Source organism: Lepidothrix coronata, unplaced genomic scaffold (assembly GCF_001604755.1).
Source record: "Lepidothrix coronata isolate B3197 unplaced genomic scaffold, Lepidothrix_coronata-1.0 Scaffold126, whole genome shotgun sequence".
Classification (NCBI taxonomy): Eukaryota; Metazoa; Chordata; class Aves; order Passeriformes; family Pipridae; genus Lepidothrix; species Lepidothrix coronata.
In genome coordinates this window covers 812,332-884,420 of record NW_016690306.1, presented here as the reverse complement: position 1 = coordinate 884,420, position 72,089 = coordinate 812,332, and the positions used below count along the sequence as shown (strand labels likewise).

Genomic DNA, 72,089 nt, shown 5'->3' with positions numbered 1-72,089 from the left:
GTTGCATAGAACCAGGAGCCATCCCACTCGTAGCACACAGACTGGGTCTAGCCTACAGGACAATTTGTACCTTGCACTGGGATAGGTGAGGTGGAACAGTGTAGGAAGTCTTAACAGCTACTGAATATCTTTTAATTCCTTTGACTTCTGGTTGTTTTGGACCATTAGACACTTCCATGTTGTCATGGAAGGAGGAAGTTGCCACAACAGGAATCTGGCCAATATAACAGAAAAAGCTGGCCAATATACTGAGTGACCTCAGCACCTCTGTCTTGTGGGAGCACCACCATGTTTTACCATAGCCGGGATGCTGAGCAGAGGGAGGTGAGGGGGTGAAACTTGTGCTAGGTGGGTCAAAACCCATTCTGTGAGAACAGTGGACAAAGGGACACAACAGATGTAGCACAGGAAATAAAACCTACAGCAGCAAAACTCAGAGGCTTGTCCACTACTGAGGTTAGAGTTTAAGCAGCAAACTGCTGCCTGTGACTGTGGTCATAAGCTTGGATCATGTGCTCTGAGTTCATATACATAAGATGAATAGAGGAAAACTGGCAGCAGGACAGACTTTCTTCTGCCATATTAGGTCAGCATGTTTCATACTTGACTACAAGAGGTGCCTGAGCAGTAATAGGATAGTTCATACACTCAGCCTGCTTGGTCTTCAGTTGCCCAGATGACTGGTAGTTAAAAGTAGTGCCACTGAGAGCTGCTTGTAACTGTCCTGGATGAGCTCAGCTCTGGTATTAATCTATAGAATTACATCACATGGTCCGCAAAATAGCATTTAATGACTGCAGTGGATGAGAGCCAGTAATTTGGAGGTGATTTGTTTGATACTCCTTCTATCAGTCATGGATCTTGGGCATAGTAATCTAAAGTGGTAGTGCGGGCTATGCCAATACGTTAGTTGTCTCATCTTGTGTCTTGGTGTCAGCCAGAAGGCAGTAGGACTGCTAATGACTAAATTCTGACTTTCTCAGTACCACACTTACAAAGAACCATAATACCTAACCTTCAAATGCTCCCTATACAAGCTAGACCACAGAAACCAGCCGGAGTTCCAGCTACTCTGTGTTTTCATGAGACCACCTCATTAGCCTTGTGACTTGTTAAACGCAGTCCTGTCAAACTTTGTTCTCCAGCCTGCCATTATTTAGATACTAAATAAACCAACTCCCACTAGCTCCCTTGGGGATCATTAAATCTCTCTGCATTTATGCTGTGGCAGCAAAAGTTTAAGCTTGGATTGTAATCATAAAGAAATTAACTTGCTGATTAAAAATGGTCCTTTAAGCAACATGCATTTGAATAATCCATCATAAAAACAAACGAGTCTATAGCAGTGCTCTTGATTTGATAATCTTTTTTCTACTTTAAATTTACATCAGTTGTACTTTTTTTTTTTCTCTCAGTCTGTAGCCCATAGAAAAATACAATGAATTACTAAAAAGAAAGCAATAGTTTGAACTGCAATAGCCATGGTGTGGAATATATATTTTAGATCTGTTAGTACAAGATAGTCATGAACCTGAATTTTTTGCTAAGATACCCTACAGGCAATTCCAGCAACATTAATTGTGTTACAGAAAAGCTTAGTTAATGCAGAAAATTTGATTTCTCGTATTTCCAAAGTGTTTTGAAAATAAAAGACCTGTATATGCCAGGGCTGATCCAGTTCTCCTTGAAATCTGTAGCTAAGGTCCTGTTTAATTCAACAAGAGCTACTGGATCAGGTCTGATGAGTGCAGCAGAGATGTGTTTACAAGTAAACATTTGAGAATAAAGACGGTTCGGTCATTTTAAATATTGCATACCTCTCTCTATCTGTAAGTGCAAAGCAGACAATTAGCAGTTCACAATAGGTGCCTACTTTTAGACAAGTTCCTCAGTTTGTAGCTGTACTAGTTGCATGATGAACACAAAAAGTTAAGAGAAAATTTATATGGCTGGAGAAAGATGCAAAAGGACACCTCTAACTTATATGAAAATATGTGACACTGTTCCTGAAACTGAAGAAAAGCAAATTTAACTATCTTTGCTTCATCATTTTCCCCCATTACAGTTCCACTTTCCTAGATGTTTGTACAGTCCACAATAATTCACATCTTTGCTGCCCAGCCCATGCCACAAACCCTCCATGTCTCTAATTTTTAAAAAATCAGCCTTTGTCAGTACTGGTCTCCACATTAGCAACCTGATAATTCCTCACCTTTTGGTCCAGGTAAAATTGTGTGTGTTGAGCAGACATCTGTTGTAGGTCGATTGTCAACATCAAAACCAAAAATCTGAACCTGGAAGATAAAAAGCACTACAAGGGTCCCATATTTTCTTAGCTGTTGTTCTTTCTTGCTGCTCATCCTTGCAGCTTCTCAGGAAATGCCTTTCGTTGTTACTGTCTTAAGAAATGCAGCTGACTCAAAAATAAATGCTTCACTAACTGGAGCAGTGGAAAGATTGGGAGCTACATGCAAGAACAGCTAAATAAAGTGAAGAAAGAAGTTTGACGATGCTGTAGTTATTTCTGTCCTGCACATTATCCAGGATATTTATTTAACACTGACAGCTGTTTATTCCAATTTATCTCTTATCTGTGAGATGTTTAGCTACATTTGCTGTGGAAAATTTCTTCAACATTTGGGAATATCTCTTTTGTAATATTTTTTCCTTTCAGCACTGATTTTTTTTATGCTCAGCTTTTCACTTACTCAAGAGACAAAAGATTTTGGTATGGTATCCAAGTGTGTACTAATTAGTTATAGGATACTTTTGTCAGGTTGTGGGCTGAAAGTAATGCAAACTCCATATAACATATAGAGATACTTTTCCACAAAAGCTTTCCTCCAAGGGGACTGTCAGTGACCACGGACGAGCTGCCAGTTCTCTGTGGGTGGAAGTCACTGGTGCTATTTTACACCCTTTGGGTGCCGTGTACCCACAGTCCTCAGAGCGGCAAATGAAAAGTTTATGTGATCTATGGGTATTTTAGCCCCAAACCCACAAGTGATGGTTTTATGCTTACAGATAACTTCACAATGCTTGCTCCAAGCCCAGATTACGTTGGTAGACACAGTACAGAAAGGGCACACTTCAGAACTGAAGACACAGAACAAGATGAGCTTGAATGACTGCAGCACCTCCTCCCATAATGCTTTTTCCATGCACTGGGAAAGGCCATCTATTGGGACAGTGGTGTAGCATATGTCCCAGGAGAATAGTATGTTTGGGTTGTCCAGGAAGCTGCAGCTGGTTCAAATCTGCATGAGGCAGCTACCAGGTTTTCAGTTGGCTGCTGAGACTTTGAAAATAGGTGTAGGAGACCTCTTGGATGGAGGAACAAGTAGTGTGCGTCCTTCCTTTTGAAAGGAGTTGTGACAGATATCTCTCTATGTGCACTCCCTTCCTAGAAAAAACTCTAGCTTTCTCTTAAGGAGAGCACAGTAACCAGGGACAGAAGACTGACATAGCCTGGCAGAAAAGAAAGGGGAGATGAGTATTTGTAATATTTCCAGTAATTTTGTTAACTTCTGGTTTCTCCCACAGTGAAGGACATAGCTACTCTAAAAGCCAAACTATGGTTTTGAACTATGTAGTGTATGAGAGCATGTTTGCTCTCCATTCTAGGCAAAAAACGTATTCCCTATGATAATAGCTTATCAGAGGTTTTCCTCATTATTTAAGAGAGTATTAATTCCCTAGTCCTACAATGTTTCAGCCTTTGGGCAGACAGAATAAGTAGCACTACTGATGTAAAAGCAAATACCTTTCTGTAAAGGTTGAAGGAAGGCTTCAATTTCAGGCTTTCATCTGGGATAAAATATTGGCCTAAGTCCCAAGAGGCATCAAGACACTCCTCTCCCTCTTTCTTTCTAGACTGGTCACAGACTGTCCGCCTTTTCAAAACACTTTTCTTTTTTGTTAAAATGTATACAGTACTTCAGAAATAAATAGTGGTCTCTGTCCTAAGGAATGTCATCTAACTAACCCCCTCAAATGTGGCCTTGATAATGGGTACACACAGCTAGAGGGGGAGGAAAGAGAAAGACAGGATTATAGTTGAGTAGAGTCATACCAGGAAAAACTTGTTCCTCTGTGATTTGCGTTGGGCACTGTGCCTCTGACTTGTACACTGTAAATCTGTTTTATTTATCTTTTTCTTCACTTTCCATTTTGTGAGCAGAAGGTCAATGTAAGAGCAAGAATAGAGAGCGTAGGAGTGGGAAGCTAGTGTACTTAGCTTTGGAGGAGGCATTTTGGGAACTGTTGCCAAACTGACATGAATGATGCTATCTGTTACACAGTACTGAGAGACTTACAGTGACTTCTTTGTTATTTATCAGGGATAAAGAGGGGTAAGTGTAAGTGAGAGAGGAAACCATTTGTTTAGCCACTTCAGTCACTGTCTGGGACTAAGCAGGGAACATTTTTCTAATAGCGCTGTGATCATTTACAAATGTTCTCATTCCACATTAGAAAATAAATCAAGACCCTACTTCCCCCCTCCATGACAACCAGAAACCTCCTGAACACGCAGTGAGAAATTAAGTTTAATGTATCTAAAAACTTGGTAACGGAGACACTTAAAATGTAGGAGCTCCAGATTCAGATTATTTCTCTGCCTAATTCAAACCAATGTTTGCACTAGAGCCTTAAGGTTATATTCCCTTATTACAAGGCTGTATGCTAATCAGTTAGGTCTTACTGTATGTTGGACCAGAAACACTGTCCTGGAGCTAGAAAACCTCCCTTAGCAGGCAATCCATCAAAATTGATATACTAGCATGAAAAGCTTGATTTTTGGCAAATCAGTATTTATCAAACCAGTTTCACTGAAAAATCTTCAAGCAGCTTCATTGCTGATGGAGATTTAATGAGGCAAAGTGCCTACTGTGCATGTTAATTCTCATTGAATCAGGCTTAAAGAAATGTCTGTAGGCAAGAGAGAAAAACAAACAGCGTTGTCCAGACATAAAAGACAAAGCAAACGCTTCGAGGGACATGAATGTTTTACAAGAAAACTCTAAGACGCAAAAGAATATCTTGAAAGATTCTGTTCTTTGAGATGAGCACTGGTCAGGTAATCTTTGGAGTCCAAGTAACTTCCTTCAAAATTTGTAATTTCTTCATTTGCTTATTCTTCAGCTGTTAGTAGTTAAGTGTCAACAGACTATAAGGAATACAGATAACATCCTGAAATAGTGTTCATAAAAAAACAATTTTAATAATTTATAAGAGTCCCAGATCCTGTGGTTGGACTCTAGGTTAATACATCCTGCTGATTCAGCCATCAGTTTTGAGAGTCTGATGGCATCCTTTCTAACCCAAACTGAGTATTAAGGAGAACTTTCCTCTTCTGTACCTTACTGTACTGAATAAATCTGGGAACATCTGAAAGAAAAAAAAAAATTAGAGTATTTCTCCACTTTGGGATGGTTTCAGTTCTCCTGGTATCAGAGGTCATGATCATTTGAGATATTTCAGTCTGCCATACTGTATACATCAATTGCAGTGGCAAAGCTTAGAGAAAATGGAAAAGGAAGAGCAGTAACACATGATTTGCAAAGTGTAGGGAGGAAAGTAATCCTAGGGCTATTTTGTAAAACCTCATTTTTGGTTTTGACACCCTTCAATGACTACTTGAGCCTGTAAAACACAGTCTTCACCAGTTGTTGTTCCTCTGAGTAAGATATAAACAATTACTAGATCTTAATATGCCTGAAAATAACTGGAAAAAAAAAAATTAAGGACAAAATTCTCCAAAATCTCCTTGCTTATATGTTTAGTAAACAGAGCTTCTAGGACTCTAATGGTTGTAGATAATTCTTGTTGGATGTTTGAAAGTCTTTATCAACCTCAGCAGTATAGAAATATATGTCCCCCTGTCAACTATAATCTCCCTGGTTTCCTGCTGATGAGTTTTACTCTCTGTTGAGTTGACCGTCTTGAGGGATAGGTGTGAGCTTTTCCTGGTCTGACACAGGCATGGTGCTCTGGGGGATCCTTAGATCTGCGTTAGAGCTTACAGCCCCTTCTTGGGATGTTCCTCCCTCTCCTTTCACATTCCTATCCCCCTCAGCTTTTAGCCCCTAAACAAAAACGCTGACCCAGATTCCAGCTGTAAGTGTCTGCTGTGAGGTAGGAGGGATTTGGAGACAGCTGTTGTCCAGGGAGAAGAATAGCTGGTCAGCACTGAAATTTCAGAGGGAGCTTGGGTTGCAAACCACAGATTCAGAGAGCTACTGGATGCTGTATGAGGTGCAGTACTGAACCCTGTACTCCCTTTTTTAAATAGACCTCAGTTGTGTGTGACTTCTGCTCACGCAGGTAGCACGGCATTATAACTTTGCACTTCTAACTTTTGCACTTAGCAAAAATGTCCTGGCTTACAGGGAATGTGTTATATGCACTTTTATTGTGAACACTAGGATTCAGAATACTTCTCTATCAGTTAGGATGCAGGTTTTCAGTTCTGTCGAAGACACCTTTGACTTACGGTGCCAGCCTTCCAGAGAGGCCTAAGAGATACCTATTGCTATTGTTTTCCAGGCAGTCACTCAGAGAAGCTGTCCAAAAATATAAGTCATTCACATATGCATTCAGAGATGTGATAGAAAGTGAAATACTCAGTGTGGTTTGTAATTGTGTTTATATAAGTGCAGCCTCTTCCTGTGTCAGAACAGATTTTTGCAAACAAGAGGGCAATGATTCAGTTCCAGGGGAAGACTGACAAAATAAACCCCAGCTTCTACTGACCTGATGCAGTGCCGAACAGTGTCCTACCCTGGGAAAATATTTCCTGCTTCATTTTCATAAATATTTATGTAATTCCTTCTGGGAAACATGTCTTCTTCAGAAAACTGAACATGCTGCTCCCTGACATAAATTTAACTATTTGTTTACACATGAGAGATTATGGGCATCTACCCAGCCTTAGATTTTTACATTCTTATCTCAGGCATTTCTGTCTTTTAAAGTTGTTCTTCAGTCTCCTCCTAGAAATTGAATGTCTTGAGTCATGGAGCTTAGTTCTGGCTCTGGAATTTGAACATCCCTGATGCTCTTTGGAGAGTTGTTATTTTGGGCTGCAGAAATAAGAACCAAATTTAATGTTCTGTCTGGAATCACAGTTCTGTCCTGCATAGTTATGCGCTTCCCATTCTGGTTTGAGGCTCCTTTCTAAAAAAAATAATCATGTAAGCAATGAAACAGAGGATTGCATGGCTAATGAAAGTATTTCTTTTTAGAAACAGACCTGTACACATGGATGTGAACTGAAATAGCACTTGTGTGCAGTCTTTTGTGTTTGCTTTCTAAATTTATAATACAGACTAGTGGCAAAGTTGTGCACAAGTTTCCCCAAGAGAACAGGTATAATCCCCCCTATGACAAACTGAAAAAGGTTGATTCTGCTCTCTTTAACATTTTTTAAGAGAACAGAAAAACACTGACATTGAAGCACAGACTAACAGAACCTTGTACAAAGCCTTGTATTAGAGCAAAGTTGAGCTTTGCTTTCCGACATGATCACAACTCTTCCATGAAGTGGTGAACTGTGTGGGGTGCTCTGGAAAAAGCCATGTGATGGGTAGCATGGTAGAAATAGTCACAGGAGATGGCAGATGTTAAGATTGTGTCCAGGATAAAACACATAAATGAATAAGTGGTACCTAGGGGACGTGCGACCTGTGGATTTTATATGAAACCTGTTTCTCATGCAGAGCAATGACAAAACTTCAAAACACAAGCTCTGCCAGTCGTACAGGATCTTAGTTCCCTGGTCCTAGAATTCAGCTGCTGTGCCTTGTATTACCCATTTGACCTTACAGGTTATAATTATACAGAACATCTAAATTTATAGTTATTTAGTTTCTCTTTTTATTTCCTTTTCAGTTCAAACGCTGTTGCATATTTTCCAAGTAGAGCCATAGCCAAACAGCTTTTATCACTTTCTTCAGCATTTTGCAAAAGAAACACCAACAACCCAGGAGGCAGCTACCTGCCCCAGAAGATTTATGAGCTCATCCAGCAAAAAGGAAAGGCAAGGATGTGAGGAAGATGAGAGTGGGAGACACACTGAACTAGTAAGGGTCCACAGGAAACCAGAGAATGCTTAAAGACCTCCCTACTAGCTCATATTCTCCTGTCACTGCCTGAACCCTGTTACTAAATGTGTCTCAAGATGTCTGCACTGCTCAGTGAACTCTATCTTGCATCCTGAGTTGCTTCTCTGGTGCTTGGGGACTCACAGTGTTGTGTAATATGTATCGTAACATTGGTTTCACGTATATGTGGGTGTCTTTTTGGGAAGAAAAAGAAAATTTGAACCTTATTCTCCCACCTTCCTAGTTATTGTCTGCCAGACTGTTTGGTAGTGATGGGGAGGCAGGCTGCTGGTGCTGGCTTATTTTCCACTTGACAGCATCGCAGAACTAGAGGGAAAAAATCCTTTAATCAAATCATACTCAGAAAGTTGTTTGTTTTCTTGTGTTTGTTTTGTTTTTTAACCTGCTAATATATTAGTCTTCTCACAAATTCAAATTTTGTGTAATGAAGAAAGACTTTAAAGTGATGAGGTTTTCCTCCTCAATTCTGATTATTGCTGGTACCTCTGGAACTTTTGGCCTGTGATTTGGAGACCAGAAGGCTGGATTCACCTCCCATGTCATATGCACGCCTCTGAATTACACAGAATTACAAAATCACAGAATATGCCAAGTTGGAAGGGACCCACAAGGATCATTGAGTCCAACTCCTGGCCCTTCACAGGACCATCCCCAAGAGTCACACCAAGTGCCTGAGAGTATCATCCAAACGCTTCTTGAACTCTGTCAGTCTTGGTGCTTTGACGATGTCCCTGGGGAGCCTGTTCCAGTGCCCAGCCACCCTCTGGCTGAAGAACTTTTTCCTAATATCCAACCTAAACCTTTCCTGACACAACTTCAGACCATTTCCTCAGGTTCTGTCACTGGTCACCACAGAGAAGAGATCAGTGCCTGCCCTTCCTCTTCCCCTCATGAGGAAGTTGTAACTGCAATGAGGTCTCCCCTCAGTCTCCGTCAGGCTGAACAGACCAAGTGCCCTCAGCCACTCCTCATACGGCTTCCCCTCAAGGCCCTTCGCCATCTTTGTTGCACTCCTTTGGACACTCTCTAAGAGCTTAATATCTTTCTTATGTTGCTGTGCCCAAAACTGCCACAATATTCAAGGTGAGGCCTCCCCAGTGAAGAGCAGAGCGGGACAATCCCCTCCCTCAACCGGCTGGCGATGCTTTGCCTGATGCCCCCCAGGACACGGTTGGCCCTCCTTGCTGCCAGGGCACTGCTGACTCATATTCAACTTGCCATTGATCAGGACCCCCAGGTCCCTTTCCACGGCACTGCTTTCCACCATCTCATTCTCCAGTCTGTATGAACATCCAGGGTTGCCCCACCCCAGGTGCAGAATCCAGCACTTTGCCTTGTTAAACTTCTTATGGTTGGTGATTGCCCAGTCCTCTGAATTGTGGGTACTTGCTTAGGTGTACAGTGTGGTGTCATTATGGCTGGTTTTTAGTTTAATAGTTTAACATATAAATTACAACACTAGCACAAACTTGATTAAAGGACTGCTGTGACTTCTACCATTTGGAGTAATTCACATCACTTGGAACTACTGCTGAGCTACCTCTGGCAAGGCAAAAAATGAGCTACAGGGCTTATAAAAAGATTTCTGAATAGTAATGACTTTGCCATTAGTGGGAACTGTTGAGAACCACAGAGCTTTCAGCACTTTTCCCCAACACAGAATTCTCCGAAACTTCAAGTTTTTGTTCGTCTCAGAGGAAGTGACACCTATTTAGATGCTTTGCTTTTTAATCTACCTGCTCTCTTGACTGCAGTAATGTAAGTATAGATACAGAAGAAAGGCTCGTAAGTCAGCACAGTATTTCTCACCACCAAAAACTGGTGTGTGGTTTTGTTTAATATGTGGAATTTTATGACAGCATTCAAAAGAATTTATGAGTTTATAAGTAAGATTAAATCAGTTCCAAAGACAGTGTCAGACTATGTCCAACACCGTCAGTAAAATTTTATATAGCATTGTTACTTCTCCAAGGGTTTTGGAGATTTCAACTTTATTCTCATGGGATTAACAGTCACTTTCAGTCTAAGGAACAGGAAATTGCCACAATCTGCTAGGTGCTTGCAATTTGGTCATAGCAGCATGTGCTGGGAGGAAACAGTAGATCCTGGCAGGTTCTTGTCCTGTGCTGTGGCAAAGAGGTCTTACCCCTTGGGAAGTTCAAAGCACTTCCTTAAGTTCTTAGGAGCCAGGAGCAGTTAAGAATAAACCTGAACTTATGAGCTGTCAGATTAATGGTAAGAGATTTCCTCTAATCTTAACTGGTCCTTGGCTTTATAGTACAAAAGAGATTTGCCATGCAAAGCATCCACAGTGCTGCGTCACAGATCAGTGGTTCCCTTTCCAAAGATCAGCAACCTAATCAAAAGAATAAAGGCTATGGAAAGGGCAGGAAGAGTGTGAATGCACAACCCATCATTAAGAAATCTGATTGTTCTTCTCCTTCTCCTTTTTCTTTTCTGGTGCAACATATGTCTTGATTCCTCGGTGATGAAAAGTACTTCACACAGTGAAGGGGGCTGTTTGGCTGATATCAGAGGCAATTCCAGCTTCATGCTGTTGACACGGTCCATTAACTGTTGAATCTGTGCAGACTCCAGCCATGCTGTTGCCTCCACATTCCTGGGCTTGGATTTGTGCCCTTCCTGCCCACAGTCAGTGTGTGCACACGACTGCTTGGCTGCCCACCCCAGTACCCATGCAGTGCGATGGCATGGTGCCTGCTCACGGAAGTGGGAAGCCAATTTCACAAGGGTACAGATGAGCACTGGAAGTGGATTTAGGCTGGCATCCTGCTTGATGCTGCCTATGCCAATTCCCCAGCTGGAACTGGCTTGTTTTCAATGATAACTTTGAAAATAAAATAAAAAAAATTTAAGCTTAATCAATCTGAAAGTGAATTACTGCCATTTAGCACTAGGAAGAGATTAATGTGTTTTCTTTTAAGGAGAATTTGTGGTGGGGAATGAGTCAGTAAGTGTGAGTCTTTCCCTGAGTGCAGAGGCCAGTGTGTCCCCTGGGATGTTATGACTGTACCTGCCCTCAGGCTGTGCCATACAGGCTGGAACAGGTTCAGTGAGTGCCACTCCATGGTGGGGAGGGTGATGGAGTCAGAAACTGAATGCCGAGCTGCCCTTTCTCAAGGAGACAAAGGGCAAGAGCCGAGATTTATTGACTAGAGCCCCTAAACATCATGGCAAACATTATGGCTTTATACCTCCAAAGATTTGCATCAACCAGCACTTAATAAATAGTAAGTAGCAGGCACCCACAGTAATAGAGCAAGGAAACAAAGGAATCAAGCAACCTTAAAAAGTAAGCAGGAATGAGAAAATGAGAAGTTATGATTTATCTGTTTTTCTAATTACATGAGATTATAACCAAACTAGAAACATCTGCTGCTTTGATTTTGCTGCTCCTGGGATTCCTCAGACCTTTCCTCCTAAGTGGAATATTTCAAGTGAGCAGGAACTGGCCTGAAGAAATCCATAAATCTATATTCATTACTTAGGTTTTCTGTTTGTGCTGATTTAAAGATTTGGCTGTTTAGATTTTCTTTGGATTAGCTGAGCTCAAGGGAACTCTCCAAAGGAATGTGCCATCGGTTTTCTGTTTGTGCTTTTTTATGTGATGCAATTCATTAAAATTTCCATGCAGGCAGTCATTAATTGTCAAAACCCAAAAAACCCCTAAATTGTCTGCAATTATCCATACTGTGATATATTTGGGACACATTATGGTTTCTATCATTAAGAAGGCCTCCTTGTAATGCACCATCATGGATAAAACATAGCCACAAAAATGATGCATATGGACAAAATATAAAGTGAAATTATGGGTTTCTATACTGAAATGGAACTACCGATGGTGCTCATGCCGGACACCAATGACACACAGAACAGAACGGTTAGTAAACAGAGGGAAAGCTATAAATATGCTTAAGACGAGACATCACACATTGTTTTAAGTGACAAACTTTGTTCTAAAAGAAAGAAGAAAGATCACAAATCTAGACAGACAGCACTGCTAAAAGTTATATAGCTGCATGATTCATTCCCCAAAGAAATCAATGTCAGAATGACATTTTTCTTCAGGCAGTACTGGCAACTGCTCGTAATTTGGGTAAACTTTCTCTGCCCTATAAAAACAAACCATCAAACCAAAAGGTAACCACTGAAACAACTACCACTCAACCAAAAAAAAAAGTATTTTAAACAGAGCACAACATAAAACTGCATGAGTCAATCTACCGTAAACTTTCAGCAAATAGGATGTGTCATCGAGATCAACTTCGGTGTTTCCAATGAATATAGGCTTATACAGTAGGCTTTTTAGAAACAGACTTTGCTCCAAATAGTAATTCCCTGCCTTCAATAAACTCTGACTGTCTGCAACTAGTTATTTCTCCTATCCTGATACAGACAGCCAAAATAACTGACTTGTAAACAGAGGCCTATGGAGCTAGATTAATTACAAGGATTACATATAGTATTCGGAGCTTTTAAAACCAGAAGGGATCATTATGATGATCCCAGCTGGGTTCCTACTGTTGTGGGTGATGTAAGAGGCAGAGAAGGCCTTGACAGTAACTAAAACATCTCTGAGCTATCAACATGGTTTCCAGCACAAATCCAAAATGCAGCCTCATACTAGCTACTGTGAAGAAAATTACCTCTATCCCAGTCAAAACCAGCACACCTATTGCTGTGGTTTAACCCCAGACAGCAGCCGTTTGCTCACTCTCCCACCTGAAGGATTGAGGAGAGAATCGAAAGCGTAAAAGCCAGAAAACTTGTGGGTTGAGATAAAAACAGTTTAATAAGGAAAGAAAAAGCATCCCATACAAGCAAAACAAAGCAAGGAATTAATTCACTGCTTCCCATGGGCAGGCAGGTGTTCAGCCATGTCCAAGAGAGCAGGGCCCCACCACACATAACAGTGATTTGGGAAAACAAATGTCATCACTCTGAATGTCCCCCCACTTCTTTCTTCTTCCAAGCTTTATATCCTGAGCGTGATGTCATATGGTCTGGAATATCCCTTTGGTCAGTTTGGGTCACCTGTCATGGCTGTGTCTCCTCCCAGCCTCCCATGCACCCCCAACTTCCTTGGCCAGCGTGGCAGTATGAAAAGCAGAAGAGGCCTTGGCTCTGTGTAAGCCCTGCTCAGCAATAACAAAAGCATCTCTATATTATTAACACAACCCAGTGTTCAGCACAAATCCAAAACACAGCCCCATACTAGCCACTGTGAAGAAAGTTAACTCTACCCCAATGAAAACCAGCACACGTATGTAACATGGAATTTCACTGGATGACTACTGCTGAGAGTTGCTGGTGGTGATGGGAAGATGTGTCATCTCTATTTAACTACTTCAAGTGAGTGAAAGCACACTACAACATTCTAGTGGCTAGCTACCATTGTTTTGTAACATATTTAGTAAATTATATTTAATATGTGTCCCTGTTTAAACGAACAATTATATTTGAAGTATTTATAACTTTCTCTCAATTTTAGGCCCAAATGCCAACCTCTTCTACATCCTATATTCTAAAAATTGATTTATGACATGATCCCAAAGTGTTACACTTCTCAGCAATGGAATTTTGCAGCCCTCAAGAATGTGTTTCTTTGTTTGCTTCCATTGGATAACAGTCCTGAGGCCCACTGTTTTATCTTGTTGCAGCATATAGTGTTCTTGATAAATTCCAGTTATTTAAGTTGGAGGCTTTACTCTTGTGTTTGTCTTTTGTGCAGGGAGCTGGCTTGCAATAAAACCTCAACATTTTGCCTGAATAACCTTTGAGATGAGACAGTCAGTTTGCTTGATAAAGTGAAGAGTCATCTCTGCGTTATCCAGGGGAAGACAATTTGGTTTCCAGATCAACCAGTGCAGTGGTTAGAGGGAGAGCTAAGATGATCCTGTGTGAGTCAGTCTAGGTCCAGCAAGGCTAAGGAGTTTAGGCACAATGCCACAGTATTGCTTAAGCAGTTGTTCCCAAGAACAGTTCAGGTTCAGAAGTTGTGCCTGTATTTTTCCTTTGGCTGTGGTATCTTGTAACTCAAAGGTAGAGAGTTGATTCTGTTAGATTTCCACAAAGCATTTGACTTTGTTCCTACATGTGGGAGAAACAAATTCCACCATAAATAAGAGTAACAAAGCTAGGTAGCTAGGATTTGGGAAGGATGTATGATGTGATTGGGAAAGAGATGGGAGCAACAGAGAGTATCCCAGTTCTCTGTGGAAAGGAGAAATAGGATAAAAAGAAAAAATATAGGGAAGCTACAGATATGGAATGTGCAACTCCAGCATGTCTTTGAATGCAAATGAATGAAAAAGCATGGAGAAATGGAAAAACTCGCGTTAACTTCCCCAAGTTTTGTACCAAATCCTTTGCAAATTATGTAGCATGGAAAAAGGAGTGTTTAAATATGAAGAGCCCGGTCCACCTCTTCATTTCAACTGAATGATGTAAACTCACAATGGGAACAGGTATATGTAGAAGAACATAAGAAGGGACATATCAAAGCTCTTTCCATTCCAAGTGACTGTTTTTCACTTACTTTGGAAATCAGAAAAAATACAGGGTGAAATCACATGACAAATAATATGAGAAAGATAGTGAAATTATGCAGGAAGGTTTCTCTGAAGACAATTCTGTACTTTTACGCAACAATACAACTTTTTGTTTATGACTGTTTTCATTTTGGCATGGCTTATCAATCTGGCATGGCTTCTTTCCTTCAGAAGTTTCAGATGTTTGCAAAGAGGAGAAATCACGAGGAAGGGTTATTACATTTAATATAGATGAACAGCTTATCTGTTATCAACATCCCAAAGAGGAAACAAGGTATAATCTATTGCACTACTACTGGAGCAAGACTACATGTTGGATTACTCAATGAATAATGCTGGAGAGCAGTAAAATGGGCCATCATTCTTAGTATTTAGTCAAGTACACAGAATTTTCCTCATTTGACTTGATTTTTTTAAGACAGATAATCTAATAAAAAATAAAACCAGTCTAAATGTCAGATTGCAACTACAGAATATTTTGAGTGTCAGAAGACCAGAAATTTGGTACTGTTTCCTCAACTGAAAGATTTTTTATTTTTAAGTTCTAGATGTATTTGCTCATCTAAGGGCTTTTCAGCTCTGGTGGAAAATTCCTCACTACCTCACTACAACTATTACAGTTGGTGTCTGTTGGAGAATGTGATAAATGTTAGCAATAACTCAAAGAATCACCTAAAAATCAATTGCTAATATGGGTTTATAGGTACAAATTTTACAAATTATTATCTTCTATGCAATTTTTCAATCTGGGCTGTGTCTTCCCTTAGCTTCCTGAGAAAATCTGCTATCATCTGCATCGGAGACTAAAAGTGCATGCTCTTGATAGTCACTTGGGAACTATCAGCATAACCTCTGGTTTTCTGTCCTTTATTTTTGTAATGCTCACTGACTGGAAAATTGAATAAACATGTAACTGTAAACGGCCCTTCGGAAAATCCAGAACTTTCACAGAACAGTCATGAGGACGATCCCTTGTTCCCCATGTCTCAACTTTGTGGTGATCTGGGAGGCAAAAAAGACCCTCCCCTGGCAACCTCCAAAGATGAATAAGTTAGAAAAATAGTTGTATTTGGGTATTTTGTTTCCTGGCATCAAAGCTTCTTGAGAGAGAAATGTGCTATTATGTGACATTATTCTTTTTTTCTTCCTATAATAGCTGTGTCAGACACTCAGGATTTCCTTTGTGCATTTAAAATTTGGAATCATTCAGGAAGAAACCTGATTCAGATGAGAAACCTGCTGAGGGTTCCTCTCATCCTGTTGTCAGTGATAGCACTTTTATTGGGATAATCTGGACCTGCAACATGCTCCTCATATGTGGGTATGCACTGGAGGAAACAAGGAAATTTTCCTCCAACCTGTGGGATGCTGTAGCTTATATTGCTTTATTCTCTGGGGTGGCAGTGGGCCCACCTGCACACCTGGGAGCCTTGACCCATTTCAGCATAAAAGGTCCTTGTTACTTCATCCTGAGAAGTTTTAACATCTTTGGTGCTTCCAACAGGGCTTTGAAATATGGCTCTGTGAGGAGTGTGCACATACACATGTGCCAGGACAGAAAGGAGGGAGCTCTTAGTGTAGAAAGAAATACTTTTGTCTTGCAAAATTATTTTTCCGAAGATGTTCCCACTTCTCCCTACAAGAGCTTAGGAAAGCTGTGGCAGCTTGCCAGCACCACAAGCTTGATACCAGTGTAGGTCCACTGCAGCCAGCACAGCAGGAGAGATTACAGGGATGCTGGAGCTGCTCTCTGGAAAAAAGGGGCTGAGAGATGATTCCTCTTTTGTCCCATTCCAGAAGCCCTTTCCACCCCCACTTCCATCGGTTCTCTCCACAGGCAAAAAGGTGTGTGTGGCTGGTAGCTGAGTGTGCTAAGGGTTGCTCAGATAGATTAAGGCTTCTGTGTGGCTGTCACAAGCAGTCAGCCTTGGTATCCCATGGATGATGAAGAGGTGGTTGCATGCAAATGGAGTAGACTTTCTTAAAAAATAAATTAGCAACACACATGAGAAACTCACACTTCTTTTCTGTGGAAAATGAAGTACTCTGAAGTTGGGAAATGCCAGATATTTGTCTGTCTGGCCAACCCAAATTCAGCCTGGCGTATGTGTGCCCTGCTATGATCTTCAGTTGCCTTTCCCACGAACTCTCTTCCCCTGGGCCCCGATTCATATGAAGTTAGATCTGGTTACAAAATCAACACTTTGAAATTAGGAATTATCAAACCTGGGGATTCCCAAGTATCCTTCATTCTGAAACATTGCATACTTGCCATTCTCCATTTAGTTTTGCCTGAACTGAACACAAAGTGTCACACTGTAGAAAAACTCCCATTGAATCCAATAACCTGGAAGGAACAATGGTGTGCATGGACTGTGTGTACCAATACAGCATTACTACATTTAATGGATCAGCTCATCCATTTATGATGGATGATCCACCTGTCACTTTTTGAGAATCTAAACCAAAGGTGAGTATAAACTCCAAGACATGGGAAGGAGAAAAGCAAATAATGTGTGGGCTGTAAGCAGAATTCAGCCTTTGTACTTAACAGTAGAGCGGAATTGTAAGAAAACTGGCAGATATTTAAAATCAATAGGAAGATAACCCCTCCAGCCCCCAAAACAAATTATGAAAATGCTTTAAAAAACAACTTCAGCCATAAAGAAGACTAAATATTACAGACATTTTTTAATTATTATTTTGAGTCTTGAGCTGAGGCTTGGTTTTGGTTTTCAGAGAATCATAGAATTGTCAAGGTTTGAAGAGACCTTTAAAATCTTCATGTTCAACTATTGACCCAGCACTACCACTGTAACCCCTAGGCCTCTAACCCATGTCACCCAGTGCCAGATCCAAATGCCTCTTAAACATCTCCATGGTGTCATTTGTCACTGACCTGCTTCCTAACACAAGCAGGCCCAGACATTTAGTGTTTTGTTTAGTAACTAAGTAGGTGTTTATTACAAATTGTCTCTTTCTTATGACTTTTTCTTCATGTGGATGTCTACCCCTAAGATTAATTTAATAGTAACAATATGTTACAATTTTCAGCCCTAACTAATTTTTCTTTTTCACAAAGAATATTTTTCTGACATTTTGCACATTGTGGTGCCAGTGGAGGTGAACAGATGCAGTTGAACTGTTAAGACAGAACCCTTCCACAAAATGTAGTTGAATTGTTAAGACTGAGTCCTTCCCAGATGACTCTTGTTCATTGTAACATGCTTACTAAATATGACAAAGTTTTCTGCATCAGCAGTGCTGGATCTGAGTGTGTTGACCCCTTCTCAGTAAAAGGTTTTTGACACAAGTGCCCAAAGGCATATGAGTTCCAGTTGTTTGTAACTATAAAGTACTGGTTAAAACTGACTTGAGTTCTGAAAAGATTTTACTGTAAAATATTTCCTTGTCTGAAGCAGAATGCACTTGACAGTATTTTCAGACTAAATGTGCCTAAGCACCATTTTGATGTATTTTGAATATTAAAGAAACAGCTTAGTACCTCCATGGGAAAAATTGCTAAAAGTTTTTTGTTCGGTTCGTTGGTTTTGTTTTTGGTTTTTGGGTGTTGGCTCTCTTTTTTTCTTTGTTCACCAGGTTATCCTCAGCTAGTTTATTTGTTGTTTCAGCAAAACGAGTGCACTCCTGTGTTATTTCGGGAATACAACTACTCCTGGGACTGGGTGCAGAACACACATGTGACTTTACCCAGATTCTTCCCTTATCCTTCAAAGCAACTCTTCCAAATTGTGTCTTTAGTCCCTTCAGCAGGTATGTGTGGTATAAGATAAAAATAGGCAGCTCCCTTACTTGGAGAAACATATAACATGGCAAGAGAGGTAGCACTGCTTTCAGTGCATGTAACAGCTACCACATGCCTAACATTTCTCTGTGACTTTTACTAAGCCAGCATTTAAAGTGAAGCTGGCTCTGAAGTGAAATCCCCTTAGGAACTGCAGGTGGGTAGCCTGTGACACCTTCATTCTATCAAACTGAGGGAAATAGAATCTTTTAATTGTCAGTCAAGTATCACAGTTGGCTGGCTTCACAGGCTGTCAAATATGGGTTTGTGTGTTCTGCCTTAACAACCCTTTCTTGTCACCTTTATTATGTTTTGCTCTTCCTTTCAATTTTCCCTTAACTGGGGGAAAAAAAAATTAAAAATTGCTTAGTTATTAAGACATCTCTTTCTATCTTGGAGAGATCCTATAAAAATTTCTCAGGTGACTTTTACTTCCCTGAATACCTCTTATAGACTGTCCAGTTATCTAGGAGACTGAGGGGAAACGAGCACATTGAGATCAACTTAACACTCTTTAGCCTCTGAAGCTTATAGGTTAAGCAAAAAATATGAGTCCAAAAATATGAGTTAGCTAAAAATATGATATAGCTAAAACAGAGCCTCACAGTCTTTGGGCCCGTCCAGCTTCTTCATACCTTGACCCAACAAATTTACACCCATAGGGCCACCTCTGTTATTTGTAGCATATTGTTTTCTTTCATAAGTTTAATTAAAATTATTTGTCAGTAACTACTGTGACTAAACCTTTGTGATAATTCAAACCTTGCAGGCCAAACATATGAAAATGATCGTTTCAGTAAGGTCTCAATAAGTTTGATTAAAACCTGCTACAGTTGAACTTTCTAAGCAGTTTGGTCAGGAGCTGAGTTGGAGAATACTCTGTACTTCTCCTGGAAAGCTGTCATTCCAGTATATGAAGAAGTGGATCATCTCTCTTGGGGATAAAAAAAAAAAAGAAAAAGAAAGGTAAGTTTCAGCATGACATATTATGTAACAGTTTTGCCACATTATCTAGTGATTTTACATTAAAAATAAGCACTTTAAAAATAATTCATGGAATGAGATTGAAACACAAGAGCTGATAGATCCAGTGTTATGAGGAGGGCTGAAAGGAGCAGGTCTCTCTGCAGTCACTTCACCTCATTTCAAATAGGAAGTAAATATTAAAACCACCTGAGTAGGTAATTAAAATGTATGCAGTATTTTAAAATGCTTGGGGTGTCCTTATTCTGATATTTCTACAGACAAAATGGATTGCACCAAAAGAAAAAAACAGAAAGAAAATAAAGAAAATAATTGTCAAAATGTGCTTTAATGAATGCTGTGGGATTTTTGTTTTCCATATGATTGCCATTGTTTATCAGTACTTCAGTTCAATTCAACTGCAGAGGAGATAAAATGTTGGTACAGTTAACTGTCAAAAACCTTTTTCTTTCACTTCCACAGGCATATACTTTTGGTCTACAACTCACTAAATCTGGGTATGGCAGTTTCTCTGAATGTTTGATGTGGGTTTGTGATAACTGCAGTACAGAATTTAATTAAGAGGCATAAACTCTACAAATATGTTCAAAATGTCTACAGATCTTCCATTCTTCATTGGCTTCCCTTGACTTTTCCATCAATTTCTCTTGATCCCTACTTTTTGCAAGGTCTACAGTTATGATGTTAAAATTCAGAAATAATTCTTTCGCTATCTGTTCTGTATTCCATCTCTTAGTTTCATCTTGAAGTAATTTTGCACAGCTGTTATGCCCAAATTTTGGTTGTATGTCTTACATGATTTTTGTTTCTACAGTAGGCAAAATCAATATTTTATTATATCCATGAGATACATCATTAGGATTGCAATTATCCTATTAAGTAAGCTTCAGCTTTGCCTTTAACATACAATATATACAGTAATATTTGTGCTATTAAGTAGCTCTCTGTATCAGAAAATAACAGTTTCAGGCTTTAAGTCTGCCTGTACCTGCAAGATCATGCCTACCACGGGATCATGCCAATGTGGTCCTGTTAGGTTTGTGTAGGGAAACACTTTTGACAATAAAGATACCATTTTGTCAGTGTGTTAATGAGAGAAGGAACAGTTTCTGTTGCTGAAAACGCTGGATTAGAGTTCTGGGCTCAGCAGAAGGATTGGTTATCTACAGAAATGTTATTCAGCTACTCTATGTCTCACATTAATCTTTCTTCAATAACAATAATATATATTAATTTTTCCTATTGTTTTGATGTAAGATAGATATGAGCAAGTAGAAGGAAGAGGCATAGGACTCACTGCATTATCAAAACTGTCTCCTTCAGAAGGTAGGAGACAAACCTCTTTTAATATCATGATTTTCTTATAGTTAAATTGAACAAGAGATGAGGTAAAAAAACACACCTGAAATTCATTACACATCTGAGATGTCACAACTTTCTGTATTAGGGTTTTGATCTTTGTCCTTTCATCTATGGGCAGATGTTGCTTTTCCTTGCATGAATGCAAGGCATATTTATGGTGTCTGTTTATGTATTTATTTAGCTGATTAACTGTTTTTAACAACTATTAATTACTCTGGTCCCCGTGCTTGCTTCTTAACAGGGTAAACAAAGCTCTGGAGCTTAATGGAATTCCTCAGGTGCTTAAAACCAAGCATTTTGCATTCATTTCAGGATCAAGTTCTTAGTCCTTTTACTTGTATCCTGATCTAATATAGCAATTTTTGACACTTGAACTCAGCTTCCTTCGCCAGAGAATTTGTGCAGAGTATATATGTGCTGTGAGGATGTGTTTTTATTGCAACAATAAATCCCTGAAAGAGGAGTTTGTAACGGAAACTCTGACTGCTCTTTAAATGACCATGGAACCAGAAGGCTTGGCAACACTCAACAAAAACAAGGGCATATTTTAAAATTAGGCCTACCATTCTTACCTTTATAAGGACTAGAGAAGATTCATTGAAACCTTCAACCAACAATGCTGACTGTATTACAGAAACTTGATCCAAGACCTTAGATAAGTCTACATAGTATCAGACAGACAGGGGAACCCTGGACATAAAACAAAGTGCCACAGGAAGTGGCATTGTGATTCAGAAGACGACATTCTTCACCCTGAGTCACTCAGGCCTTGCTGGGGTGCTCTCCTGCAGGTAAATTCCATCACTGAGGCTCCAAGTACTGACCACTGCAGGCTGTAAAATATTGGATAACACTTGTCCCAAGAATAGCAGCATCTATTCTGGCTTTTGGCTATATTACAGACTGGGTAATTACTTTAAAGTTCTGGTTGCTTTAATTGCCTATGGTTCTTTTTTCTACACTTCCTTCCCTTTGATCTGTGTCATGCTGCTGGCACTGTTATAATTCTGTTGTGTTTCCAGGGGTGACTGGCTTTGTTTTATGCCCAAGAGGATCTGGCTAGATTTCATTGATTGCTGAGTTGCTGTTTCTGTCATACCTTTTTAGCTTATGATACCATTGAAACAAAAGCTGAGCTGCCTTTCCTGTTTGGAAAGTGCCCAGGCTACTGGGATTCATATACAAGTAAGACTACTGCTAACCTGAGGAAGACTGAAATTTGTGCTATGCCAGTAAATAAAAACAGTCTTGACATAGCATCACAAGCACAAAAAAGCACAAAGTACATAGGGAGAAGACTCCATTCCCACACAGCAGACATACTGAGCTCGAGTCAGTTATATTTTATTTCAGCCATATTAATTGTCAGCCACATGTATCTACATCAGGAACACTTAGCACATACTCATAAAGAATGAGCAATTACTCTACTCTTGAAGATTATTTTTAAAATAAGGAAGTTCTTTCTTACAGTTATGCAATAATAAGCATTGCAAATAATGTTGAGGACCAAACTAGGTAATAGAAGCACAAATAAACTTAATTCTCCTGAAATTCAGTTGAATCGTTATCTAGAATGCCATAATAATAACTGATTTTATTTCTTTTCAGTGGAAACTACTTAATCAAATGCAAATATTAGAATGACTCTGAGGCTTAGAAACCACACACCAAATATCTGGTTTCAGTAGATTTTTATGGTGGCTTATAATGGAAATGCTGATAGAACTTTGGCCATTGCCTTGTTACCAAATGCAGCTATAATTCCAAATTAACATGCCTTATGTTATCTGCTAGCTCAGCTACTTGCTTTGCATTCATTACGATATGAGAAATCCTGGTCCCTTGGTCATTTTAGTAATTTTGATGTCTGCAAGTGGATGCTTTGCATTTTTCTTCTATTCAAAGCATATAGTAGAAAATACTCTTTTACTTATCTGTTAGAAACCGGATCTCAGTAAATACTGTGTTTTCACTTGGTTGTGTTGATTTCAAAGAACTGAGAATACACAGTGACTCACAAGACACGTTGGCACCTGGCAGAATCATGTTCTAGTCAATCTGTGTGGTGCTTGGTTGTTTCAGTTGGCAAAGAGTCATGCAGATATTGCGTTTTATTGTATTATACATTCCAATCCAAGTGTATTTGCAAACCTTGAAGTTTGCTTTAAGTTCCAGATCCAAGTGTTTTTGAAGAATTAGTGTAAAAATCCTTCAGGGTACTACATTTCTTGACTTTAAAAATGAAAATATGCTAACTGTAAATTTCATAAAATTGTGGTGAAGGAAAATGAAGCAGTGTTATTAAGGTTGCAACTCAGAGCAGGTTCAAAATCTCTATGAGTCTTAGTGGACCTTTTAATACACATGCTACTGAGCTAGAGGTCTATTTCTAAGCCCCAAACACAAGGCATTTAATGTAAAAACTAAAAGAAACCCAGCTGATATTGCCATAATCAGCAATTATTTTACTCAGTTGTTAAGTAAGGCACCAGCCTGCCTGCTCTTGGCTTTCTCCAGAATTTCCACTAAAGACAACAGCCTATTTAAACACTCAGCAAGTATATCCTCTTGCTTTATTTTCTTGATTATTTTTGAATATTAACAGCCTTCTTATGCATGTACATATGTACTTATACGTGTCCTTTTAATACCTTAATCTGAACTGGTTTTATAGTGTCCTTTGGCAACTACTGAAAAGCTATCTAGTTGCTCGTTTTGTGCAAAGATTACAAAGGAAGCAGATGAAAGTAGATCTAAAGGCAAGAACTTGAGAAAAGCCTTAAGAATGTATTAAGAAATGCCAAATTTTAAAATGAAACCTGAGTTTCAGTTATATCTTTTTTGGAGGTGTGGCTTGCCCTCATTACAGAGCTGATTTCAGTTATTCCTTTAGAGTTAACTTTAAACCCAAATCTATATATCTCTACATTATACATGATGGTGCTTTTAACTTGAGATATTGATCTGCCAGAGAGGTTAATCTAAGCTTCAGCTAACACAACTCTTCAGTTATTAACAGGATACAAGTACAAGCTGCCTCCTCTTCTTTGCTCTTAGTCTTTAAATGCCTGTCCAAAACTTCCCTCTTGCACTAGAAGAGTCTGGAGGTTACCTCTCAATTCACACAGCAGCATTTCAGACCCACATTTCAGCTATTCAGAGACTGAGGACAAGTGCTGTCCAAAGAAGGGCAACGTGTCCAGAGAAGGGCAATGGAGCTGGTGAAGGGTCTGGAGCACAAGTCTTATGAGGAGCAGCTGGGAGAGCTGGGGTTGTTTAGTCCAGAGAAAAGGAGGCTCAAGAGGACATTATTGCTCTACAACTTCCTGAGAGGAGATTGTAGTGAGGTAGAGTTTGTTCTCTTCTCCCAAGTAATAAGTGACAGGAAAGAGGAAATGTCCTCAAGTTGCACCGGTGGGGGAGTTAGATTGGATATTAGGAAAAATTTCTTTGCTGAAAGGGTGGTCAGGCATTTGAATAGGCTGCCCAAGGAAATGGTGAAATTACCATCCCTGGAAGCATTCACAAGGTGTGTTGGTGTGGCACTTGGGCGCGTGGTTTAGCAGTGAACACAGTGGTGCTGGATTAATGGTTGGGGTCGATGATCTTAGAGGTCATTTCCAACCTTAGCGATTCTGTGATTCTACTGCAGCTCCAAAAGGCTTTACACCACACACAAGTGACTCCCGTCCAAACTAAGTAGTTTAGGTGTCACTTTGCAGTATGGCCACCTCCACTAGCAGGAGGCTAAATTGAACTTAGGTAGCAGAACACTAAAGTAAGTTGTTCTCCTGTATTCTTCAAAGTGTTACTGAAAGTTAGTTTGACTTACGTCCTTCTGTGCTTTTAAACACCTATAAGAAACAGACCTCAGCTCATTTTCTGCATTCATTTGTGCTTGATAAAAATTCAATATTTTTCAAAAGCAACCTCCAAGTGAAGAAGGGACAGAGGAAAGTATGTATGCCAGGGCCTCATCTACAGGTTGCATATTAAACAGTTTCTAAATGAAAAAGTTGTTTGCTGTGCTATAAAATAAAGTCATCTTTCTGCAGACCTACAGCCCACCGGAACAAGAGGACAGGATGGAGTGTGCCTTTTCCAGTATTCCCCACCCACTGACCCAGAGCATGAAACCCACAGAGTTCTTGGAACTGCAAACAGTGTTTGAATTCAGACTAAAACTGGAAAACAGAAACTGGCCTTTTTTTTTTTTTTTGAGTCACATCAGTCAATGCTATTTACAAAATCGGTTTATGGAGACCACAGGTGGACACTCTGACTCATTACACATGAATACTAAATATATCCAAGACAATCTTGGAAAATCCCATAAAGAAAGAGGGAATAGCCGTCTGATTTTTATATTTATAACGTCGGGGTTTGGATGCCAGTAATGGAAATGACATTGTTTTCAGAAAAAGCAGGTGAGGGACAGTAAGGGACTGAATGATTGCCAGGCTACATGTGGCTGGAAGGAGAAGGCAGCTCTAAGCTAGACATGGGGATGGGTTTGTCATGCTGCCGTAGGTTGCCGTTTGCATTTGTGGCAGGCTGTGGTGAGCTTAGCAATGCATTCCACAATTGTCAGGAGTTAAGCAAATGTTATGTCCATCCACCAGGGTGAAAAGCACACCTGCCCAGGAAGCCAGCGTAAAATTCGGTACTGTCTCAGCCCTACGTCAGTGCTGCATGGAGAATCTGAGTAGTACTTACGACCTCATATCCTGCCGCATATTTTAGTCTCTCTGATCTTGAAAACCAGAGAGGTCCAAGGTCTGTAATATATACAGGAAAACAGATAATGGATCCCTTTATGTTGTCATCACTGAATTCTGTTTTGATGCATGTTTCAGTGCCAAGGCTTCTCTTATTCTCACTGCTGAAGGAGAGCTATTGCTGGACACCCTGCAGTCCCTCACTGAGCCATGAGAAACTTAGCAGTGTAAAACTGAAACAAGCTGCAGCAGTTGTACCATGAAAGCTTACTTTATATGTAAGCTGAGAAACAACAGCTTCTGTTAGGAGGAGCTAACTGAGGAATAAATCAGTGATTCTAACCTATAACCTTTCCTGAATGACCAGTAAAGTAAATAAACTCGATGCCAGAAGGAAATTTTTTTACTTATAGATCACCCAAACCTGTAAGCTATTTCCCAAGCCAAATTTTGTCAAGTAGTGCAGAACAGTTCCTCACTATTCCCCTCTTGGAAACATCCCTAGGACTAGAAAGAACTTCTCTGTCCCTGCTTTCTTGTTGGAAATCGCAATATGTGCATGTCTGTGAGCATAAACACAGTGAGAAACTACTGATGCAAAGTCAAATGAAGTAGTCACAGTTGTTCTGGTCAAATCTGTACAGCAGGTGTGGTATCACTTTTTTGGGAAGGCAGTTTGTATCAAGTGGTTCATTAGCTGAGCCAATGTAATGGGAATTTATTTGTGGACTTAAGATCTGCTAATTTAGCTTGGCTTGCTGATTCTTTAGCAAAATAGACACAACTTCAGAAAAGTCACTCTTCTGGTAACCTGAATGACTGAAGTTCCGGAGCTGGAGGTGGAAATACCCAACTAACCTATCTGCTTGGCTCACTGCAGTCAGTCTCTAATGAGCTCTCCATTTATTCTGTGTGTCTCTGTAATGCTTCTGCCAGCCTGCGGCTGAAGTGCTTCTAATGGCAATTTCTGTTTCTTCACTACTTTCAATGGAGTTGATTCTTCAGCGTATTGTGCTCGTTTTCATCCATTCAACTTTAATACTATCTACTGCAGTAGACTTAAACCAAAATGAAATATTTCTTGAAATGTTCAGGATGTTGTTGTTGTCGTCTGTTGAATTTAACTCCTTACCAGTGCAGAAGACACAAACAACACAGCAGAAATGGAAAAGTTTATTGCAAAACCAGAGAGATGGCAAAGTAGTATCCCTTTTTTTTTTTTTCCCCTGGAAGAATGAGCTTCTTTGTTTCAACCTTAGGTCCAGAAATTTTTACAAACTCCCTGTCTGCAAATCTTGGTTCTGCGTTGATCATCATAGTCATGTGAAATTATTTAACAGATATCTTGTTGCCAAGGTCACATGAAATCATTTAATAAGAACTTGAAAGTGAAGTTGTAAGCTCATCTCTCATTGAAACACTGTTTTGGCTTAAAAGAACCTGCTGAGCTGTAAGAATAAGCAGGACTGGGCATTTTCCCAGTAATAAGATGGCAATAACAGGAAAGAATGCTTGGCTATGTTATATGGTAAGTGAACAATGCATCCATGAATTTTATATATTTATATTCTTAAACATTTCATGGTGACTTAGTTCTGTAGCTTGTTTGAAATTACCCAGTGCAGGGAAATCATGTAGGTGGTCTTCAGCCATCACTAAGACTGTTATAAGTACCCCCAACAAAAGTAAAGGGAAATGTAAGTCTTTTTGTGGGGAGGAGATGGAAAGGAAACTGTTTGGGGGTAAAGAGTAATTTTATGAACCTAACTATGTTTCATTTAAAGCTTTGTAGTGGCTCTTCATTTCCACTCAGTGCACATTTTGGTCTCTGTTACAAAGAAGCAACACTCCCAGAAGATTTGCTCTCTTTCATGAGGTAAAAGGTCAAAAGACAAAAAAAGTTTGAATGTTTTCATACTGAATAGTTTAAAGCTAATCCCTACTTCAGAAGCAGAGCTCTCTCACTGCTGAGCTACCAACTATAGGTCTCCTCATTGCTGTCTCTCTGGACTCATGGATCTCAAATTCAAGTTACGGTGTCCCGATCTCAACAAGAAGGAATACTGTACTACTCACTCAGAGTGCCACTAACCTCATGGTTAGGCTCTCTCCTGTGAGGCAAGACCCATGGCCTTGGGCTCTGTCACCCTAAAAGGTCCATATGCCAGCTCTCCTACTTGAGCAAGTACCATAACCTCAGGGTTACTGTGCAGGTCACCTCTTCCCACCATTTTTAAATGAAGGTGGCTGTGGCTGCAGGTGTCAGTGCACTCCCCTTGTGTTGTGAGCACACTCAATGAATCAAGCAGTTTATGGCTGCAGTTTCCTTTTGTATGAATCCCAAACAGCCCTGGGCAGGAGAATGGCTTCTAAATACTGAACTCTGGCAAGGTAACAGTTCTTGTGAGCAGAAGTAACAACTGGAGGTGCTCATGCAGCCACAGGTATGGATTAAATGCAGTTTTTCTCATCATTTAATTGCATTTTAGGATTTTAATTGCTACTAAAACAGAAAACTATTTACAGGACTTGTGAGGACCAGAGTTCATCTAAGTGAGTAAGAATGTTCTGTATTTTAATGAAAAAGGGAGGAGATTTTTCAAGAAAGAATCAAACCTGTTCTTGTACTAAAGGCAATTGCTCTTTGACTGCTCTGGCTGCTCTGCATCCTTCAAAGGAGACCACACTGTGTCAGCTAAATGATTGAAAAAATAGATTTTTTTACCAGACAGTGTAGAGTTGGACTCTCCAAAGAGTTTTAAACAAAGTTGAGACACCACAAAACTTCAATTCAGAATGAATTATTCTTTGTACTGCTTCCACTAAGGAAAAACGCATAAAGTATTTCCTGTGCTGGACACAAAAAATTCTTCCCACTTTTGCTGCAAGGGATTTGTGTTTCATTCAAAGGCTTTACTTTTTAAACCAAAAATTTTCCTGCTAGACACTGTGTATGTGTTTGCTGTGTTTGTGTGAGGGAGCAGCTCCTGCTCAGGCTGGAATGACACCCTCCTTTTTCCCTTGTCTCTACTTCGATGACTGGTCTCAACCCATGAATCAGGAAAAAGACATACTACCAAAAAGCAAAGAGAGTGTGTACGTAACTCTTGAACACTAAATTCCAGAAATTCCCTCAGCTTAAATCCAAGTTCCAGTGGTAATGACAAGAAACTAGCACAGCCAAAGACAGCACCTAAGGACCAGGAAATGAACTGATCAGATCTCTTGTCCCATATTGACCCTCTAAGGCAGCTATTAAATATTGTCAGGAGGAAATTCCCAAGGACAGGGCCTGATTCACTATTTCCCAGAGTATACTGCTGTCTCATAAGTGGAATATAATAGCATAATGCTGTTTGTTCTTACACAACCTACTGAACACTATCTTCTTGGGCATACTGAACAGAGTTATTTACTCAGCTTATCGATTACACTGGAGAAATGCAATACCTCTTCTTTAATCTAATGCAAAGCAGTGGGTTTATATGTTTGCACGTGCTGTAGTCAGCAATGATTAGCAGCTTACATATCTCAGCAGTTTCTTTTTTCTTCCTTAAATTTTAAATAAAATGCAATGCAGATTTAGTACTCTGATCTGTGTTCTTTCCTTTTACTCACCTCATTTCTCAGATCTCATTCACAAGCTTCCCTTCTTCTGTCACCAGAAAAATTACGTCAATATTCCACACCACCTGATGCATCCTCTTGCCGTTTTATCCAAAGAACAGAGAAAACATATATAAAGTACTAACCAAAGTGTGTTGGGCCTGGAAACAACATAGTTTGCAAAACATATTGTCTTTATTTTAAGTTACAAGAATTGTCTCAAAGTTAAAAGCCTGGGTGTGTGCAATGATCTCACACACCAGATGTTGCCTCTAACATACAAATATCGAAGGAACTTTGGCAATGTGTTATTTTTCCTGAGTATTGGAAAGAGAAGAATCATTAAAAAGTCTGAATTTAAGACCTTGTTAGGGTTTCCCTGTAAGGGAGGTATTATAGAGAACATGGAGAACACCGGGAAAGCTGAAAATTTGAATCTGAGATACTATCTGCACTGACTTAAAAAAAATAAACAGGGAAAAACCAAACCTCTTAAAATAGAGTGGAATGCATGTTTGTGTTTATTTATGTCTTCAGTTCCATAGTTCCATGGAATGCAGTTCTAAGTAGTTGATTCACAATTAAGAGAGTCTTCAACTGAAATGATTGAAGGTCCATTCAGTTTCTTTACTGGAAAACCCTGTCATCCATCAAAACTTTGCCCATGAAAGGAAAACAGTGTTGCAGTTCCAGTGTAAATTCCACTGTTTAATGAATTTAAATCCCCACCAGTTACTGGGAAAGTTTAACCTTGGGATACTTTGTTCAATACTTTTCTAGTAGATAATGGATACCTGAAGAGAAACATTTGATACTATGCAGTCTCAACATCTTTAATAGCAAATTCACTGTGGTGTGATATACCTGTGGTGAATGTAGGAAACCGGAAAAAAGGGGCCACAATTACCCATCCACTTCGTAGTTGTGGCCATTGGCAAGAACTTGCAATGGCTACAGAAATAGTGCCAACCATTCTTGGAAGAAACACCAAGACAGAGGGCAATTAATACAGTTTGTTTATTTTCTGGCAGCCTACAATACATATTGGGCCACTGAGGGAGAGCCAGAGACTGCTTTAATCTTCAAGAATTAGCAATAACATGCTGTGTCAGAATTTTAGAGATTGGACTGAATCCACGTTAGCTTTACTGCTCTTACAAAACATTGAGACCGCATGGATGGTAGTATTTTCCTGTGCATTCATAAATGCCACTCAGATTCTGACAATTACCATCTTATTTATTTCAATTTATTTTATTTAATTATTTCATATTTTATTGTTTTCCTCACAGAGTTATTTACCCTCTGATCAAGTCTGCCCCCTGAATTTCCTGTGACTGAAGAACACATTTCCTTCTATCTTCTGCTTCTGAATGGAAGAAACAGCCTCAAAAGATCAAGAAACAGATGGACTGTTCTTGTTGATTCTCTCACAAATGAAGGTCTAGTTGCCAGTGGCTTTAGTTTCATTGGAAGAGGCAGCTGCTATGATACAACAAAGTGGGAAGATTAAACGATTTGGGGCCAGTGAGTTCACCCAGGAGAGAAGGGGTGGAGAAGACAGTGTCTAGGCACAGTGAGTCACTTGTGTTGGGAGAGCAAGTGCCTGGACAAGGTAGGTACAGACTAACACAGAAATGACTAAAACAAATGGCCCTTGAAACATGATTTGGAGCAGAGCCTGCAGCATATCTGCAGCACACATGAGATAAATCCTAGAAATGGTAGGAAGGGATGTCAGACTGGAACAAAAGCTGAATCTTACTTTAAAGTGCCCAAAATGGATCAAAAGACCCACTAGAAAAATTCACTGAGTACTAAGAATGACTGATGCTACATGACTTCTGGGAAACTTAGTATCCGATAGTGCCCATAGGACATGCCCATGCAGAGGACATGCCTTGCTTAGATAAAAGTACTGTGATGTATGTAAGAGCCTCAGCCATCCTTGAACGTGCTTCCTGATTCCCAAGAAGGGAATGGTGTAGCCAAGCAAAAGATTGTTGTTCCAGATGTGCATCTGGGTTTCCCTCAGCCTCTCACAGCCTCCCCTGAACAAAGGGTCCATTAGAACATGCTCCCCTGCCATTGCAAAGCTGATCTTAGGATTTAAGTACATTAATTTTATGGCAATAAGAGCCCACAAGTGTATTCCCCTGTGCTTCCTCACCTGGTCAGCATGAACACCTCTCCCGCTTTCTTGTACTGAATAGATCCCACACTCAGTCCTGAATTTTAAGCTCCTTGAAAATCTGAACTTTGCTACTTCCCCCATACCTAATCAAGTATTTCAAACCTGTTCTGTTCCTACTTGCTTATTCTTAGAACTGGTAGGTAAGGACCATCATGGAGTCAGGAAAAGAAGCTCTACTAGGAGATATATTTTTTTTCTCTGTTTCCCTAAAAAGGCCTCCAGTCAGTTTTAGGAGAAAGGGATTTTCTGTTTGTAAGCCTTCTTCCTGGTGTTACTGGCAAAAACAAGGGACAGGTTTAAATAGCTCCTGGGCGGATCTTCTTTTGCAACCAACATCCCCAGCTTAAGCTTTCCTACAGACTGTGTGTCCTCCTGATGTGCCCCCAATACACAACACATCTTTGCCACCAAGTCCAAGAATTTATAGGAGACTGCTGGAACTGCATTCAGAGGAAAAGGCACAGAGGCTTAGTGGTAGAAAACAGCAATATGACTATACAAAAGAAAAATAAAAAACTCTTACCTGGTAACTCTGCCAAGAGTTTGTTAATTTGGTTTCCTGTCTGCTGGTGTAAACACCCAATAGCAAATGTCCCCTAACCACACAGCTTCATCCCTCCGCCTCTGCTAACCCTCTCTCCCGATGTGGTGGCGCTGAGTATAACAGGCCTAAAGTCTCCAGGTGTACTTGAAAAGCCTATCCCTAAACCTGGTTCTTTCCTGAGGCTTTCATAACTATTACAGCTCTTGTGATTTCAGTGTCAGTTGATGGGGAGAAGTTGAAGAGTTTATTAAGGACAGCAGCTGTTCCCTAGAAAGGACCCTGAGAAACCACTGGAGACCTTCTGCTGTCTCCAGATAGACTTAACTGTAGCTGACAAAGGTTTTTGTAACCTCTTCTTATACAACCCTAGTGACACTGAAGACATAGCTTCTTCACACAGCCTCTTCCAGTATTTAATTGTCTTCCAAGCTGAAAGTATTTGTTCAGGGTTCAGCCTACAGCTCTCTTGCTGTTTTTAAACTTGATTTCTTCCTCTTCTGTGCTCAGTGTGGGTATTCAATGGCTAATTTTGCTGCTGCTGTTTTAAAAGTCTTGTCCCTTTCTTCAGACTAAGTCATCCCAGTTCTTTCAAAAGTCATCCCAGTTTTGCATAATCTTCATTCCTCCCTCGTTCATTTGTCCATTTGCTTTCTGGTTTAGGGTAGATAAATAGCTATAAAAATGCTCAAAATGACCCTTGGGGGATTCTAAATAAAACCCTTGTAATCTCTGTAGTCATCAGCTCCTTTATTCATACTAATAAGGCAGGATGAAGTATGGGTAAATAAACAACCCCAAGGCACAGTTAATACAAAGCAAGTATAAAGCAAAAGGTAAGTCTCTGTTTTGTAGCTCTGGAGCTGTTTTAGCTGTACAGCTATTACAGTAAACAGGTTTCCACAGGGAGATGCAGCAATTCTGAAATACAGTAAGAGCACCTGAATCAGAAAGAATTTCTTTGTGGAAAGGGTTGTTAAGTATTGGAATGAACTGCCTAGGGGGGTTGTGAACTCACCATCCCTGGAGATGTTCAAGAAATGAGTGGATGTGGCACTTAGTGCTATTGGTTTAGTTGACAAGGTGGTGATCAGTCAAAGGTTGGACTCGATGATCTTGGAGGTCTTTTCCACCCTAAATGATTCTGTAATTCTGTGGTTCTCTCTGGCACGTGGCCATGCTCAAGAGTGAGGGAAAACTGGGGCTCAGTGGACCCAAAGATGACTACTATTAAATGCCATTCTTCATTCCTTTTATCTCAGAGCTTTTGTTCATATACAGTGGTGGATGGCTCTATGACATGTACCCATCAGGGATAGCTCTGTGTCCTCTAGAGCAACAGACCCAAAACTTTATTGGCCCATGACAATACTGACTGAAAATACATTCTGGAGCAACATCATTTATTCTCCTTATCAGCTTGAGTTATGGTATTAGCAGTCATGCCTGGCTACAAATAACATTGGAAGTTGGAGTCTACAATATTGTCCATAAGCCACTTCTCCAAAGCTTCAGGCTACAGAGCTTACACATCGTTTTCTAGGATTGCACGTTCTTCTGAAGCTGTTTTCTGTAATGTTAGGTTTAGACACTGGTATAAATATACGTATTGGGCAAGGTATGTTTCTGGTTAAGATTCTGAAGATGCATGATGTAAAGAATTGAATGCTTTCCAATCCCAAATATGTAAAATGTGCCATGCTTTATTTAGCATATCTGTGGACGGGAAGAAAGAAGATTTAGCAGCAGACTGAGTGAATCAAAATGCCAGGGTAGTTTTTGACATTATTTAACTTGCTTATATGCATTTTCAAAGTAGTATAAGAAATGCAAACTGATAGTATTTCAGTGTAACCTTCTATTAGGGAAACATTTACCATTTCAGCCCAGAGTACGTGTGTAACAGGATAGCCTTGTAAGCAAGATGTGTATCTGAATAAGTCATAAGCCTCTTACACCAGCATACGGATCAGAGAGGATGCAGATCTGTGGATTTCCCTTTGGATCTATGAATTTTCTACAAGTGCATCTCTTTCTGTTTGCCACCATCAGATCTCAGTGGAATGGAAATTTGAGGTTTGTGATAGTCCCTAAAGTGGGCCTCATCTGGTACATTTCCCAGACACTTAATCCACTTGAGTCTTTTGAGAGGAATTAAAGAGGTATGCTAGCTTAGCCTGTCTGAATCTTCTTGTGTAGACATGTACCAAGCAGATATTTACCCTCTTTTGGTCTATACAACAATATTAATTGTCATAAGCTTTTCTTGTCCTGGGTTTTTTTTGGTTTTGGTTTTGGTTTTGGTTTTTTGTTTGTTTCTGTTTTGGGGTTTTTTTGTTTGGTTTGGTTTGGTTTTGGTTTTTTTTGTTTTGTTTTGTTTTGTTTTTTGTTTGGTTTGGTTTGGTTTGGTTTGGTTTCCGATGCAATTGCCTTGGGAAGGGACAGAGGGACATGTTCAAGTGATCTTTTGGATATGGTTCTCTGTGTGAGCTCTTGAAGACCGGAAAACTCTTACAGAGAAATAGAGGAGTAAAAAAATATATACAGCATATTTTTATTCTACCTTTATTCTGACATTTTAAAATTGCTTAGCATGACATGCAACACTGGCACCAGCCAGAGACAGAGGCAGGCCTGGACTTTCACTTTCTCCAGGACACTCAAGAGAAGTAAAATTCAGTATGTGCACAGAGGGATATATCTGGTTGACTGTGATAGACATGAGAGGTTTTCATCCCAGAGACCAACTGGAAACGAGAATTACTCTGCTGCCATTCACCCTATTACAGTGTTATAACCTGACCCAAAATAAAGTAATTTGAAATGTATTGAATAGTCACATTTGGTATCCAAGTAATTTTTTAGCTTTGGTATGGCCAAACCAAAATATCCCAGTCCAATTTTGAGAAAATGGGTAAGCCATATAATTTCCAGTGTGTTAAGTGTGAAGTTCCCCTTTCAGTGCAATAACTTCAGGAGTTTACCATCCTATATGGGAATAGAAGCTTATTTAACATTATACTGTCATGACTACACCCAAAACTATTAAAAAAGAGCATTGTGGAGACAAAGCCATTATGTTTTTTTTTAGAAAGTCTCCGTTAAAAAAAATTCTTTGAGTAACAACTGTTTGGGTGATCCATCTGTAAAATTAAGATGTCAATAAGGCTACAAAATGATGACTGAAAGACAGATGTCTTTCAGTGAGAAGTGAAGGGAAAACATGCAAACACTTATGAATGACAGAGATTTAACCTTCACAATCTGCCAAAGGAGAGAAATTATCTTTTTTAAAATTTTCACACTGTCTTGGAGGATTTTATTATAACGGAATATAACTTATTGGCAGTAATTAGGTGAAATTTGTGTTATGCAGGACACAAGACTACATGACCTAATGGTCTGTTCTGGCCTACAGTTTGTTTAAATATGACTAATTATTTTATGCAATTTTTTTCCAATGTAACATAGTTTAGCAGTTAGTCAAAATGGAATTTGGTTATTCCTAGTAAGCAAGTGATAGATAAACGTGGGTAATGTTTACTTGAAGATTTCAATGGTCTACATATCTTCATGTGGTTTCTTTCATGGTTTTGCACATGAAGGACTCCACAGAATGTGAGACATGACTGAGCTCTTGGTCTGAGGTTATGCAGTATTATATCCAGTTCTTACAAAAAAATACAAAACTGCTCTGAGTAGCCTGCAGGAGTACTTTTCTAGGGAGATCATCACATGGGGTCTTCTTGTTTAATGCTTTGTTTTTCATTGTGAAATTTCAACTGATCATGAAGACAGAAAAAGGTCATTATCAACTGGCAGAGAATGTGCATGGAGGGCACAGAAGATCAACAGCAGCTCTGATCTTGGGGTTAGTTCAGTAGCTGCCCTGGGCCTTGCATGCACTGGATATGCTGGGAATGCTGGACACGTTCCATACTGCTCAACAGCTACCAAGGATGTGTAGGAAGCTTGATTTGCTCTCAGTCAGTTTGTACCTATTTCTGTTCCTTTATGCATGGTCAGGAGATTACTCATTTGGAGGAGAAAAATGTTCCAGGAATTTGGAACTGACTTGCACTTAAACTAGAAAAGTTCTTTCTGTACCTCCTACTCAGTGGCACTCAGGACTTCTCCAGCAGGGGAAGTATGTTGTGTAGAACAGTTCATCTGAAGAATGGATGAGCTTACAAAGCTGGTTGGAAAACGGAGACACTAAACTTGCATCTTGCATCACGCTTTCCCCTCATGCTTCATTACTTCCATGTCTGACATTAATGGGCTATGTTTTCAGTGTTTTAATCACATTTATTGTGGCAGGAGTGGTACCTGTTACAAGTATGGCTTTCAGTGGAATACATAAAAGAGAAGAGATCAGCATATAGCAGCCTAAAAATATTCTTTTTGTATTTTTAGTATATTATGAGATCATATTCATCCATAAAACCATGAGAGGGCAGCATTCTCTCTATCATTCATATTCTCTTTCTGGTGGAAAATAAAGAGATACTTTCTTTAACATTCATCTCATAAACCACAGAGAAGTGTTATATATAATTCAGAGCTTGGTTCAATATTCTTTGTAATCAATATGAATGTTTCCCTTGATTTAAACAGGTGTTGGACTGGGGCTTCAGTTGTTCAAAATGACATCAGGAAGAATTGTCTACATAATTTAAATCAGAAGATACCAAAAATAAGCAGTCAGGAAATTATTTTGGTGGCGGTTAACCATTGGAACAAAATACCAAGAATACCGGTGTATTTTCCACTTCTTTGTGTCTTTGAATTCAGACTCAGTGTCCCTTTGGAAAAAGTGGACAAAAGCTGCTGGGTTCAATACTGAGGTAACAGTAATATTTTGTGAACTGCATGGCATAAAAGAGAAGCTGATGCTCTGTGTACAAAGACAGGATAAGCCCCACATGTTTTAATCCTGTCTGTAATTATTCAGTGAAACCTTAATGTTTCAGTGAGGGATCTTACAATCAAAATGGATGAGGAGCAATGGTCATAAACTAAAACACAAGAATTTCCACCTCAATGCAAGGGAGAACTTCTTAACCTTGAAGGTGGCAGAGCACTGAAACAGGCTGCCCAGGCAGGTCATGGAGTCCCCCTCTCTGGAGACATTCAAAATCCACCTGGATGAGTTGCTGTGTCACCTGCTCTAGTTAACCCTGCCTTGGCAGAATTGGACTAGGTAATCTGCAGATGTCCCTTCCAACCCTAACTATTCCAAGATTCTGTGATTTCCCCAAGCAGGGGTGAGACTAGATGACCTTTAAAGGTCCTTTCCAACACAAACTATGATCCTGTGTGTGGTGGTTTGGACCTTGGTTTTTCCCCCAGAGGCTGAAAAGTGGTAGACCCCAAGGGGTGGAAACCCCTGGATGTTTTGAAGTTTTGCCCAATGGGCGCTCCTGCAAAAATGTAAACATATCACAAGCTCACCGGAAGAGATGAGTTGTAGTTTTGGGTGGTTGGNAGTAAATGCTGACCCAAGACCAGGGTCAAACTTGGAGGCCACAATGACTTTCCTGAAAGAGCCCTGAAAGGGTAGTTTAGGTGAAATTTAGGCACTAAAGAGAAAATGAGCAAACCACAAAAGTGTATCCAACTGCTTTGCTCTTAAGTAGCTATAGATATCTAAGTATGAAGCAGCCATGTAGCACAGGCCCCATAAGTTCTGCTCACGTGGTGCTAAGACCTCTACTTTGACCAATATGAGTCTGCCAAAAAGGAAAAGTTGACATCCACCTTTCCTATAATAGCTGATGGTTGGTGAAACTCCTGAGAAAGAAGAGATATAGGCAGCACACAATCCTTGGCCTGCGGCAGTCCACACTCATGCTCTCCTGCAGGCCACATATCCAGTGCAGGATGTATCAGGGTTCTCAGCTGTTCCTTGAATTGGAATTTGTGGGCTGGAAGGCAAACAGCACAGCCAGAGAGGAATGAGACATATCTGTGTCTTAATAGTAGCAGCACACTGCTGGCAAGACTGACTCTCACATCAGGCAGAGGATGGGCCAAGTGGCACAGTCTGACTAATGTGGAAACAGGTCTGTAAACCTCCACTGACAAATCCAGAGAGAAGAACTGACAGTCTTCAAAAAAAGGCTGTCTATCTCACTTCATCCATAAGAAAAGGAAGTCCAGCGCACAGACTGTGTGAAAGTGAGGAAAGGAAGTATGGTGAAGTAATGGCAGATGCTGGTAGAGTCCCAAAACACATCAAGAGGAGTGGAATATACCTGGAGGAAATGTTTAAGTAATGGTTAAGTTTGCTTAGATGTATATCCTTTTCAAAGGAATTACAAAAGTGGACCATGTTGATGAGTTGCTGTTCCCAGTTAACAAAAATTTCACTTCTGATGTTTCTCCTGCTTTTCTGTACTATTCATCAAATGATTCTTAATGAGACACAACTTCAGCTGCAGATACAGTGATCATCTTTCCATGAATAACATTGACACACAATGCAATCAAGAATCATTGCTTTACTAGCCAGTCCTATAGTTCATTACTGTAGAAAACCTGAAAAAAACAGGACCGTCTCACTTGCTATTAATTCTCAATTTATTTAAACCAGTACTTTCCTTCAGATTAGCTTATTCATGAACTTTGTGTCCCAAGTAAAATGGTCAATGTCCAAAAAAAAAATTCTAAAAATTATTGTGTGTAAGGAAATTAAAGTATTGCGACCATAGTCCCAGTTGACATACCAGGCATCAACCCAATTAAAGGAGCCTTTCATGGGCAAAAAAATGATGGGAGAAAGCTCAGGATCAGTCCTTTGTTCCTACCCTAAGGACAACAAAGAAAATTCCAGGAAGCTTGTTCTTTATTAAAAAACCATAAAGAGACATACTGTATGAATAAGTGTGCCAGATGAGAGCATTTCTATATAAGGCTGGGTCTAGAAGCCAAATTCAGAGATAAATCCTGCTTCCAGCCAAATATATGAACACAGATCATTGCAAAAGCAAAGGGAAGGTCTCCAGTAAATCATATTGTCTCCAGTAAATCATATTATCCTTCACCAGCCAAGTGACTAACACAAGTTTAACTTCAGCAAGACAGAAATTATCCCAAAGGAATAATATTCTTGTCTTCCTGTGAGAAGAACATGTTTGCATACACTACAACTGTTCTTAATATGTCCTGGAAGATCTATACAAAATTTCTATTGCATCTAGATGGAATTGTCTCCTGTCATGGTTTGAGATGTTGTGATCATGTGTATAATGTGATATGGTATTTATCTGTACAGTCATTGTAATATATTCCCTTTCCCCCATTCTGAGTCTGGTGTGTTTTGTCTGGAAAAACCCATCTCACATTAGGTTGAGATGTGGGAGGGGGCTTAGACTAGGGGATTGGATTTTGGGGCTATCTCAAACCATGACACTGTGATTTTCTGTAAGTCAGCTCAGAGCATTTGCATCCTCTGTACTGCACAAGCAGTCAAGTTTGCTAAGCAAAATGATCTCCTCAATTCTGGAATCCATTAATGTGGCCAATACAATTAATCTAGCCAACAGTTTCAGTGCAAAATGTTATGGCTGTGATGTGATCCTTTGAGCAACATCAATACAATATTGTAGCAATAAGTGATTGGGGTTTTTAAAAGAATTAACTGTGCATTTTTTGCAAAATTAGAATAGCTTAAGATGGAGAGTGAGGTTTTGAAAAAGGGAAGCAGAATTGTTTACTTCTAAATATTTTCTTCAAAAATAAGTTAGGTGACAAGAAGCTACAGATTTTTTAGTGAGATGAATATTTAGACATCTCCCAGTGCCAGTCCAATATAGAGTGGCAATTGGTAATTAGCATTCTTGCTTGCAATTTCAGCAGAGAGTAGAATTTAATGAACATGGAGACCGAGTCATTCTTTTTATACTGCTTGACATGATGACCCAACTCCAACCCCAACGGGTTTATGATGAAATTGTATTTTCTTATTTGTTTACTTCATCTCCTGCTGTGAGAGAATTTCCTGTATGTCTCTTACTCACTGTATTTCAGTCATTACAACACCCCTAAAATGATGCACAAAGTTTTCACTGTGAATACCCTTAGGAGGTATCACAAACTGTGGTTTCACGGAAAAGTCATTGGGCCAAATGCAATAGTAGGCAAATGTAAATGATTCACGAAGATTGCCCCAGGCAATCATGCAATATGTGAGAAAGCAAAGGACGTCCACAAGGGTTGGCAGTAAATGAAACAAAAATGTTATTTGATCTATATCTACTTGCATTTTCTTTCATTGATATGCATTACTTGAAAAGGTTTCCCATTTTTTCAGAGGGAAAGAAGCTGTGTCTATGTGTGATTTTTAAATAGGACTAAAATAAAGAAAAATGTTGATTTTCTAGTTAAGTTTTGAAGACTACTAAAGGGTGCTAGCATTTAATAACTTGAAATATTTTCACATAGCTTCCATAAAAAAATTAATGTGAGGTATTATTAAATTTCCCATAACTTGCCATATAAAAATGAATTCAATAACAAGTGAGCTTTGCCAAGATGACTGTCTATTTTTTTAGAGGAATAATGTAGCTGTTCAGACTAGCCTACATTTTACGTGGGGTTTGAATTAGCACTTTTTCAATGGGTCTCAAAAGCTTTTTTCTCTGCTATTCAACTTAATACTGAAGCTCCAGTTCAGGAAGGTACTTCATAGTGTGAGTAATCCTATTCAAAGTAGTGGGCTACTGACACGCTTGGAGTTGGACATGTACTTGCACATCTCAGGAACGAGGCCTTGGCGTAACAACTCCAGCTGGAGTATGGGGGGACCCTTATATGGTTCGAGCCTCACCTTGTTGTGGTTGGAGTCATGCACTTCACTCGCGAGAGAAAAGCAACAATACGTTTTATTGATATAGGACAGTGAGATAACAAAGTTCAATGGCAGATGTGAGAGTGGCTTAACAAGATTCATTGGCAAGGTATGTACTGCATAGAGGGATGTCAGGAGATCCTGTCGTCAAGTCATGAGGTTCAGAAAGGACCCCCTTGCATTCTAAACTCCTTCTCAGAGAGGAGTTTTAGCTGCAGCTGTATTCAGGCTCAGGCCCAGACTTTATCAACAGTTTATATCTAAAGGATCATATATGTACAAGCAATTCTTTTCATCGCTTTGCTAAGACTTCCAAGTTTCAGTGCTCCTATTCCCAATTCACCTACTGAATATCTGATGTGATAAGAATGCTCTTAGCCTCGAGGAGTAACCATGACAGGTGTCACCCCACTCAAGGGGAGATCCTGGCATGGAACCCTACCATGCAGTAGAGCTCAAGAAGTCCTGGACTGTCTGCTAGTTATGGGGATAAGGTGATTGACTTACAGTTGTATTTGCATACCAGTTGTGTTTTGGTTGGCTCATGCTCGACTAGCCCTCAGCTGCTGAGCAAGATTTATAGCCCTTAACTATTCTGTTGTTTTCTGTCTCCCCAGAGTCCAACTGAAGACAGATGCAGCAATTCCAAGTGCCACTGGTGGGACATTTGCTTGAGCAGAGAAAGGGTGAGGGAGGAGCCCTCACACACCTGAGTTTTGATTTGATCTCTAAAATAGTGCCTGCCACTCTGCTCTTCATTGGTGTGGTGCCATTGCCTGTCTTTACCATATCTAAATCTTACTTATTCAGAAAACATTCAAGAGGTCACAGCCACTTTGTGAGTAATATAAAACATGGAAGTATGAAATGCAAACAGTCAAGACAGGCCCCAAAAGAAATGTCACAACATGCGAGGAAAGTGCATACGGTAGTAGCAGCAGGAAACATCATAGCTTTGTGCCTCCTCCTTTTTTGATAGAAGAAGTAGGGTTGAGGAGGGAGGGGTGAATGAAGGAAAGGTAATGAGGCTACATGAAGACAGACAGAGATAATGGGAGGGAAAAAAACAGGTCTTCACTGTGGGGCAATGAGATTCCATTAAAGAGATCCTTGATCTGGGTTCTGCTTTCTCCCCATCATGTTGAATCAGCTCCTACAACCAGGTGGCAGGGAGAAGGGAAATGGAGAGATAACCATCACTGTCTGGCTTTTGCTGTTGCCAGAGTGGCTGATGAATCTCCTTCACCCTTCTCGTCTATGTCTCAATTTAATTTGCTTTTTTCTGTGCAGTGCTGTTGTGGAAGGCCATGGATTTTCACTCATTTTAATAGTCAGCTGATGTATTCAATAGGGAGCTTACTTTGCTAAATAAGCTAGAAATCAAAACACCAAGAAGCATATTGCAGTGAAATAAAATACAGACTCTAATTGATGCAGTAGTTTTGAATAAATCTTTCCATTGTCACAGTCCACATGCTAAATGCCAAGGCCTGTCAACACCACTTCTTGGTTACCTACCTAAGGTAATCATATAGCTCTTCTTACTGCAGAATCCAACTGCATCCCAGTTTGAGGTATTAATCTGTTAGCAATACCACTTTGTGGGGTTTTACCCAAACAGAATAAAAAACACATGGCAAAAAATAAATTACAGGCTCCATTTTGCAAGATTGTCATATCCCATCTCTTCTTGCAGAGCCAAAATAACTTGCAAACCAGTGTAGATGCTTTGCTGGGAGGGCATGGGTAAGGTGATGCCTCAGCGGAGAACTGAAGTCAGGTCTTTCAAGAGCCTTACACTGGGCCACTCTGTCCTTTTGTAGAGAAATGGCCCAGGGGAAGTAAATTTTTGCAAACAACCCATGTGAGGTTTAGAGATAGTAAATTTGCTATCTTTATGGAATTGTGATGGTTTTCATCTCTTTGCAACTTCAAACTGTGCATGTGAGCTGGAACAGCAGCTGATTTGTCCTCAGATTTGCTTGGAAGAGAGGCTCTGGAAGAGAGGCATCCAATGCACACTTATGCTGAAATTTTACATCTGTCCCTCTGGGCATTTCCACTCGGAACATGTAAAGTCATTTTATAGGCAGAATAGGAGGAAAGATGAACCCCTAATTTATGAGAAATGTGAGGTGGAGGAAGCAGAAAAGGGAATGTCACTGATTGCAGTCTTCTGCTATTGCAGACCAGACATCACATGGTCCCTTTCACAAAATTAATGGTTTAGTGAAAAAAAAAAAGTCCTGATACCAAACTAGCCCCAGACTCTGTCCTGTGCCCTTCACTGACTTCAGCTGGCATCTCTGAGTTATATGTCAGATTGTAATTAGGCCTCTGAAAGTAGAAGATAAAAAAGGCCTTTTGTGGCATTTTGTGCCAAAAAGGCTTAAATAATTTCAGTGTTTAGGCTCCCAGAACTGTTTTTTATTTTTCAGGAAAAAGATCAATTTTTTATTTTTTCCATTTTCTTCTGTTTTTTACAGGTGTCCTTTTTCTCCTCTTGCACTAAAGAGTCGAAATTTGTCCTGGTAAATTTATCTGTAAAATCTATTTTATGGTTCAAGATTCTACTGTTGTGAAGACATCACGTTTTATTTAACAAGAGGTATTCAGGTAGGTCCTATAAAAAAGTATTATTATCCTGAAAAATCTCTCTTAAAAACATTTTGAAATTTATTCATGATAGTCTGCAGAGGGTTTTTTTCTAAGCTACTATATAGCAAGGATATGATTTTGTATTAAGTTCTAACAGCTCAGAAAGTGTATGAAAAAATAATAATTTTCTATTAAATGCTAAAGGACTTTCCTCCATGAGGATATAAGGAAGCTCTACAGGAACTGCTAGTTATGCTGCAGAAGGATTTTTCAGGCTTAGAGAGCTTGGGGGAGGGTGTTTGAGTGCATTAGTATTCACTCCACATTCTTGCCTGCTGTTCCACATGCACTGTTTTCTGCCTCCATAAACTGCTCTGGATGCAGATCAAAATTATTTAAAAGAACTCAAAGGGGAAAAAAAAAGCAGAGCAGAAGTTTCTGTGTATTTCCACATTTCCTTCATTTTCACTGGCATTTACTGCTGGTCTTTTTATAGCAATATGAAAAAAAGATGGCAGAAGCAGAGAAGGGAAAGGCTTTGTCTGATAAGAAAGGCTTTTACATTTTAGAGAGAAGTTCTCACAACAAATTAGAACACTGTTAGCTTTCCTTGTGCAGTCAGCATCAACAATTTAAAGCAGCAGCACTAAATTCTTTAACTCAAAGGGCACTTTGAAATTATTATTATTGTTCATTATTATTCATTCTTGTTTGCAATCAATTTTTTACAGAGGAAAAAGCATGATCATCTCTTCTGCGTTAATCCTTTTTAAAAGGGCGAATGTTCATTTCCTCTCTTTTCATTTTCCACTTTTCAAGACTCTCTAGTCCTAAGCCATCCAAGAGCAGACCTAGCCAAAGAACCATTCTTCTTTCTCCTCGACTTGAACTCACAGCTGCAGGAAGATTTACTGAAAAATTTCAGGAAAGATCAAGAGAGCATGATCACCTGCAGTACATGGCTTTATCAAGAAAGTTCTGCTTTACTCCTGCTAAAAAAAATCAGCTGCTTACTATAGCTTGGGAGGAGCCTTCAAATTCTTGTTCACTAAAACAAACCTGGTTCATGGCCCATCACCACTGACTCTAGGCTCCTTCTGTAATATTTGTCCTAGTAGTGATATTTTGCATCCTGATTGAAAAGGAGCACGGTAATGTGCAAACGTGTCTCACAGTACAAAGCTGTATTGCCTACTCTGAGAGCAGGCTAGAAAAATCCTTGTATCTTTAGAAATATGGAAGTGTATGGAGATCTCCATTAAAAAAAAAAAGTGCAAAAGCTAGAAAGCTGAGTGTAAGCCTCACAAGCAAAATCCCCCAAACACTGCGAGCAGACAAGTTAGAATAAAGCTGAGATGGAAATTTATACATTTTTAGAGAGGTGAATAAAGACAGATTCAGGGAAGAAGTGTATCTTGCAAACACACATACACTCAGAGAAGTCAAATGTCCAATGTTTACAACTCACATTGCATGAAATACAGCAAACCCACAGTGCTAACTGAAGCACAGTATGGTAGATGCAAAATCTTTAAGTCAACAGCATTCCCTTGTGGACAATAATCATTGACTGGGAAATCTCTTTAAAAGCCCTGGTCCCTGCTGGGTGAAGTGCTGGAATCTTTGCTGTTCTCTCAGGGTGCCACCCTGCTGTGTGCATGGTGATGAAGAATAAATATGCATGAAGTCGACAGTTAGTTTGGCTTCCACCAAAGCTTAATTTAGCTCACTTCCCAGTGCTGAATAAGAGAGATTAATAATAATAATTAATAGTTCTTTTAACACAGTGGGTAAGGAGCAGCATGTGATAAAAATGCTAAATCTAGGGCAACTTCATTGCTGGGAGACAAGGACTGTACAATGCATTCCACATTGCCAAGGAGGTACAACATACTTTGGAGGGCACTGATGGACTAAACAAAAGAAAATGTCTGGTCAGAGGAAACAAAGGAATGCACTGTAGAATCCAGGGAGGATGTAGTACGGTCCACACCAGCTGGAATGCATCTCCTGAGGAGGCTGAAATTCCTTCCATCTTCTTCCCCCTCCTGTTTTTGGTTTTCAACCTTCTCTGTCAAGAAAAGGACAAAAGCTCTATTATGTCTGAAGTCTGGCCACAAGCAACAGTACCTAAAACTGCTTCAGAGCATTTAGTACATGAGCATGTGCTATTTCTGCAGGACCTTGGCAAGCTTTCTCAGTGACTTTTGCCATCATCCACAAATTGCATATTCCTTCAGTATAACTTCACAAAGGTTCCTCCTTTTTTTCTTGGCTTGCACCACTGTACTCACTTCCTTAGAAGCCAGAAGATGCAGAGCTGACATTGTACAAGGAATTTTGAATAAATTCTGATATCCATTTTGAGGAGAAAACATGGGGTGTTCATTACTGATTTTGTTACTTTATTGTGGTTATTTCTGTGTATAGTTGTAAATGGGGTTTTTTGTGGGTAGTGCTGCACAAAGTCTGAGAAAGGTAGCATACTTCCCTACGAAATTTCAAAATGTTTTTAAAAGTACAGCAAGTAGAAAGCAGAGAAGTACATTCAATTTTTATAATATGTATAGTGTCGGGGAAGGTTTAGGTTGGATATCGGGAAAAAGTTTTCATCCAGACTGTGGTTGGGCACTGGAAGAGGCTCCCCAAGGAAGTGGTCACAGCATCAAGCCTGATAGAGTTCAAGAAGCATTTGGACAATACTCTCAGGCACATGGTATGATTCTTGGGATGTCCTGTGTAGGGCCAGGATTTGGACTTAATGATCCTGATGAGCCCCTTCCAACTCATCATATTCTATGACTCTATGATTCTATATATTACACATAAAATACATAACTTATGGCCTGCCCATCAGACACTCGTTGCTCCCAGAGAAGGTGGATAGACTAGCAAGTAAAGAGTCTTCAAACTTCATTCAAGAAGAGTGACCTATGAACAGAGGACAGTGCTGACGAAGACATAGACATGGTTGAGGGGAAATGGACAAGCTGGGGCTGTCCTCAATGGCATGGGAAAGGAAACAGAAGCTGGATAAAAAGAAACATGCAGATAATTAGTAAGGGAAAGGACCATATCAGTCTCAAAGGTGTGGACAAGATGCTTTCACTCAGTGCGGTGGGAAAAGGAAAGGATGTTAGAGAAATTTGAAGGAACATCGTGATATGACAGAAGGCAAGGTCAGAAACTTTGTATAACTAAGGAGAAAAGCTGTGTGTCTGAAATTACTGTATCTCTAATGTTATCTATATAACTAATAGAACTGTCATACAGATTGTTTAATATTTGCAGCTGAAAGATACTGCTTTTATACCAAATATTCTTATTTTGGTTGATTTCCTTAGAAGACTCTACTCTCTCATAGTGGTTCTTCTGCCCAACCTCAGCAAAGTCTACACTCGAGGTTCCAGTCTGTTATCTCACCTGTGTTTCAGACTCTTCAGCATTGAAAGCCCCTGCTGTACTGGAGATGTTTACTGTCACAAGAAGCAGCCAAGGTCCTGTGACAAGAAGCCAGCTTCTTCTCACAGATGACAACTGCCTTTAAATACTTTACTGGTTGAAAGGGGAAAGCCTAGAAATCCCCAGGTGGTGAAAGCATTTGGATGTAAATTATACAGGCTGTCCATCAAGCTGCACAAACCAATAGCTGATTCACAGTTGAATGAACCCAGTGTCTGAGATTTGAATTCAGAGCATGTAGCAAAAAACCCTCAGATGTCAATGCAAAATTCATTGAAGGCTGAGTGTGGCATCATTTCTGGCCTGACAGCCTTGTGTATATGGAAAAGCAGAAGGAGCGAAAATTGGTGCCATGTTAATACTGCCCAAGTATACACAATGAAGTCAGACTGAAAGCAGTGAAATTGCAGCTGCTCCTCATGAGCTAACAGGACCGTTTTCCTTAACCAGTGACCTTCAATTACAGAGTAGCAAGCAAATTAGCAGAGGCAAAAAAGAAACACCTGTTAGCCAGAAAATCTTACTGGCTAAAGCTCGTCTTGTTTCAGTTCCAGTTTCCGTAGCTTTCGGTAAAATATGTGCTGTCTCTTTCTCTTTTGGAGTACTGGCTTTAACTGGAAATGTTGATTCTGGAAACAGTGAACTCCTTCTTATCAAATTGTCTGGTTTACAAATGGTTTTTTTAGAAGACCTTAAGGGTTTCTAAGTGCTTGAAGGATCTGAATCATTGCAGAAGGCCTCCTGATGTCACAGAGATCAAGTCAGGAAGAAATTCAAGGCCAAAAATGGCCAGGGCAGGAATGGCTAAATGAAATTGCTATTTCTCAGTACCAAGCTCTCCAGCACTCCATATGCTCATGGTTGTTTGCTCTAGGTTGGAGTGACTATGAAGCAGGCTGGGATGTAAATTTACAGTGCGGCAGTTAGGTTGTCCCCATACGGGGGTGAAGGGGCTTACTCTGAACTATATCCATCTAAAAGGTAGCAGTCTGGTCCTACCTGATACAGGTTGCTTATAAACCTGAAAAAATCACAAATCCAGACGAATTACATGGTGTGAATCCACTTTGAAAGGGGACTAGAGAAGACTACAGTATCTGCATGCGAAGGGTGTCCACACAGGGAACTATCACTCTTCAGATTCACAAGCTGACTTAATTCCTTAAGTAGGCATGCCTGAGCAGCAAACAATATATGGCCTTCTTCCCTTTGAATTTGGAGAAAATGTTTGGTGGTTTGTTTTGGTTTTTTTTTTATGGCTGGTAACTCTATACACCTTTTGCGACTCTTAATTTTCCGTATGCTTCATTGAAACCTTAGGATCCTACAATCAAAATCAACTTTTTGATGGGACAAGCTCCGTATTTCCTTCTCTGGACACAGTTTTACAAGTGAGGTTTTCCTTTTGGAATATTAGCACCTTTTATCTGCCTCAGATTTACAAAATAAGCCATAAAAAAAATGAGGCAAACCCACTTACAATAAAAAACAAGCCACACAGTTAAAACAAAGATAACCACTTAGGCATAAGTTATCTTTTGGCAACATTAATAGCTAAATACCTTTTCTCATCCTTCAGTATATGTTGGCATGAAATCTTTTCCTTGGGATTTCTGAGTTATATGAGGGAAAAAGGATGGGGAAATATCTGCAGAGGGTTTTCTCCTACTTTGGCCAAATCTGAAACATGCTTTCCTGCTACCTGTGATTAACAGTTTTCTTTAAGCCTCCATTTTCAAAGTTTTCTCAGGATAGTTTGGATCATCAGCTCTTACAATTTAAAGAGAGAGATTAATTTCTAAGAGACAGCTGTAACAGCATGGTAGAATGCCAGATTGTTTCCTTCTTGCAGCTACTACTATGTTTTCTTTCAGAGGCAATTGATCTTTTTGAGATTCCTCTTCCCCTTAGTTTGACAGAAATCTCTTAATTACGAGGCTCTGAGCGTTGTCTAAATGTAATGTGTGGTGAACTTTAAGTCCCAAGCCTGAAGCCACAGTCTTCCCACTGTTTGTTGTTTGAGCTCAATAAACATCACACTGATATATTGAGGTGACTCAGCTATGCAGTGTTCACCTGCCAGCACCAAGTCACTGGTCTGGACTTGTGAATTTTTCCAGATAGCAGACAGGCTGGAAGAGCAAAACCATTTATATACCTGGTGATTATAATGATGCATGGGAACAAAAATAGATTTACAACAATAATAACATCCAGGACAGCAACACAAATAGTGAGGATAAAAAACAGGGAAAGATAAATACCTGTCTGGAAATATGACTACTACTGAATCAATAAGCTGATGTCCTACCAAAAGCACGTCACTACAGATCAAAAGCAATGGAGTGTTGGTAACTTTCACTCTGCTCAATGAAAGTTACCCTTTTTCTCCAGTCTATCTACTGTTACAAATTGCAGGGAAGCATTTCTATTAATTAGAGGGCTGCTTTTACACCGCTTTTAACTAATTATTGTTAAAACAAGCTAGTCATATTCCTCTAACATGGAATGGAGTACTTAATGCCTATACTCAACACTTCAGGTTTGTTAATAAAAGAAATCCTGTTGTTTTTTTTTTTGGATTCTTATCCTATTACATCTTGTAAACTATGCTATGAATAATGAATAATGAATAATTAAAAGTACAACTTTTAAAAAATAATTTCAGGTTGTGTCCCTTCTCTGTTATGACATGTAGTCACAAACATGGTTATTTTAAACACTGCTGAGAACAGCTTGGTTGTAGCATGGACAAGTGTTTATTACAGGGTTTACTGCCTTGTCCTATGATTCCATGCTCTGCAAGGCACATCTTAACTAATTCCCAAAGGCAAAGTGGCAACATTGTAAAACACTTGTGAAAACATTCAAACTGCAGTTTAAACCTTGTTAAAATGCAGTTCTTCTTAGGAAAATGACACTGAAAATGGCAGTGTGGGATCCTGTATTTATTGTCTATGTGTGATTTCGAGATCAAACAAGCTAAGTACAACTATATAGTTCCATCCCGACATCCACAGCCAACCCTACGGACTCCAATGAGATTAAATAGTTGAAACTTTCATGTTCGTGTATCGTTAAGACTATGGTCTCCTTAGCAACTGTCCAAACCTACTGTCCTCATTGAAACAGATACACCTTGGCCTCCTTCCATTTAGCTGAACGAGCTTGAGGAAGATCTGTTTTCTTCTCATTGACCTGTGCCAGTTTTTTCACTGCTTGTGGAAGTAAAGCGCCTTTTCAGACAAGTTGGCAAATCTAATTCTGAACAAAAACATACACAAAACAGTTATGTTGAAGAAGATGCCACTTCTTAATGATAGTCGCATTTTCAGCTTAAGAACTTTAATGGCTTTTTAACTTGGTTTTGGGTCTGGTTCATGATGTAAAATATTTTGATCTCTAGAAAATTCTGATATGAACAATATTGTCTATACACATTAACCTGATTGAATATAGGCTTATGAGCTATAGTTTTATTTCTCTAGAGAGCTAGCTGTTGTGCATTTATGGTTAGCACCAGCAATGAGAAGACACAGCCCCATCCAAGGCCCATGGAAAGTCAGTTAACAGTGATATTTAACCACAGGGAGCTTGCTATGGGTTTGATGTTTTTCTTTCTGCTCTATCTGACAGGGAAGTAATCAACTTCATCTACCTCGCAGGGACCTCTGGTTTGACACTGAAACATGCCGTTTCCAGTCAGAAGAGACACACGGCCATGTCCAGCTCTTGGCCTCAGAGAAGACACAGCTAATTTGGCTTAAATAACTTTTGCTGATGGAATTGCTATAGCACTATGGTTGACACTTGAAGTTGGCCCCTATATGGAGAATACCATAGCTACCCTGACATGGTCAGAGATGTCCATGTCAGGAACAGTCCTTACCTCTACCCCACAACGAAAATGTTGAAACATAGAGGTAGATCTTATTTATTGGCACTGCTGTCCTTCTGTCTGGACAGTATGTTCATAAATATATTTAAGAATAAATGCCAAAGTACTAAAAAGTTCTGAAAAGATTACAGGAACAGTTACATCATCCATTCCAGGTACAATACCAATCAAGTGGTGACTATTACCCGACAGATGCCAGCAATACTCCCTTGGTTGGTAGGGTTTCTGTGCCAGTTTTCACATCACCTCTTACAAAGAACTTATTACTAATCCAAATGTCTTGAATTTTTATAATCCTAACGATCGTAACCAGCATCTGTTTCAATCTTAAGTTAAGCCTGATGGGCGTTCAAATGGTTACAAATGTGCAAGGAGGAATGCACAAGGCTGTGCTTGAAGATGGTTTCCTGACTTAGCATGGCTGAATTTTTATGAAATAATATGCAGGCTTTTTCCACCTCACTTTTGCCAATCCCACATAGCCTTGTGACTCAAAGGGGCAAAACTGCAGTGCCAATATAGGTTTCAAATGCTTGAGAGCTGGAATATCCAGAGCTGAGGTTTTGGTCTGGCCTGTGAAAAGGGAGAGAAAACCATCTGTGAAATCTGGAGGCACATCTGGGCTTGGCTTCTACTCCAGGATCCCACAGCCTCCCATAATCCTTTATGGATATCTGCAGGTTGAGAGAAAAAATCCTTTTCTGCAGCCCTGCTCTGCTCCACAGCTGGCACACACAGGTTCCCCAGGGCTTCCACGGAGCCCTCGGAGCAGTCCCGTGAGGCACAAACAGGAGGGTTTGGTCCTTATGGCTCTAGAAAAATGCCCTTTTCTAACTAAAACTGGGGGAGAAGAACAGCCCTCTGAGTGGGGCTTCCCCTATGGGCAGGGGCATACTGCAAACACCGACTGTCTCTGGAAAATCACAGCAAAAGCCCCGTTCCCACAGGCCTCTTCCCTGGGCAAAGCCCCTCGGAGAGGACGCCGGCCTGTGGTGCCTCGGCGAGCGGCGGGGGCCATTCCTCGCATTCCTGCCTCAGCAGGGAAGGGAAACGAGCAGGGATCCTCCTTCTCCTCAGCTTCCCCCGCCTTGGCCTTTGCTCCCGGCCAGCCCTGCCCTGGGAGCCCCAGGGGAGCCGAGCCGAGGGACAGCCGTGCCCCGGGGCGCGGGTCCCCCCTCCGGCCCCGCTACTGAGGGGAGAGCCGGGCACAGCCAGACAGCCAGACAGAGCCCAATTAAACCCTCCCCTGGCCAGCCCCTGACACTCCCTCCTGCATTTTCCAGTCTGTGGTTACGGCGCTCAAAGGGTTCCATTAAGTCACCAAGTTTTACAGGTTCCTAAAAAAAAAAAAAAAAAAAAATAAGGGGTGGGGGGGCGGTGAGGGGGAGTGCGCGAGAGAAAAGTTTGGTCATGGCAGGGAATGTGTGATCAAAGCTGAGCCCAAGCTTCCTGTTACACCGGGACTATATATATATCGTGTCTTTAATGTTGGGAATGTAAGCAGCTGCTGGAGCCTGGCGCTGACTCTCTGCCTCATTCCCAGAGCACTGAGGTTTCTTCCACCGACCACAATGAACAAGTTCCTGTGCTGCACGCTTGTGGTAAGTCCCTTCGGAGGGGCAGATAGGCTCTAGGATGCATTACAGCTTCAGACATCAGGCTGTACAGACACACGGCTTTTCTTCTGGGGTTTTTGTTTTAGCTTTGGTTTTTTGCAGGTTTTGTTTGTTTGTTTGTTTGGGGGTTATTTTGCTTTCTCTCCGTTTTCTTGGTAAACCCTTTTTGCTTCATCACTCTGAACTTTCCTGATGAGTTTGGAGTGTGATGGACATGTCCAGCTCCAGGGAGACAGCAGGGATTTTCATCCCATTCTCAAGGTAGTGGCATAAATTGCTTTTCTTTTGTCTTTTTTCCTGTCTTCCTCCTTCTTTTTTTAAGGCTTCATCATATTGGACTGACGCAAAACACTGTATCTAGGAATTAATTTGGAAACTGTAGGCTGGGATGTTTGTTTCTGATATACATAAACTCCATCCCTGCCTGCCTCTAATCTCTGCTGCAGTGGCACTGTTGGTATCTCAGATACTGGGCTGACTTTCTTACCGGGGAAAACCACTGTGAATTCCAGAAAGGAGAAAAAAAAAAGCATAAGTGTGTGATGCTTGTTTTGGCTTAGAAAATTCAACTTCATGTGCAAGAAAGTGATGAATTAGTAGCTGTGTCAGTAGCTATTACAGAAAAAGTTGTGTTATTAAATCTAGTATAACCTCCTGTTTTAATAAGTTTTTGTTTACTTGGAGATTTAGTGAGATGGTCCCAGATGCAAATTTAGAGACCTTAGCAGTGTAGTAAATTTCAAAATGTTATTTAATCCATTTAGTCATATGGAATTTTATATGAATTCAGATCAATTAAAACCGGCATAGAGGGACATCCTGTGTAACATCTACTTGGAGGCTATTCATCTTTTGCATAAGAAAACATTCAAAGAAAAATATTAAAAAATAATATTCAGAGCAGGCTGTTACTCCTGTCAGCACAGTAACTTGCTCCTGGGTTGTTTTGGTGAGTACAATGGCATTAATGTTGTGGCAGGGCATTAGAACTGAAATCCATTTATTCTGAAAGCTTTTTATAAATGCAACGAGATTTCCAGGATCTGATGAGTAATGCTTGTTTATTACTCTCTGTACAAATTTCTGAAAGGGCTTTTTGAGAAACAAACCCAAAGTAATTAATAGTGCAAGGGAAGCAAAATTTGTCAGGCTTGTGGTCAGCAGACTGAAACACAGGACAAGTTTTTCATCTCATGTGTGATGTTGTGCCTGCTTTGTCAATATGAAAGCATGGGAATTTAATCTGAGAATTTCAGCAATAGCTCTTTATCAGCTGGCTTCTTATCTATGGATGTAATAAAATAATCACATCAGGATTTTGATTAAATGCATGCGCTTGTTCATGTTCTCCCATAAAGTAATAGCATTTGGTGAAGTTCAGCATAATCCTCTGGTAGATGAGTCTTGGAGCTGAAATACATCAGTGGCAGGAGTACATATCACAGACCTTCATCGTTCAACTGTATTTTATTATTATTATTTTAAAATAATTTATTTAAAGTTATTGTGAAGTTTAAGTAAAATCAGTGAAGTTTAAGTACTGTCAGATATACTAGAGATCAGAAAAGACATTTTAGTACCTCTTTTATAAGAACCCTTGTAGGAGGCACAACAGCAGTTCAAAGTTGTGTATGTTTGGCTTATGCACCCTGAATCTAGTTTGGAGACACCATAGCTAAAAGGAGTTTTTGGCCATGATGTACTTTCAGCCTTGGCCTCTTTGCTAAGGTTTCAGAAGGGGGACCTGGTGTGGTGTTGTGTTCATGTTCATGCTGTTTGCTGGAACACTGAAGCTGCTTACAAACAGACAAGCATTATGAAATCAGACTGAATGGAAAGAAATTCTCCAGAGCTGAATCTCGTTGCTTGTCACGTAACTCTCTTGACCCTTAAACTTGACCTTTCTCTATTTTGGTTCTCTGGGTGCATGTGACATGCTTTTTCTGGCCTGCCTGTTGGGTTTGCTGTGTGTAGGCAGCAGTGGCTTTGCAACCCGCGAGGGTAGGAGTTATCTTTCTGTCTGACTTTCTTTCTGTCTGTCTGCATGTGTGTTGGTTAAAAATAAAACACTAAGGTTACCAGAAGAATTTTTAAAAGATATTGTCACAATTTAAGCAACATGCACTGTTCAAATCTCAAGGAAAAATTAATTTTATTCCTTCAGTAGAAACACCTGTTTGCACATAGTACTGGACATACTGTTTCTCTAGCTAGCTAGTCAGTTGTTAGAAATTCTGTCAGTGTAAAGGCAGACTGTAGTCACAGTAGGAACATCCCAGATTGGGTTAACTCTACATCTTGCTGTCACTGTGATGAATAATGTTCCAAAATATAAGTTATGGATAAGACACACCTTTTGGAGGGTATCTGGCTTGATTTTCCTGCTTTCTCCCTCTACAAGCTTCAAGGCAAATGTAACTCATACAAACGAAGACTTTCAATTTAACACTTCTTTGATGTGATGTAAAACTGTTCTTCAGCTGAATGACATTTTCCTATCACTGAAAATGAAACAATAGTTTCGACCCCTAAATTTCTTTGTGAATGACAGCTAATGGTCCTCAAAATGTTTCTACAAGACTTGACTTTTTGACATACTGCTTTATTGACAGAGAAAGGAAGACAGTGGTTCATAGCCCTAGTTTTGAATACAAGGTCACTGAGGAGAGTCACCAGTTACTATTACTCATGTAAAAGAGCAGCCTCCACTTTATAGAGCATCTTCCAAACAAAAGTAGGCCCTGTTATGTCCAAAGGATTGCATCAAAGCAGTTGGCAGAATGGTGGAACAGCCTTATAAGCTGAACTCAAACCAGTGCAAATGATTTCGTGTCAGCTTCCATTGTGTACCTGGCACTCTCCTGTGGTCTGCCAAAAAGTGCTTTGTCTGAGCAGTGGTCTCAGTGAGCCTACAGCAACCCACAGGTCGGCAGTGCCACAGAGCACAGAGAGGTTAAATTTGGTGACTGCGTGGGCCTCCAGAACAGCTAGGTGAGGAGGATGAGAGCTGAGTCTCTCCCAGATGGATGGGAGTCATTTCTCCCAGGATATCAAGTATTTTACAATGGTTATTTGCAATAGGTGGACACGGATCTATTCCAGCATGGCATTGTCAGGTACTGGATTCAGAGATACAAGCTATCCATGAGGAGGACCTTGGTAAAATCATTCAGTGCTATATTTTGCCAGAGGGATTTCTCTGGGCCTGTGCATGATTTCAGTGAGGCATTCTGCCCAAGGACTGAGGGTATGGGAAGGCCTCCTGCCTTAGCTTGGTCCAAATACTTTGTGTAGAAGGCAAAGTAGGAGAGTTGTGAGGTTTTACTTTAAACCCAATGCAAACACTAGGAGCAATCTGACAGATGTCTTGAATGATGATTTATCACACAAGAAAATATGCTTCAGAATAGTTGTGGAATGCAAAACAGAAACAGATTTATCTTCCTCAGCAAATTAAACATTCTTCTTTGGTCTACAACCCAAAACCACAAAGCCAAGCTATATAATAATATTTTCATATGCTGAAAAGCCACTTTTCTTTCTATCACAAAGCAGTGATTTAAAGTGATGATGCTTGAAGGATTTTTACTTCACGTGCTTTGTCTTCGAGTTCATTTTGATTCAACTAGAGAAAGCAAGCAGCTCGTTGCCTTATGTTTAAAGATGAAAGAAAAGGGTGTGTATTTTTTCATGCCCAAGATCTGAAGTGAAATTTTACAATCACATTGTTTCTCTCTCAAAAGAATCTTCCAAGGACTCAAATAAATGGACTGCACAGGCCTTTTATGTTAGCATTTGTATGCTGACATAAAGATGGTATGGAGAAATATAGCTTCAGGCCTAATGTGTTGAGTGACACAGTGAAAGAATTGCTCTTTAACCCTGAGTAACTCATTTTGAATAAGTTCTTAGTATTTATTTGCATGACACTGATTTGCACTAGACTTGTATTTCAATATTTACAGTTCATCCCAATTTCTTACGTAGAGATACCATCCTGAGAGATGCCCAGGATCTTCTCCAGGGAGATAGAGGAAGATTGAGTTTTTCAGTCCTTTCAGAACAGAGCCCACTGACACTAGAACTGTTTCACCCAATACGTTGTTAGATGCAGTGAATGATACTAGGTTTTGGTTCGGTTTGGTTTTGCTGTAACTATTTTGTTACTGATAGCATTTCACACTCATAGAACAAAAACTCAACCTTTGGCACTTTTTATAAGTTGAGTTTGCATTTCACTACTGCTAGGAAAACTGTTTGCAATTGAGTGCACTCTGAATCAGACTAACAGTGAATTTGTTGAGATGAACAAGATACTAAGCATTATTGTCTTCCATCAGTGCTGGGACTTGCGTAGGGTTTAAAATTTAAAGAAACTGCCTAGATCTTTCAAGTCCATTTGCCAGCTGTTCCAGGAAACCAGATGCCGCATTTACTTTCAGAAATGCATTGAGAGCTATATTTAAACTACTTGGGTTTCTTGCACCTGCTTCTTGGTGAAAGGCTGTTCCCAACCTTCCTATGACGAGACAATCTGCTTTTCATTAGCCAGTATTATCCTTTAATGGAGAAAGTTCTCTCTGTGTATGTTAACTATCTGTACCAAATCTATAGGTACAGTTGTGACTTGCCAAGCTATTGAAAAAGTCAAGATCCTCTTCTAAATGAAGATCTTAATTTTCTTCTAAACTTTCTCCGTACTGCTTCCCAGATGAATTAACCTTTCCAAAACAAGGATGAACAGTATTTTACACAATTTTCTGAATGACAAATCCATGAATTTGTCCAAGTGTAGTACTGATGTACTCCAGCTTTGGTTTCTTGAGGGTTAAAGGGTGAACATGTTCATTGCCCCTACTTCTGATTCCAGTAAACTGAGGCCAGACTTTTGGTTTCTTTCTTTCTTTCAAACTGGAACATGCCAACTTTTCCAGTAAAACAGACCAGTGCCAGCATGATTATAGAAGAAGTCTTGCTTTCTGTGAAGTTTTGGGGATGACCAACGTTCAGAACTTGTAAGCTCTAATTATGGCATTTTCATGTGCGCAAATAGTGCTGTTTCTTACAGTAGACATTCAGATGCTTAGTACGTAGACCACCTTTAAATATGGGTATTCAGATCAATCAGAGGTTTTGTGTAGCTAAGAATCTGCTACCAAGTTGGTCATAGCATAGTTTAGGACAGGAAACGTCAGGAACAACATAAAATGCATTTTGTTACCATTTTAATTGGTTTTAGGAACGTGCTTTTGAGGGACCTCTCCTGATCAACCTTATTTACTATATTTTAGTTTGCATATCATGGTGATGTAGTGCATAAGGTGGATTTACAAAAGTAAACTGGACTGATGAAAGCAAATCCAGAGATGGACTCCAGAGATGCACCAGGTGCACCGGAGCCACTAATGCGTGCTCGTCCATGAGAGCAGACTGAAGTTAGTCCAAAATATCCCCTCTGAATCCTGCATAATGGGGATGTCAGGTGCTCGGCACCATCTGTTTTTCTCTGGAAATCTGCTGTAACAGGTGATCCAACTTCCTAATGCAAGCACAAACTCAGTGTGTGCTGGGACAGGAGAAAGGAAAAGTTAGTGACATTCTCCTCTAGCTTCCTCTGTCAACTGCAAGACGAGTCTTTTCATTCTGTTTGTGCCAAATTGCTGCAGCAAAACTAGTAAAAGTTATTTTTAATTACTTTCAACCATTTTTCCTGAATTTTTGCAGAACATCTGAAAAATAGATTACCTTTACTTTGGCACTTGATGTAGGTTCAAAGATAACTTCTGATTTGCAGGCTGCATATCAATATTCAGAATACTCAGGTATGCTAGGTGTTTTCAGCCTGCATAAAAGACAGTTTTGCAGATCTTTTCTCTTAAACATTATTAAGCAACCTACAGTAGTCTTATGAAGGGTGGTATTGGGGGTTGGGATCTAGAAATGTGCTTAACAACATACTAATGGCTGTACTGGCTAAAAAAAAAACAACAAACCAAAACCAGAAAAAAGAGTCCTAAACCAACTAAACCAACCCATATGCTGTCTATGGGTTGATATCTGATGCTTAGAGGAGATGGAAGAAAAAAATGGAAAAATATCACTATTTTTCTAAAACAGTCCTTCAGACTCAAGCAATTTAGGGGCTGGGATTTCTTGATCCAAAGGTGATGTTTATGCTTAATAGTCCTTTATTATTTTCATCCATTACTACGTCAAGTAACATCTTGAACTCAACTGTTTACAATGTCCTATGGCAGTGAGTTTGCACAGCTCACTGTGCTAAAAGGATCCTGGTAGTCAAACAGTAGTAGTAATGGTAATCTAGCTCTATGTTGAAAATTATGTATAAAATGCTCTGGTAAAATATTGAGATATTGATTGCATAAATATCTTTAGTTTGACTGAAGAATCTTCTTGTCGTAATTGTTTGTAAATAAAATAGTTGGATCCTGCATACATATGGTTCAGCCACTGGTCAGTGGATTACTGCAGCTACATAATGTGTGTTTCTGGGATAAAAGGGAAGAAAGGTATGATGTGATTGTCTTTTAAAAGCACAAAGAAAAAAATCAAATTGAAAGACTGATTGTTCTTTTAGTGATGCTGATTTATTAATGCTATTATTATGGGGTTTGGTTGTACTCATTTGGATTAATAATATGCTGGTTGCCATTATTAGTCCATAGTTATTGGTTCTTCCGAAGGCAAAACTTTGCAGGCCTCAAACAAGTATTATTCAAGTCTCGTTTTGCTCAATTTTTTATATCAGCTCCCTTCAAATTATGTTGAATCGTTTTCAATTTTTACTGTCTTATTTCACATAGCTGTAGGTTCTTCAGGAAGCAAGTGGCTCCATTTTTCCCTATAAACCCCCATGCTCTCATATCCTGATTATTGAATTTTAATTAATTTTTATGCTGAGTTATCCCCTGCGGCAAAACTCCTCACTTGCCTCAAACATGATTTCCAATGTAAATAGTTGAGTAAGGGAAATAGAGAAAATCTTATTGTTCTTGTTGCTACATGTTGCAGAGCAGAGTTGAATAGCCATGAAATTATTCACCTACCTGTTTGTTACCTGAAAATATGTCACCAAGGGCAGAGGCACAACCCAGAAGAGAAGATTCTACTGCAGTGACAGTTTTGGATTTGTTGTGAGCTGTGCTTTGCAGAGCAGGAAAAACAGTGTTTCTGCACGAGGATGTGCTACCTGTATGTCTGGTTGCTGCCCCTAATAATTTTCACAGTGTCAGATTTTCATCTGCGTTGGGTATTGTCTTGAGTTTCCACAGATACTTGAATAAAATGGGGGTTGATGTTTGTAGCATCTGTGCTGTCTGTTGCAGTCTGTTATGTTCTGTAAAGGGAATGCATGTGTCCATGCAAATCTTGGACTCTGGTATGCTGTATTAGCTATTACTGAATTAGAAATATAGAAGAAAACCTTACTGTTCACATCAAAAATTAATGAGATTACCAGGACTTCCTTATTACTAGCGTCATAGATGTAGATTTACCAAGGGTGGGGGCATTTTTCATCAATGCAAAGCCATTCACTGTGAAAAAATGTGCTGCACCCTCTTTGTTAAATAGACCACATGAAACAGATCCAGTCATTTAAGGAAAATGGAGCTGTTTCATCAAACTTCAAAGACTAATAAGGAATTTTTCACAATGAAAGGTATTGTACATTGAGACCACAAGAAAAAGTGGGCTCTCCACCTGTAGAAAACACAGATTGTATAAATTACCAGGCTTAGTCAAGGGTAGCTACAAGAGACTGTAGGGAATATCCATACTATCCACATTTCATTCCTCAGCCTGTCTAGGTATAGCTGTATAAAAAAGCTGTATAAAAAGTGGATTCGCAGACAGGTAATAGGAGAATACATTTAAGAGTACTTTCTTAAGCAGTAAGAGTTCCTAATTTAGGCACATAATATCACCTGGTGATTACTGTGACTTTTGCTAATGCAGATGAATGTTTAAATTGTCCTTTACAACCTTAATAAGACTATAATTTTAGAAGTGCCATGATGTGGCAAAAGGGAGGTCCTTAGATGAAAAACCTCTAGGAAATATAGAGCCTGGGGAAAAAAAAAAAAAAAGAGTTAATTCCACTTACACTTTGGGCACATCTGCATTGGAAAAGAGAAAATACATTTTTGAAATTGAATTGTCATCTTTGTATTAGCTGACCAGGATTAAAATAGCAACAAAGACAAACTGGTTGCTTGTATAACTTGACTAGATATGTAGAAAACTATCTTAATTCAGAACCAGTTTACTTCATCTTTATAAAATGTAGAAGTTTTAGAAGAGAAATGGCATATGCAGCCATTCATGAAGCACAGGACAGCTCTGGCTTCTCAGTGAGAACAATGAGCTGCTCCCAAGAGTTTTTTTAATGGTAAACTGGTTGAATCACATAACCAAATTTTCACTTATAAGGGAAAATTAAGTGATATGGAGGTTGTCTCTGCAGCAGGGCAGTGTTGTCTCAGAGCTCTAGGTCCAAAATCACACCAGCAAAGCAGACTGTTGTAGGAAGCAGGACTGTAGCTGTCATAACGTGCCAGTACTGAACCAACTCCTTACAACAGCTGTAAACCTGTGGTTTTACACAGAAATGAAAGCATTAGCCTGGCCTCTTCCAGTTCATGCAATTAAGTCTTTAATGTACCCTTCATAAACTGTGGCATTCTTTACCTCTGTCTGAAGCTGTGTCTTCACCCTTAACGTAGTTGGCACATTTTATCCCCAGAACTGCTGTATTTCAGTGCAAGATTAAATAGAGGGCATTAAAAAGTAACCTCTATTGTTCTAGGCATTTGTTGGTGCAATACACTAGTCAGATTTATATGCTCCTACATAATTCCTTTTGCATCTGAAGTACTAGATACTTAAGAACAGGCATAATCCCCACCTTGGCTGTGCAATGGCCAGCTTCTCTGGTACCAGGCACGAAAAGGTCATTGCCCAGTGATATGAAATAGGGTGTAAATGGGAGAAGCATAATATCTACATCTCTGGAAGAAAAAGGAAGTTCTAGTATTGGGAAGATTTGCTAGTCAAGATCCTAAAATTTTCCCATCTTAAGATAGACATGGGAGAGTCCGGAAGCTGGCTAATATCTTACAAATTCTAACACAAATGTTTGTTTGAAGATAATACCATAACTAGACTCATAAACTCATTAAAGTGTAGGTTTCTTTGTGATCACAGTGCTCCCCAAAACTAAAGGAAGTGATGTTTTATTTTCCTGTTGATAGCTCTTGGACATTTCTGTTAAGTGGACCATCCAGGTTGACTCTCCCCCCAAGTATCGTCATTACGACCCAGGGACATCTCGTCAGCTGCTGTGTGACCAGTGCCCTCCCGGGAGCTACGTGAAGCAGCACTGCACAGCCACCAGCCCGACGCAGTGTGCGCCATGCCCGGACCAGTACTACACCGAGGAGTGGAACAGCCACGACGAGTGCCAGTACTGCAGCACTGTCTGCAAGGAGCTGCAGTACGTCAAGCAGGAGTGCACCAGCACACAGAACCGCGTCTGCGAGTGCGTCCAGGGCAGATACCTGGAGCTCGAGTTTTGTTTGAAGCACACGGAGTGTCCTCCCGGGTTCGGTGTTGCACAGCCAGGTACGTACTGCTTGTCAACAAGCACAGACTGAATTAGAGCTCTGCCGCACGTCGGCGACTCGTGGCAGTTACAAGATTAGGAAAGAGGCTCGTCCAGATGAAATTACAGGACAGTAAATTGTAAAGCCAATTGAACCTGTTCTAGTCTGCATCATTTGGACTGTAGCCAAAGGAACGTTTCTTAGTGCTGCTCCTGCTGTAATATATAACTTAATGGCAGTAGCAAATGTAGCAAATTGCACTCTAATGAGAAACATGATGGATTTCCTCTTTTAAAGGAACATTATCTGGAATGTAGTATTTGTGTGTGTGATAAATAATAATGTTTTTCATTTTGAAATCTGCTGTTTCAAGCAACCGTGTATCTTGACAAACACCAGGAGCACTACATGTTTGACAACAAGTGTATAATTATAACAATATTAATATAGCTCTAGCATCACTGCAATATGTGTTAATAATTAATTATCAACATCCTAAGTGGAACTCCTAGGGAAACTGTTGCTATTATCAAACAAACAACCATTTCTTTGTCAAGCTGGCTGTATGTCTGGTGTGTATACAGAGGGAAGGGGCACTTTTAAGTAGTAGAAGGTATTCTTCATTTAAGGCAACGTAAATTGTTAAACCAATAATATGTTCTTCCCTCAAAACGAAATACATCATTTATTGTTTGGCAAATGCCATGGCCTAGTTTAGCTCTAGTATTTAACACATCCCGAAAGAATTGTAAACTGTCATTGTACCAGAGCTCAATAATTGCCCAGAGAAGAGCTCTGAGGAAGGAAGGGAATGCAGAAAATCAAAGCATCTCAGACACAAACCTGCAGGCAACCAGTCTCCAGACTACAGAATGATTTCCCTAGGAATTACATACAAGGAGTGAGAAACACTAGGGCTGGCCTGTACATTTTAGAGCTGTGCTGAACAACAGGCTGGGAGTCCTCTTTTGGGTTATGAACATCTCATTGGATAGCAACTTTGATGTAAGGAAAATGTCACTGCTGTAGATTCTCACTAGTCCCTGAGTAACTGATTGACAAAGCATTACCTTGATGTCCTTGCCACTGTTAAGCATTTCCACTGGCAAACACTGCAAATCCATACTGTAAAACTTCATTAACCTAAACTATTATACCCAGGGGCTTGGGTTAATGAGGTCCAGTGTACCTCGGCAGTGAGTCAAGAGAGGCCAGAAACAAAGTCCTCAGTTTGGGAGATGAACAAAATACAGATTGTCTGAGCAACCAACCTACTGCATCCCTGCAAGCATAGTGAAACTGCGGCAGACAAATTCGAATCCCTCAGTTCAAAATGAAACAAACTTTGAAAGAAGATAAAATGTTGAATCGTGTAATTTATTGGAAAGTTGATTTCCAAAAGACCATCAGAATGAACTAGCTAATCCCAGACAGACCTCAAAAAAGGAATGAAAACATTGTAAAAATAATTCCATCTCCTTGTGTCAATAGTCAGTTTTTGAGGTGAGGCAAAAACTAAGAATTTAATAAGCATGTACCATACTGTGTTACTGCTTTCTGCCATATGATAGCCTTGAACTTTGTAACGATGCAAATTCAGGTGAAATAAAACCTAACTCTAGGAAAATATGCTTCCACTCCCTCACAGGGAGATCGTGGTCCAGTGCCTCTTTTAAAGCTTAAAGCACTAAAAATCTGTTTTCCCACTGCCAGTTGCTCATGATTACACTGGGAGATCACTTTACTTTGGTTGTCCCCTTTTGTGAGTGCAGATTAAGGTTTTGTTCCCTTCTGCGACTGGACGTGGCAGGGTTTATAGCAGCAAGGTACTGGAGCAGCAGCGCTGCTACGAGGCAGCACTGTCTCCCCAGCGGCGGGTGACGATTCCCTGGGAAGAATGGGGGATTCCAGGTGAATTGGAGGGAGAGGCGGAAGGGCGGACAGACAGCGGCAGTTTGTACCCCGAACAAGAGCGGCTAGATAAACAGTGAAGAAGAAGCTGACAAAGCTCGAGGGTGACTTTATTCTGAACCCCGAGAACGCCGATGGATTACCCGATTTGTTCCTCTCTTGTGCCGCAAGGGTTATGCAGGAAGCTCTGAGCAGAGCGACGCCCCGTTTGCAGGAGCACTGCTTTCTTCCCCTTCCTTGCTGGCAGAACACAACAGCAGCCTGTCTGTAGTAGGGAAAGTTGCTAAAATTCAGCTGTCTCAGGACAGCTAATTGCTGCCTGCGCAGGTGGTGCTGGCTGGAGGTTTGTCCAGCCCAGAGCCGCAGGCTGCTCACATTATGCAAGGGAGCGCAAGGGCAGACGCTGTGGCTGCAGTCTGGGTACCGGCTGCAGAAAGCAGAGGATTTGGGAGGCGGGTTGGCGACATATAGGATCTCTGGCAACTATAAACTCCTTTGTTTTCACTTGCCTGATGAAGTGCTAGATCAGGTGTATGCAAGCACTATTCTTTATTTCACAGCTTGTGGAAAACTTGAGATTCGTACTCTTTTTCTCCAAGGATTTCCCAAAATAAATAAAGGGTGCCTAAAAGCTGTCATCAAAATAAACATCCACGCGTAAATACTTAAAAACTACACTAGATGGAGGTATTTTCTTATTCAAATATAGTTTACAATTATTTCAAAAAAATTTTAAACGTGTGCTCAAGTTCCTGTTCAATAATGCAATATTAGATACTAGACTTCAGACACTTGTTAAATGTTGGCTGAATAAGGATGAATTAAGAGTGAATATACAACAATTATTGGTGCTGTTACTTTCCTGCCACTGGTGGCTAGACTGCATTGTTTCAGATTTCATGCATTAATTTTCTTCCTCTTTGTTGATGTGCTAGAACCATACATTGTCCTTCTGCTGTTGTATCATATATTTATTTCTGAAGTAAAACTGTGTCTTGTAAATCACCAAGAAAATATGTATGTCTGTTAAATAGTTTTGTTTATACTGGACACTATATCTTCTTTGGTTTTAGTAATATTTTATTCAAGCCCAGAGAAAAGGTTAAAAAATGTTGTCTTTAGTTGACATTTAGTTTGGTTGTGGCTTTAGCTAGAACTGAAGTAACCCATTCAAGTAAAATTCTAGGCAGTTATTGCAGAGTAAAATTCAGAACAGATTTTTATGCCAATTAATTACTTTACAGAGTATTTGAAGGATGAAGATCAGACATTGTGTAATGTCTGACTAGACTCGAGTAATTGAGGTTTTAAAGATATTCCTTTACTAAATTACTGATTTAATCAGTAATATCTGATTTTAAACTTGGTAACAACTGTATTTATGAGTATATTTACTGTATTAGACCAGCAGGAACATCATTCTCTTAAAGAACCTTCTGTTTTGCTTTTTTTGTTTGTTTGTTTGTTTTGTTTTTAAAGTGATTCCTTAATAGATAAGAAATAAGAAAACAGAAGCATGACAATTTAGAGAGAAATATTTTCCTTTATTTTTGTGTTCTCATTGTGGTTTTTTTCTACAGTTGAGGTTATATATAATTGGATGCATTGTTTTCCTGTGTCTGCAGGTACCCCTGAGAGTGACACTGTATGTGAGAGATGTCCAGAAGGATTTTTCTCAAATGAAACATCATCCAAAGCAGTCTGTCTTAAGCACACAAACTGTAGTGCCCTGGGTTTCAAAATAACTTTGAAGGGAAATGAGGTTCATGACAACATCTGCCAGGAAAATACAGATATGACACCTCAAAAATGTGGAATAGGTATGTATCCTATTATGGAAGAGTGCTCTGAAATCATACCTTTAATTATTGTTAAAATTAATTTATCAGCATTTATGACAAAAATATTTAGCTTGTTAGCCATTTGCCTGCTATGGTGATGGCCATAGTAGACTTTTAATTATTGTAGCTTCAATCAAATAGAACTCAAGCACAGAGAGCAATCTCTTTATAGAGACCACTTCTTAGCCTGTTTTTAAACACTTTTTCTTATCATTCTTGCTGCTTGCTTTTTTTTTTCTTTTTTCCCTGAGACAGGCAGGATAACAGATTGGAACAATTGTCATCTTCTTCTCTTTCTCATTTCAGATGTAACCCTGTGTGAGGAGGCTATGTTCAGGTTTGCTGTTCCTACCCATCTCACACCTAACTGGCTGAACATACTGGCAGACAGTTTGCCTGGGACAAAGGTTAGCACAGAAAATATCGAAAGGATTAAACAAAGACACAGCCCTCAAGAGCAGACCTTCCAGCTTTTGAAATTATGGAAACAGCAGAACAAAGAACAGGATATGGTCAAGAAGATTATTCAAGGTATCTTACTGTGATAGCATGTGTGTTAAAAGCACCCTTTTAAATGGCATTTTAAAAATTGCTTGGGATCAAATACCTCCTGGTGATGTGTTATGCTTGGAGCAAGGCCTGCAGGGCTTGACTGAGATTTATTGATGCAGTAAGAGCAGTGAAGTTGAGGGGAAGCAGGAAGAGAATTCAGCTTCTCCTGATCAGTTGAGGACTGAATTCTTCTCATTGTAGTTGTGTGTTGGGACTGTGTGTTGTGCCATGACCAAGGTCCCCTTTTGAGACTGCACAATATATGAAGAATCTTGTTAAAGTGAGGCAAGTGTTTCCCACTGTTATATCTGAGCAGTGGTTGTTGAGGTTAGAGGGAGCTGGATGCCTGCAACTGAGAGTGCAGCTACTTTTCTATAAAATGGAGGTTGATATTTGGGACTAGGACATCTATTCACAGGGTGGGGGCACATGGGAGTGACAAAGGCAGGCTTTCCCTTCTTTTTCCCTTCTGGTACCTGTTTGTCATTCTGATTCTCTGCTTTGTTTGTGCTGAATCTACCGAGACAGGTTTCAAAGGTGAAATAGTGCTGCAGTGTTAACACCAAGGTTTTTACAACAGTCAGGCCAGCTCTTCTCATGTAAGGCACCATCAACAGCCACCACATTCAAATCACATTTGTCCACTCAGAATAGATTTGAAAAAGGCTGTAGAAATGTTTGTCACCCCTCTGCTATTTAGTATGTTTATGTCACACTGTGAAGTGTCTAGAGTACTTCAAAGCCCAAAATTACTATTTTAGCAAAGCTTGCCTAGACATTTCTGAAGGGACTAAGCAAAATTTTCATTCACTGGAACCAAATATTACGAGTTCTATCACATACACACAACATTTTACAGGACAGATGACACAACTCTATAGCAATAAATACTTGCTGTGAAGTTAGTTTGTAATTCAGAGGTTTTGTATCTGCAAAGTTAATTAAATTCCTAAGTATTTTTCATAATTGGAGCCTAAAAAAGCAAACCTGAGAGAATTATTTAAAATAAAGAAAAAAAAAATTTGGAAGGGAATATTCACCTTGGAATTTTGGAAGGTTTTTTGCAGGCCATGGTAAAGTTGTAATGGGCTGTATTTACCTCTCTTTTCTTTTTGCTTTCTCTAGATATTGATCATTGTGAAAACAGTGTCTTAAAGCACATTGGCCACCCGAACCTCACCTTTGAACATCTCAACATGCTGATGGCAAGTTTACCAGGCAAGAAAGTGGGAAAAGAAGATGTTGAACGCACAACGAAATTGTGTCAACCCACAGAGCAAGTCCTGAAGCTTCTCAATCTGTGGAGAATAAAGAATGGCGACCAAGACACCATTAAAGGTTTAATGTATGGACTGAAGCACTTGAAAACATACCACTTTCCAAAACGAACCATCCAAAGTCTGAAGAAGGTGGTTAAGTTTCTTCACAGATTTACAATGTATAGATTATACCAGAAACTCTTCTTAGAAATGGTAGGAAACCAACTGAAATCTGTGAAAGTAAGATGTGTCTAACTCAAGATATTTTTCATTTCCACTGACTATTTTTCCCTAATTACTGCCAGCAGTAATTAAACTGGAACGTTGTTTCACCACATTATATTTCACTATTTATAGAAATGCCTGACTGGAATAGTTCTAAGTCTTCTGCAGTGGTTCTGGAGTTTTTTTCTTTAATAAAAATCACTTTTGTAAAAGCTTTTAACCTGTTGATAACACTAAGAGCCTGATTCTGCATTTTTGCACATTCAGTGTTGAAAAGTCCCACTATAGTCACTAGATGAGAAAGGAATGCTGGGCCAGGCTCTATTCCAGTATTTGCTATTTATATTCTTCAAGGAATAAACATTTTTTGTTGTACATATTTATTAAATTAAATGGAAGCTGTATGAGACTGAATTTTAGAAAGAGAAATGAAAAGCACACTGTATATTTTCTAGTTAAACAAAAATGATTTCATATATTTTTCTGATAAAAATTTTGTAGCATGCCCTAAGAGTTATTAATTTCCTTATATTTTGTATTTAAAAAAAGTATTATTGCTTAGTTTTATTTGTATAAGTTGTGGTATCTTTTGGTAAGGATGTTTTAATTTATCCAATGATTTTAACTCAAATACAGTGAAAATATAGTGCAAGTGACCTGAATATTTAAATATTCTGTGAGGAAGTGAATGTACCATATTTAAGAAGCTGGATTTTTATATAGAATTTCATAATCTTATTTTATAAAACAATTAAATTTTTCAGTTTACTTTTTGACTGGTGTTTTGCTCTTGACTCTGAAGTAGGAACTAATAACAAAGACAGACTGTGTGGATTTTGCACCTTATCTTGGGCTTGGCTCTCTGCTACTCCCTGTCTGGTCTAGTAGTTAATATGTGAACTGAGTAAATATTGACCAGCACTGGATTCTCATAGTCACTGTAAAGGTGTAAATGAAGGCAAAAAGTATTAAAGGTTCCAGTTCAGAAGACCCAGGTGGTTTTGATACGACCGATTACAACTCCATAGACACATTTGGCCCAGCAACACTCTTGGCCCGGTGTCATTCTTGGAGAGCTCACAACCTTTGCCCTAACCACAGCTTGTAATTTCATGGAGGAAAGATGATGCATGGCCCTGACGGGCTTGGAAAGCCTCACATATTGCCACTATGTTTAAAGGAAGAGAGCACAGAGAGGTCACATAAGAAAAACAATCTACCATTTCCCTCAGCTACAGAACGAGACACCTACAAAGCCTCGGGCCCCATGAAAACGGAACAGAGATTGTCTGACTGCTGTTTTCAAAAGCTAACGGTATTTTAGGGACCAGTAGTCATTCACAGTGCAAGCCAAAGGCCTCAGTGGCTGCAGAGAAAGACTGTACTCTTGATTGTTTTTCTTTAAACCATGTGAACGGAGCTTGAATATTCAACATATTTTTTCATTGTGTAAAGGAAGAAAAAGCCATCAGCATTTACTCTTGTATGACAAATATTCTTGTATTACAGATGAGAGGATCTTAAGCAAAGAATGAGAAACAGATATGATAGGTGCTCATCAGAAGTGCTCTCCTTATAGACTACGAATAGGACATATTCCTTTAAAATACTTGGGTTTCATTTTTCATTGAATTCTCACATCACTTTTTGTATCAAAAGGAATAAGCTCCCTTTTAAATTTCACGTTCTATTAGCATCTCATTTATCGGTGTAGCTGAGAAATGGTCCCGAACACATAAAAAATTCCCAGTTTTGTCTTGATTCATTTGAAATAATTTATGCCCTTTTACAGAAGAAAATGGTTCTACATATAATTAAAGGTTTATAACAGAATCTCAAATTTCAAAAATAGATACTAGATGTTTCCACGACTCTGCCAGATATGGAGGTTTGGGGTGTTCTAGGTGTTAAAATGAGAATAATGATCTTATTGGCAGCAAAATAAAGAGGATCCCACACACCTTGTAAACAATACCATGCTGATCCTTTCAAGGTATACAAAAATTTTGCAGTTGATAGTATAGTTATGGTATCAAGTAGTAACATAGTTAAAAAATGTATCACAGACCTATTGGCTGGAGAAAAACACAGTTGCTTCCCAGTACATGGTACTGTTTTTAATTTATACATTTATACTTCTATATTGCAAGAAGTTATATGTAACTCTCATTTTAAATGATACGATATTTGTGGTCCTTCAGGAATGACAACAATGAAGAAAGAGTTTGAAGCCAGAGACTATAGTTTGTTCTACAACTACCATGTGAACATGCTATACTTCACTATAGCAGAGTATGGCCTGGACTGGATTTCCTGGGAAACTTCAGCATTTTACTATTACCTGTGCCTTTTAAAATAGGATTTTTTTCCCCCTAAACAGAAAGTTACACTTGTTTAATGAATTATACCTGTTAAAGCTGATTAAGTTAATTAGTTATCCGTGCTCAGGTAGACTCTTCTCAGACAGTTTGTTCCTCATTTATCAGTTCAGCTTCCCTTAGCTGGAATGACTCAAACACTTCACATCCTGAGCAGGCAACACTTAAACTATTCCCTTCCTCAAAGACCTTCCAGCCCAAAATAGCCAAGACAAACAAAAGTGAGACCCAGGATAATGAGGGAGAGAGTGAGGCAAACAGAAAGTGGGAGGACTGCTTGGAAAAAATGTGGGTTTGGGGGTGGTAGCTTGTTTTTCAAGGAAGGCTGCAGGAGGAAGAAAGAGGTGTGCAATGAGCAGCAGGTAGGAGAGGTGTCCCTGTGTTTTTCCCAGAGGAAATGCTGCTGTGGGCAGGTGCAGGGGAGGGGAAGGAAGGAGGTGTGAGGACTAGGGACAACCAACCAGAGCTAGGCCTTGGGAGTGACTTGAAGGGTGATTCTGTGCTCACAGTGCCCTGACCTGCCAGGGTACCATTGCCTGCTCTCCTCCCAGCCTGGCTGATGACCAGACTCCAAGGAAGGCAAATGTTTTGCCAGCCCCTGGCTAGAGGAGAGGCCACCCTTGCCTTAGGGTGGAAAGGAGGAGAGGAACGGGGAAGCAGGAGGAATGTGCTGCCTCTGCTGCCCCAGCCAGGGGCAGGATTTGTCGTGCCCTTTCAGCTTCTCTTTCAATGAGAGAAAGGAAAAGCAGTTTCAGGAATATTTGACAGAGATAGTGAGACAGATTTTAAGTCAGATTCTTCAGCTGTTGTCTGTCCAGCTGTGCTCTCAAAGAGTGGAAACAGCTATCCAAAAGTACCATGGGTTTAAACCAAACCTTAGGATTCAAAAATCTTCTACAACCCTGCTTTTTATACTTTTTTTTTTTATATGTACTTGTCCTCCATCAAGGCCATCCTTGGGTCCCAGAAAATACACTATGTTTTGGAATATGGGAGAAATTAAAGAACAAACTAGATACTAAGCTCTGTAATAATCTTTTTTCTACGCTGTGCACGTCACCAAGCACAATAGATTCCTGGTCCCTGACCCATGGATGCTCTCATAGTAAAATCAAAAGAATAGTCTGCTATAGACAAAACAAAGCCTGGTATTACATAGCTTTTAAAAAGTTTAAATAGGTGAATAATGAAGTTTCAAGTGTTGGTTAGGAATGGGCACATAACTGTAACCAAACCACACACACAGAGAGACTTGCACGCACTTGTGCTCACACACACCATACACCATGAACACAACTTGTAGCTGGGGCTTCAACAGGCTGTGGTGGTGATCTCAACTCAACTAAGCCCTTCATCATCCTCAGACACTCGTCCTGCCCATCCTAGTACGGGTCAACATTGCCACGTCCAAGCCAGAGGTGTCCGGTTTACTTCTGAATCACCTTCAAAATGCCCAAATTTTTGTTCTTGAAGTAATTCAAAACTGTGGCTTAGAAATAAGCAAATATTTATAGAAAAAAATATCAGCAATTTCTGCAGACTAGCAGAAACTATTCAATTTTGGATAAACATCAAATATAGGAAATGCCCACACTCCAAAATATTTCTTTGTTGAAATAATTTGGAGAAGAAAAATTGGAGAAAAATAGCTGGGGAAAAAAAAGAGGTTTACATTTTTCTTCCTTTACCTTAATTAGATGGAAGAACCAATATTGGCAATAAGCTCAGTAGTGAAGAGGAATAAAAATAAGTACAAAGCTAACTGTGGTCATTGTGTGACTAGTCCCAATGGAGTTGAAGGACAAATCTATGGGGAAAGGCTATAGGAATGGATTCAGAATTGCAATAAATTGAATAATTCTATTTTTATATTAGACTTCTGAACTGAACAAAACTTGAGACAAAGTAAAGCAGATGAACACAATGTGAATGTAGTTTATTCCACTCATCCTCATCCTCACCCT

General features: G+C 39.7%; 2 protein-coding genes and 1 long non-coding RNA gene across 3 annotated transcripts in view; 2 read left to right on the top strand and 1 right to left on the bottom strand.

The window, feature by feature from the left end:
* The window catches only part of COLEC10 (collectin subfamily member 10), a 20,312-nt gene extending 17,656 nt beyond the window's left edge, over nt 1-2,656 (bottom strand). Inside the window, exon 1 of the mRNA XM_017826436.1 lies at nt 2,213-2,656. Coding sequence (XP_017681925.1) covers nt 2,213-2,360 — 148 coding nt within the window. The 5' untranslated portion in view covers nt 2,361-2,656. The remainder of the gene's footprint in view (nt 1-2,212) is intronic.
* Nucleotides 2,657-19,288: 16,632 nt separating this feature from the next.
* On the top strand, nt 19,289-41,544 carry LOC108502950. Its single transcript, XR_001876668.1, has 3 exons — nt 19,289-19,469; nt 30,469-30,791; nt 41,380-41,544. It is a non-coding gene; the product is annotated as an uncharacterized LOC108502950 (long non-coding RNA).
* A 10,575-nt stretch (nt 41,545-52,119) lies between these two features.
* On the top strand, nt 52,120-68,709 carry TNFRSF11B (TNF receptor superfamily member 11b). Its single transcript, XM_017826435.1, has 5 exons — nt 52,120-52,321; nt 61,609-61,978; nt 65,496-65,690; nt 66,018-66,242; nt 67,389-68,709. The coding sequence occupies exons 1-5, from the start codon at nt 52,292-52,294 to the stop codon at nt 67,775-67,777; spliced, it is 1,209 nt and encodes a 402-aa protein (XP_017681924.1). The 5' UTR covers nt 52,120-52,291; the 3' UTR covers nt 67,778-68,709.
* The last annotated feature ends 3,380 nt before the right edge of the window (nt 68,710-72,089 follow it).

What these genes read in the sequence shown, in the direction of transcription:
- TNFRSF11B (XM_017826435.1), top strand. Translation starts at nt 52,292, where the DNA reads ATGAACAAGTTCCTGTGCTGCACGCTTGTG. An exon ending in TCCTGTGCTGCACGCTTGTG is followed by an intron (nt 52,322 to 61,608) that starts GTAAGTCCCTTC and finishes TCCTGTTGATAG; the next exon opens with CTCTTGGACATTTCTGTTAA. An exon ending in GGTCAAGAAGATTATTCAAG is followed by an intron (nt 66,243 to 67,388) that starts GTATCTTACTGT and finishes TGCTTTCTCTAG; the next exon opens with ATATTGATCATTGTGAAAAC.